Source organism: Mesoplodon densirostris, chromosome 1 (genome assembly GCF_025265405.1).
Source record: "Mesoplodon densirostris isolate mMesDen1 chromosome 1, mMesDen1 primary haplotype, whole genome shotgun sequence".
NCBI lineage: Eukaryota > Metazoa > Chordata > Mammalia > Artiodactyla > Ziphiidae > Mesoplodon > Mesoplodon densirostris.
This window is the reverse complement of record NC_082661.1, coordinates 117,909,372-117,962,686: the sequence shown is the minus strand read 5'-3', so window position 1 is coordinate 117,962,686 and position 53,315 is coordinate 117,909,372. Positions and strand designations below refer to the sequence as shown.

At 40.0% G+C, this 53,315-nt stretch overlaps 1 protein-coding gene across 1 annotated transcript; it reads left to right on the top strand.

Annotated features, from left to right (window-relative positions):
* The first annotated feature begins 29,973 nt into the window (after nt 1-29,973).
* Nucleotides 29,974-43,708, top strand: LOC132496224 (zinc finger protein OZF-like). The gene is made up of 3 exons (XM_060108481.1): nt 29,974-30,022; nt 36,264-36,359; nt 40,348-43,708. Exon 3 carries the CDS (start codon nt 40,476-40,478, stop codon nt 41,751-41,753), a length of 1,278 nt encoding a protein of 425 aa, XP_059964464.1. The 5' UTR covers nt 29,974-30,022; nt 36,264-36,359; nt 40,348-40,475; the 3' UTR covers nt 41,754-43,708.
* The last annotated feature ends 9,607 nt before the right edge of the window (nt 43,709-53,315 follow it).

Genomic DNA, 53,315 nt, shown 5'->3' with positions numbered 1-53,315 from the left:
ACATTTTAGGATTATTTGTTCTAGTTCTGTGAAAAATGTCATGGGCAATTTGATAGGGATCGCACTAAATCTGTGGATTGCTTTGGGCCCTGTCCTGACTTCTAACACCAAAGACAAGTTTTGCCATTATTACTGTAATTCATTTTATCCATTTACTTAGAAATAATTTTAACATTAAAAAAACTTTCAGAAATAAGACAAAGAACTGTCTCCTTCACTCAGATTCTTCAGTCATGAACATTTTGCTGCATTTGCTTCATCATCATTTTCCCTATATATGTGTATGTTATGCATAGAAATTTCTTAATCACTCAAGAGTAAGTTATAGGACTCATTCCCCTTTACTCCTAAATTCTTTTTTTTTTTTTTTTTTTTTTTTTTCTGTACGCGGGCCTCTCACTGCTGTGGCCTCTCCCGTTGCGGAGCACAGGCTCCGGACACACAGGCTCCGCGGCCATGGCTCGCGGGCCCAGCCGCTCCGCGGCATGTGGGATCTTCCGGGATCGGGGCACGAACCCGCGTCCCCTGCATCGGCAGGTGGACTCTCAACCACTGCGCCACCAGGGAAGCCCTACTCCTAAATTCTTAAGTGTATGTTTCCTATGAGCAAGGATACATTTCTTACATAACCACAGTACAATACTCAAAATCAGAAAATTTAACATAGGTAGTGTAACAATATATAAAGTATACTCCGTGTTCAAAATTCCACCAATTGTCTCAATTAAGTCTTTTATATCTAATGTTTTGTTTCTGATTCAGCATCCAATCCAGGGCCTTCTGTTTCTGGTCAAGGTAAAGTAGCAGGACTGGATTTACCTGAAAGAAAGAATCAAAAAAATGAATAACACCAGAAATGCTAAATACATGAGTAAATATAAAAGTGTTTTTCATAACTTAAATATCCTTGAAAGATAACTGAATGCTTAAACATAAAGAGTAACAGTGTATTATAGGGTTTATAACATATGTATAAAGTAAAATGTATAATACTAGCATAAAAGCCAGGAGGGGAGAAATGAAAGCAGACCACTGTATATAAGCAGGCTCTTATATTATATGTAAATGGTATAATATTACTTGAAGGTAGCCTATGATAAATTAAAGTTGTGTATTATAAATGCTAAAGCAACCAAAGTTAGAAATGTATATTTTAAATGCTAAAGAAACCAAAAATAAGGAAACATTTCTAACCAATAAGCCAACAAAGGAGATTTTTTTAATTATAAAAAAGTACTCAGGGCCTCCCTGGTGGTGCAGTGGTTGAGAGTCCGCCTGCCGATGCAGGGGATACGGGTTCGTGCCCCGGTCTGGGAGGATCCCATATGCCGCGGAGCGGCTGGGCCCGTGAGCCATGGCCGCTGGGCCTGCGCATCCGGAGCCTGTGCTCCGCAACAGGAGAGGCCACGACAGTGAGAGGCCCGCATACCGCAAAAAGAAAAAAAAAAAAAAGTACTCAATACAAATGAAGGAAGAAAAATATAATTTTAAAAAGGAGGAACCAAGAACAAATGCGACAGAGAACAGAAGTAGCACGATGAAGATGATAGACGTAATCTTAGTCACATCAATTATCACATTAAGTGTAAGTAGACTAAACACTCTGCTTTAAAGGTATAGATTGTAAGATTGAATTTTTTTTAAAAAAACCCAACTATATGTCGCTGATAAGAAATGCATTTTAAATATAAGGACAAAAATAGGTTAAAAATGCAAGGATGAAGAAATATACTATGCTTAAATAAATCAAAAGAAAGCTGGAATGGATATGTTACTATGGGATAAAATGGATTTCAGAAGAAAGAATATTATCAGGTAAAAAAGATTTCATAACAGGTAAAGGAGTCATTTCACCAAGAGGACATAAAATCCTAAGTATTTATGCATCAAGTAAGAGAGCTGCAAAATACATAGGAGAAATAAGCAAATCCACAATTATAGTTTGAGATCTTACACCCTCTCTCAGTAGTGGTAGAACAAATAGAAAATGAGCAAGGATATGAAACACTTAAACAACAGTTATCAACCAACTCGACCTAATGTTTATAAAACACTCTACCCATCCAATAGCAAAATACACATTCTTTCAAGTGCATATGGAACATTTATCAAAATAGGCCATGTTTGGGGCAATAAAAGAAGTCTTATACATTTAAAAACATTCAAGTCATTAAAAATATGCTCTCCTACCATATTGGAGTTAAATTATAGATTAATAACTGAATATATCTGGAAAATATAAAAATATTTGGAAACTAACACATTTCTGAATAATCCATGGGTCAAATATTTAGAAATCAAATGGGGAAATTAGGAGGTAATTTGAACTGAAAGAAAATGGAAACACAACACATCAACACTTGTGGTATGCCACTACAACTGCACTTAAATGGAAATTTATACATTATTTTTTTTTAGAAAAGAAGAAAGTTCCCTAATGATGACCTCAGCTTCCACTTTAAGAAACTGGAAACATAAGAGCAAATGTAACCAAAAGTAAGTACAAGAAAGGAAATAATACAGATCAGAATGTAAATCAATGAAGTAGAAAACGGGAAAATAGAGAAAAATCAGTGGACTCAAAAGCTGGTTCTTTGATAAGATAAATAAAATTGATAAACCTGTAGCCAGAGTGGTTAGGAAAAAAGAACAAACAAATGACCAGTATCAGAAATGAAAGAGCTTACATCACTATAGAGTCTATAGATATTAAAAGAAAAATAAAGGAATATTATGAACATGTTTTGGGCAGTAAGAGTGGGCCAAAATAGAGACATTTTATTGACGCACAAGATTGTGGGAGCTGGCAAGTCTGAAATTTGCAGGGCAGGCCAACAGGCTGAAAATTACAGTCTTGAGTCTGAAAGCAGTCTGGAGACAGAATTCCTTCCTCTTCGAGGGACCTCAGTCTTTTCTCGTAAGGCCTTCAACTAATTGGAAGAGGTCCACACACGTTATGAAGAATATTATGAAGAATTATGAAGAATCTGTTTTACTCAAAGTCTACTGACTTTGTAAATCACATTATATATATACTAATACTAATCATATATGCATTATATACATATGATTTATCATAAAGAATTGAATCACATGATTATAGAGGCTGAGAAGTCCCAAGTCAGCAAGCTGAAGACCCAGGAGATCTGATATGTAGTTCCCATCCTAGTCTGAAAGCCTGAAAACCAGGAGAGCCAATGGTGTGAGTTCCAGTATGAGAGCAGAAGAAGACTGATACCATAGCTCAACCAGTCAAGCAGAAGTTCTCTCTTACTCAGCCTTTTTGTTCTATTCAAGTCCTCAGTTGATTCGATGAGGCCCATTCACATTAGAGAGGGCCATCTGCTTTATTCAATCTGCTGATTCAAAGGTTAATCTTGTCCAAAAATATCTCACAGACACACTCAGCATAATGTTTGACAGGAACTTCCCTGGTGGTCCAGTGGTTAAGGCTTCTCGCTCCCAATGCAGGGGGCCTGTGTTCGATCCCCGATCAGGGAACTAGAGCCTGCATGCTGCAACAAAGATCCTGCAGGTGGCAACGAAGGTCCCACGTGCTGCAACTAAGACCCAGTGCAGCCAAATAAATAAATATTTTTAAAAAAAACTGTTTGACAAAATGTCTGGGCAGCCTGTGGCCCAGTCAAGTTGACACAGAAAATTAACCATCATGCACATCTAAAAAAATATCTTCACAGCAACTTCTAGACTGGTATTTGACTAAGCAATTGTACTCCATAGCCTAGCCAAGTTGACACATAATACTAAGCATCATAGTCCACTCCTTGTCAATGTGGCACCTATATGTATCTCCTTAAGCCATACTTAATCTCCAAATAAAGTCACTAATAAGGTCATATTTCCCGCTAACATGATACAACTATCCCATGTACAATAAAAAACATACTAACTTTTTCCTCAGAAGAGAATGCAAAGTCCTTGGATGATGTTGACTCTTCCTGATATCTTGTAATTTAAATGCTGTGATGTTGAGTTAATATTTTTTGCATTATATGATAATGGGATAAAGAGGGAGGAAAACAATATACTGTACATGTGATATATATGATATGTGTTTTATATATATATATATATATATATACACACACACACACACACACACACACACACAAGTACATTTGACCCTTGAACAATGCGGGATCTAGGGGCACTGATCCCCCGCATGCAGTTGTAAGTCCGAATATAACTTTTTTTTTTAATTGTATTTATTTTATTTTTATTTTTGGCTGTGTTGGGTCTTCATTGCTGTGCACAGGCTTTCACTAGTTGTGGAGAGCGGTGGCTACTCTTTGTTGTGGTGCGCGGGTTTCTCATTGCAGTGGCTTCTCTTGTTGCAAAGCACGGTCTCTAGGCATGCAGGCTTCAGTAGTTGTGGCTCACGGGCTCTAGAGCGCAGGCTCAGTAGTTGTGGTGCACAGGCTTAGTTGCTCCGCGGCATGTGGGATCTTCCCGGACCAGGGCTCGAACCCGTGTCCCCTGCATTGGCAGGCAGATTCTTAACCACTGCGCCACCAGGGAAGTCCCTATCCCTAACTTTAGAAGGGATATCTCAACACGCCCATACCACTGGACCCCTAGAAATTTCACTGAGGTAGAAGTCCCCTGAATTTGTGTCAGATTTATTTATCTCCCTCTGACAGGCAAATGACACACCAATGAGTCTAGAATGGTTCTACCATTTTGCTCTCAGCAGAAACCGAATTAGCTTGCACCTTTATCTTGGACTTGCCAGGCTCCAGAACTGTGAGAAATGCATTTCTGTTGTTTAAACCATTCGGTTTATGGTATTTTGCTATGGCAGTTTAAGCTAAGACAAGTGGTAAACTGAGTCAAACTAAAGTTGCAGTAAAGCCCAGACCAGTTCAAATGCAGATCAAATTTACTCACCCTCAGGACTTCCCTGGTGGTCCAGTGGCTAAGACTCCGAGCTCCCAGTGCAGGGCGCCTGGGTTTGATCCCTGGTCAGGGAACTAGATACCACATGCTGCAACTAAGAGTTCACATGCCGCAACAAAGATCCTGCATGCCGCAACTAACACCTGGTGCCGCCAAATAAATTAATTAATTAATTATTTTAAAAAGCAAACAAATTTACTCAGCCTCCCACTCTAGCAGCCTGACACAAGGGGCATAAACTTTCCTGGGGGGTAAATATTATTTGTTCCATCTCCACTCTTCTTTTTATTCAAATGTCTATGATATAATTTTGAAATGACAACATGTAAACAAGCAATAAAATGTTACCCATTGTTGAGGGGAAGCAGTCAATACAAGCCCACCCAGAGATGCCCCAGATATTGGTATTATCAGGCACCTTAAAATACCTATGAAAAAAATCTAAAGAAACTTGGCAAGTTTTTCAAGATGATTGTACCCTCCTAACAGCTCTGCGTAAAAGTTCTAGATGCTCCATATCTTCATGAACATTTAATGTGTCAATCCTTTCAATATTAGCCATTCTTTTTAATATTAAGTGTTATCTCATTGTGGCTTTTTTTTTTTTTTTAATTTATGGCTGCGCTGGGTTTCTGTTGCTCTGCCCGGGCTTTCTCTAGTTGCGGCGAGCGGGGGATACTCTTCCTTGAGGTGCATGGGCTTCTCATTGCTGTGGCTTCTCTTTGTTGCAGAGCATGGGCTCTAGGCATGCGGGCTTCAGTAGTTGTGGCTTGCAGGCTCTAGAGCGCAAGCTCAATAGTTGAGGCGCGCGTGCTTAGTTGCTCCGAGGCATGTGGGATCTTCCTGGACCAGGGCTCGAATCCATGTCCCCTGCATTGGCAGGTGGATTCTTAACCACTGCACCACCAGGGAAGTCCCCTCATTGTGGTTTTAATTTGAACTCATTCTCATGTACTTATTATGTATTCATTCTAAGTTTGCGTATCTTCAGTGAAATGTCTGAGTATTTCACCCATTGTTTACCAGGTTGTCTTTTTATTATAGCTTTGAAGGCATTCTTTACATATTTTGTATATGTTCTTTTTCAGATGCACGTAGTGTGAATATTTTCTCTCACTCTGTGGCGTGCTACTTTTTAAAATTATTTATTTTGCAGGAAAGTTTCAAGCACACAGTAAAACTCCTGTATTCCTTTGACTCAGATTCCCCAAGTGGCAACAGTCCAAGGAATCCCTTTTATCACATCCATCTATATGCAAATGCATTAACATTACTCTTTTTCTGAACTATTTGAAAGCAAGCTGTTGACTTGATACCCTAAACATTTCAGGGTTTATCTCCCCAAACAAAGGCATACACCTATATAAGCATTAGAGAGACTTCCAACTCAGGAAGTCAGTATTGATTCAATCCACAGACGCAATTCAAGTCTCATTCACCATCACAAAAATGTTGCTTTTTTCTTGCTGGGTTAAGTTCCTTTGCAGGAACACTTTTTCAGTCATTTTTAATGAGTCTTTAGTATTCCTCAATCCAGAATAATAGCAGTCCTTAACCTGTCCCTCATGTCCTCGATAAGCACTGACCAATAAAAATATAATGCAAGCTGCATGTATAATTTAAAGTATTCTAGTAGCCACATTAAAGGAAGAAGAAACAGAGAAAAAAAAGATAATTTCAATGATACCTTATCCTGGTACAAGTACCTACCCCCCTGCTTTTCAAAAGTTCACTTTATGCCACTTTGCTTTTGTGAAAGACCTACATTAGTACCCATTTTTGCTAGCCAAAAGAAATCCGAAGAGGATTTTTGCTTTACAAAGCAAGGCAAAAAGCAAGAATAGCATTCAGTGTTTGTTTTGCCTGGAGCCATTATAGATCCAGCTCATACCCCAAGCAGTGAGAGTGGCAACACCAAGCTCCTTCTCTGGGAACTACACTCAGCATCAAGCTGCCATAGCTTTGAACTGTGTCTGTGAGCATCTGTGTTTTATCTTGATTTATTTTGTGCATCCATTAGCAAAATGTATCCTCAGGTAAATTACTTCTTCACTTTATGCCATTTCAGCTTACCAAAGGTTTCAGAGGAACACTTCTTTGGAGAGTGGGGGGTACCCATATATCAAAATATTATCATTTCAACATATAACCAATATAAAAAATTGTTGAAATATTTCACAATCTTTTTTTCTCATACAAAGGCTTTGAAATATGATGTACGTTTAAACTTAAAGCACATCTCAGTTCATACTATCCACATTTCAATTGATCAGTAATCACGCGTCTACTGCCCATATTGAGCAGTGCAGTCTTAGACAGTTTTTTCTTTGTTTCATTTTGTTTCTGTTTTGTTTTAGAGTACAGGCTTCTTACTCTGTAGCCTGACTATCTATATCTGGCTGATATTTCCTCATGACCAGTATCAGGTTATGGATTCCTGGCAGGAACACCACAAAAATGATGCATTGCCCTGCTGAGTTAGTTGTTGACCTGTCCCACCACTCATGACATTAACTCTGATAACCTGTTTTTTGAAAGAGATTGTGGAGAATTGGTATCATTTCTTCCATAAATGTTTGGTAGAATTCACTAGTGAACCCACAGGGCCTGTTTTCTGTTTTGGAAGGTTATTAATTACTGATTCAATTTCTTTAATATACATAGTCCTATTCAGATGATCTCTTTCTCCTCTTTCTGGTAGATTGTGCCTGCCAGTGAATTGGTCAGTTTATTTAGGTTATCAAGTTTGTGGGCAAAGAGTTGTTCTCATTATTCCTTTATACCCTTTTAATGTCCATGGGGTTATTAATGATTTCCCCTCTTTCATTTCTGATATAAGTAATTTGTGTTTTCTCTTTTTTTCTTATTTAGCCTAGATAGAGACTTAGCAATTTTATTGATCTTTCAAAGAGCCAGCTTTTGGTTTCATTGATTTTTCTCTCCTGATATCCTGATTTCTGCTCTAATTATTATTTCTTTTCTTCTACTTACTGAGGATTTAATTTACTGTTCTTTTTCTAGTTTCCTATCATGGAGGCTTAGATAATTGATTTAATATTATTATTCTTTTCTAATATATACGTTCAATGCTATAAATTTTCCCCTAAGATCATTTTTGTGGCATCCCACAGATTTTAATAAGTTGTATTTTCGTTTTAATTTAGTTCAAAGTATTCTAAAATTTCTCTTGATATTTCTTCTTTGACCCATGTATCGGTTAGAAGTATGTTGTTTAATCTCCAAGTGTTTGGCAATTCTCCAGCTTTCTTTCTGTTATTGATTCCTAGTTTAATTCCATGGTGTTCTGTGAGCATACACTGTATGATTTCTGTTCTTTTAAATGTGTTAAGGTGTGTTTTATGGCCCAGAATGTGGTTTATCTTGGTGAATGTTCCATGTGAACTTGAGAAGAATGTATACTCTTTTGATTTTGGATGAAGTAGTCTCTAGATGATGCAGTTAAGATCAGCTCTATTTTTATTGATTTTCTGCTTGCTGATCTGGTCATTTCTGATGGGGAATGTTGAAGTCTCCAACTATAATAGTCAATTTGTCCATTTCTCCTTGCAGTTCTATCAGTTTTAGCCTCATGTAGTTTGATGTTCCATTGTTAGGTACATATAATGTTATGTCTTCTTAGAGAATTAACTACTTTATTATTATATAATGCCCTTCTTTTTTTAATATTTATTTATTTATTTGGCTGTGCCATGTCTTAGTTGCAGCACATGGGCTCTTGGTTGTGGCATGTGGGATCTTAAGTTGTGGCACACAAGCTCTTCGTTGCGGCACACGGGCTCTTAGTTGCAGCATGCAGGATCTAGTTCCCTGACTAGGGATCGAACCCGGGCCCCCTGAATTGGGAGCATAGAGTCTTAGCCACTGGACCACCAGGGAAGTCCAGTATAATGCTCCTCTTTATCCCTGAAAATCTTCCTTGCTCTTCCTTGAAGTCTGGTCTGTCTGAAATTAATATAGCTACTCCTGCTTTTTTAAAATTAGTTTTGGCATGGTATATATTTCTCCTTCCATTTACTTTTAATCTGTATGTGTCTTTATACTTAAAATGAGTTTCTTGTAAACAATATATAGTTGGGTCTTGTTTTTTGGTCCACTCTGAAAGTCTCTGTCTTTTAATTGGTGTAATTAGGCCATTGACAAAGTGATTACTGACATAGATAGAGTAATATATAACAGTTGTTACTGTTTTATGTTTGTTCTCCTTATTCTATGTTCCTTTTTGTCTTCTACTCTTTTCCTACACTTTTGTGGTTTCAATTGAGCATTTTATATGATGCCCTTTTTTCACCTTTCTTAGCATATCAATTCTTCTTTTTTTTCTTTTCTTAGTGGTTGCCATAGAGTTTACAATTTACATTTACAACTGATCCAAATATACTTTTAAGTAACACTGTATTGCTTCATGGGTAGAGCAAGTACATTATAATAATAAAGTATTTCTAATTCCTCCCTCCCACTGTATCACTGCTGTCATTAATTTCACTTACACATAAGGTATAATCATCTAGTACATTATTTTGAATAAACTATCATCTATTAGATCAATTAAGATTAAGAAAAATAAAAGTTTTTATTTTACTTTCACTTATTTCTTCTCTAACATTCTTCCATTCTTTATGTTGATCTGAGTTTCTGATCTGTATACTTTTCTTCTCTCTGAAGAACTTTTAATATTTCATGCAAAGGCAGGTCTACTGGCAACAAATTCTCTCAATTTTTGTTTGTCTGAAAATGTCTTTACTTCACCTTTACTTTGAAGTAAAGTATATTTCAAAGAATATAGACTTATTGGTGGATTTTTCCTCTCAACACTTTAAATATTTTATTCTACTTTCTTTTTTCTTGCATAGTTTTCAAGAAGTTATATACAATATAATTTTTGGGGGGGAGTAGTCTTTTTTCTCTTTGCTTTTCAGCTTTGGAAGTTTCTCTTGACATATCCTCAAGCTCAGATTCTTTCCTCAGCTTTACCCAGTCTACTAATGAGCCTGTCAAAGGGATTCTTCATTTCTATTACACTATTTTTGATTGCTATAATTTATTTTGATTTTTCCTAAGAATTTTCAACATTCTGCTTATGTTACCTATCTGTTCTTGCATGTTGTATTCCTTTTCTGATAGACTCCTTAGCATGTTAATCACAGCTATTTAAAATCTGTAGTCAGATAATTCCAACATTTATGTCATATCTGAGTCTGGTTCCAATGCCTTCAATCTCTACACACTGTGCTTTTTGACTTTTAGCATGCCTCATAATGTTTTTTTGAAAGCCAGACATGATGTACTGGGTGGAAGGAACTCCAGCAAACAGGCCTTTAGTGATGTGATGATAAGGAATGTGGGGAGAGGAAGTGTTCTGTAGTCCTATGATGAGGTCTCAGTTTTTTGATGAACATATACCCCTGGACTGTGAACTTCACCAGTGCTTCTCAGTTATTTTCTACTCTCTTAGGTGGGACAGGATAGCTAGAGTGGGCTGGAGTTGGGTATTCCCCTTCCCCCCACATCAGTTAGGCTCTGATAAAACCCCAATAGTTTAGGCTCTGGTAAAATGGTTTCTTTTGAGGGAAGGTCTTGTTCAGAAGACTGGCATGCTCTGGCATATTTCAAAATGTTTACTTTTCTCCTTCCTTTGCTAGAAGCATGGGAATTTTTCCCCAATATTCACTGTGAGAATCTGGTAGAGTTTCTGGAGATCTCCCAAAACCGGGCGCCCTCTGGAATTTCTAACTCCAAGACTTGTCCACATTGAGCCTCCAGCAATTTCTCAATTACAGCTTAAGTTTTCCTCCTCTGGTACTGGTTTCCTTGGAGGTTTGTGCCCCAATAAGTTGTGATTCTCTATATCTACTTGTCTATCTCTCTAATTTTTGGACAGTGGTTTGTACTGTGACCTCACTTCTGTCTTGGATCTAAGAAGAATTTTTGATTTTTCAGTTTGTTCAGCTTTTTACTTATCGCTAGAACTTAGTGACAACTTCCAAGCTCCTTTCAAGGTGATTTTTCTTTCTTTTTTAAATTTTTACATCCTCAAATGCTTTTCAAAGTATATTTAATTCTGTTTGGAGTAGACTTAGAGTTGTTTTTATGATTTGTGTTTTGTTTGTGGGAGGAACTTTCCTCATTTAGTTGTGTGAAAATTCATATGCTCATTTTCTGCAATATTTTATTTTCTACTTGTTCATTTTGTGAAATTAAGGAGTTTTACATAATTCTTAGTTTAATGATATGCTTTTCTGTCAGGCCAGCACTGTCTAGGCAGTTTAGTGGGTTTATTATTTGCTCGTTTTGCTGGGTAAGGAAGGGTCATTCTCTGATTTTATGGCTCTCTTTTGTTTTATAAGACCCTAAAATTTCCTCTTTACTTTTTCTTGTTTTTTTTATTTTGTCTGTGCCATACGGCTTGTGGGATCTTAGTTCCCCAACCAGGGATTGAAGCCAGGGCCTTCATAGTGAAAGCACAGAGTCCTAACCACTGGACTGCCAGGGAATTTCCCCTCTTTTCTTTTGTTCTTCTTCACCACCCAGTTACCAAACAACCCTTCTTCCTTACTTTTTGCTTTTCTTTTTTCTCCCCCAGAAGCTGGGATTTGGAAGACTGTCCTTTTAAGTCATCCTTTTTCCTTTAAACAGAGTCTGTCTCTTTAAACCAAATGCCCGGACCTTAGTCTGCCTCCTCCTTAAATGACAAATACTTTGAAATCCCTTACCTGCAGTCATGACAAACCTGTTTTGTTTTTTTTTGTTGTTTTTTTTTAATTTTTTGCCTTATAACAAATTTAATCAGTTATACATATACATATGTTTCCATATCCCCTCCCTTTTGCGTCTCCCTCCCACCCTCCCTATCCCACCCCTCCAGGCGGTCACAAAGCACCGAGCTGATCTCCCTGCGCTATGCGGCTGCTTCCCACTAGCTATCCACCTCACGTTTGGTAGTGTATATATGTCCATGCCGCTCTTTCACTTTGTCACAGCTTACCCTTCCCCCTCCCCATATCCTCAAGTCCATTCTCTAGTAGGTCTGTGTCTTTATTCCTGTCTTACCCCTATGTTCTTCATGACATTTTTTTTCTTAAATTCCATATATATGTGTTAGCATACAGTATTTGTCTTTCTCTTTCTGACTTACTTCACTCTGTATGACAGACTCTAGGTCTATCCACCTCATTACAAATAGCTCAATTTCATTTCTTTTTATGGCTGAGTAATATTCCATTGTATATATGTGCCACATCTTCTTTATCCATTCATCCGATGATGGACACTTAGGTTGTTTCCATCTCCGGGCTATTGTAAATAGGGCTGCTATGAACATTTTGGTACATGTCTCTTTTTGAACTATGGTTTTCTCAGGGTATATGCCCAGTAGTGGATTGCTGGGTCATATGGTAGTTCTATTTGTAGTTTTTTAAGGAACCTCCATACCGTTCTCCATAGCGGCTGTACCAATTCACATTCCCACCAGCAGTGCAAGAGTGTTCCCTTTTTTCCACACCCTCTCCAGCATTTATTGTTTCTAGATTTTTTGATGATGGCCATTCTGACTGGTGTGAGATGATATCTCATTGTAGTTTTGATTTGCATTTCTCTAATGAGTAAAGATGTTGAGCATCCTTTCATGTGTTTGTTGGCAGTCTGTATATCTTCTGTGGAGAAATGTCTATTTAGGTCTTCTGCCCATTTTTGGAATGGGTTGTTTGTTTTTTTGTTATTGAGCTGCATGAGCTGCTTATAAATTTTGGAGATTAATCCTTTGTCAGTTGCTTCATTTGCAAATATTCTCTCCCATTCTGAGGGTTGTCTTCTGGTCTTCTTTATGGTTTCCTTTGCTGTGCAAAAGCTTTTAAGTTTCATTAGGCCCCATGTGTTTATTTTTGTCTTTATTTCCATTTCTCTAGGAGGTGGGTCCAAAAGGATCTTGCTGTGATTTATGTCATAGAGTGTTCTGCCTATGTTTTCCTCTAAGAGTTTGATAGTGTCTGGCCTTACATTTAGGTCTTTAATCCATTTTGAGCTTATTTTTGTGTATGGTGTTAGGGAGTGATCTAATCTCATACTTTTACATGTCCCTATCCAGTTTTCCCAGCACCACTTATTGAAGAGACTGTCCTTTCTCCACTGTACATTCCTGCCTCTTTTATCAAAGATAAGGTGACCATATGTCCGTGGGTTTAACTCTGGGCTTTCTATCCTGTTCCATTGATCTATCTTTCTGTTTTTGTGCCAGTACCATACTGTCTTGATTACTGTAGCTTTGTAGTATAGTCTGAAGTCAGGGAGCCTGATTCCTCCAGCTCCATTTTTCGTTCTCAAGATTGCTTTGGCTATTCGGGGTCTTTTGTGTTTCCATACAAATTGTGAAATTTTTTGCTCTAGTTCTGTGAAAAATGCCAGTGGTAGTTTGATAGGGATTGCATTGAATCTGTAGATTGCTTTGGGTAGTAGAGTCATTTTCACAATGTTGATTCTTCCAATCCAAGAACATGGTACATCTCTCCATCTATTTGTATCATCTTTAATTTCTTTCATCAGTGTCTTATAATTTTCTGCATACAGGTCTTTTGTCTCCTTAGGTAGGTTTATTCCTAGATATTTTATTCTTTTTGTTGCAATGGTAAATGGGAGTGTTTCCTTGATTTCACTTTCAGATTTTTCATCATTAGTATATAGGAATGCCAGAGATTTCTGTGCATTAATATTGTATCCTGCAACTTTACCAAATTCATTGATTAACTCTAGTAGTTTTCTGGTAGCATCTTTAGGATTCTCTATGTATAGTATCATGTCATCTGCAAACAGTGACAGCTTTACTTCTTCTTTTCCAATTTGGATTCCTTTTATTTCCTTTTCTTCTCTGATTGCTGTGGCTAAAACTTCCAAAACTAGGTTGAATAAGAGTGGTGAGAGTGGGCAACCTTGTCTTGTTCCTGATCTTAGTGGAAATGGTTTCAGTTTTTCACCATTGAGGACGATGCTGGCTGTGGGTTTGTCATATATGGCCTTTATTATGTTGAGGAAAGTTCCCTCTATGCCTACTTTCTGCAGGGTTTTTATCATAAATGGGTGTTGAATATTGTCGAAAGCTTTCTCTGCATCTATTGAGATGATCATATGGTTTTTCTCCTTCAATTTGTTAATATGGTGTATCACGTTGATTGATTTGCGTATATTGAAGAATCCTTGCATTCCCGGAATAAAGCCCACTTGATCATGGTGTATGATCCTTTTAATGTGCTGTTGGATTCTGTTTGCTAGTATTTTGTTGAGGATTTTTGCATCTATGTTCATCAGTCATATTGGCCTGTAGTTTCCCTTCTTTGTGACATCCTTGTCTGGTTTTGGTATCAAGGTGATGGTGGCCTCGTAGAATGAGTTTGGGAGTGTTCCTCCCTCTGCTATATTTTGGAAGAGTTTCAGAAGGATAGGTGTTAGCTCTTCTCTAAATGTTTGATAGAATTCGCCTGTGAAGCCATCTGGTCCTGGGCTTTTGTTTGTTGGAAGATTTTTTATCACAGTTTCAATTTCAGTGCTTGTGATTGGTCTGTTCATATTTTCTATTTCTTCCTGATTCAGTCTTGGCAGGTTGTGCATTTCTAAGAATTTGTCCATTTCTTCCAGGTTGTCCATTTTATTGGCATAGAGTTTCTTGTAGTAATCTCTCATGATCTTTTGTATTTCTGCAGTGTCAGTTGTTACTTCTCCTTTTTCATTTCTAATTCTATTGATTTGAATCTTCTCCCTTTTTTTCTTGATGAGTCTGGCTAATGGTTTATCAATTTTGTTTATCTTCTCAAAGAACCAGCTTTTAGTTTTATTGATCTTTGCTATCGTTTCCTTCATTTCTTTTTCATTTATTTCTGATCTGATTTTTATGATTTCTTTCCTTCTGCTAACTTTGGGATGTTTTTGTTCTTCTTTCTCTAATTGCTTTAGGTGCAAGGTTAGGTTGTTTATTCGAGATGTTTCCTGTTTCTTAAGGTGGGATTGTATTGCTATAAACTTCCCTCTTAGAACTGCTTTTGCTGCATCCCATAGGTTTTGGGTCGTCGTGTCTCCATTGTCATTAGTTTCTAGGTATTTTTAAATTTCCTCTTTGATTTCTTCAGTGATCACTTCGTTATTAAGTAGTGTATTGTTTAGCCTCCATGTGTTTGTATTTTTTACAGATCTTTTCCTGTAATTGATATCTAGTCTCATAGCATTGTGGTCGGAAAAGATACTTGATACAATTTCAATTTTCTTAAATTTACCAAGGCTTGATTTGTGACCTAAGATATGATCTATCCTGGAGAATGTTCCATGAGCACTTGAGAAAAATGTGTATTCTGTTGTTTTTGGATGGAATGTCCTATAAATATCAATTAAGTCCATCTTGTTTAATGTATCATTTAAAGCTTGTGTTTCCTTATTTATTTTCATTTTGGATGATCTGTCCATTGGTGAAAGTGGGGTGTTAAAGTCCCCTACTATGAGTGTGTTACTGTCGATTTCTCCTTTTATGGCTGTTAGTATTTGCCTTATGTATTGAGGTGCTCCTATGTTGGGTGCATAAATATTTACAATTGTTATATCTTCTTCTTGGATCGATCCCTTGATCATTATGTAGTGTCCTTCTTTGTCTCTTCTAGTAGTCTTTATTTTAAAGTCTATTTTGTCTGATATGAGAATTGCTACTCCAGCTTTCTTTTGGTTTCCATTTGCATGGAATATCTTTTTCCATCCCCTTACTTTCAGTCTGTATGTGTCTCTAGGTCTGAAGTGGGTCTCTTGTAGACAGCATATATATGGGTCTTGTTTTTGTATCCATTCAGCCAATCTGTGTCTTTTGGTGGGAGCATTTAGTCCATTTACATTTAAGGTAATTATCTATATGTATGTTCCTATTCCCATTTTCTTAATATTTTGGGTTCGTTATTGTAGGTCTTTTCCTTCTGTTGTGTTTCTTGCCTAGAGAAGTTCCTTTAGCATTTGTTGTAAAGCTGGTTTGGTGGTGCTGAACTCTCTCAGCTTTTGCTTGTCTGTAAAGGTTTTAATTTCTCCATCAAATCTGAATGAGATCCTTGCTGGGTAGAGTAATCTTGGTTGCAGGTTTTTCTCCTTCATCACTTTAATTATGTCCTGCCACTCCCTTCTGGCTTGTAGAGTTTCTGCTGAGAGATCAGCTGTTATCCTGATGGGGATTCCCTTGTGTGTTATTTGTTGTTTTTGCCTTGCTGCTTTTAATGTGATTTCTTTGTGTTTAATTTTTGACAGTTTGATTAATATGTGTCTTGGGGTATTTCTCCTTGGATTTATTCTGTATGGGACTCTCTGTGCCTCCTGGACTTGATTAACTATTTCCTTTCCCATATTAGGGAAGTTTTCAACTATAATCTCTTCAAATATTTTCTCAGTCCCTTTCTTTTTCTCTTCTTCTTCTGGAACCCCTATAATTCGAATGTTGGTGCGTTTAATGTTGTCCCAGAGGTCTCTGAGACTGTCCTCTGTTCTTTTCATTCTTTTTTCTTTATTTTGCTCTGCAGCAGTTATTTCCACTATTTTATCTTCCACCTCACTTATCCGTTCTTCTGCCTCAGTTATTCTGCTATTGATCCCATCTAGAGTATTTTTTATTTCATTTATTGTGTTTTTAATCGATGCTTGATTCATCTTTAGTTCTTCTAGGTCCTTGTTAACTGTTTCTTGCATTTTGTCTATTCTATTTCCAAGATTTTGGATCATCTTTACCATCATTATTCTGAATTCTTTTTCAGGTAGACTGCCTATTACCTCTTCATTTGTTAGGTCTGGTTGGTTTTTATCTTGCTCCTTCTCCTGCTTTGTGTTTTTCTGTCTTCTCATTTTGCTTAACTTACTGTGTTTGGGGTCTCCTTTTTGCAGGCTGCAGGTTCGTAGTTCCCGTTGTTTTTGGTGTCTGTCCCCAGTGGCTAAGGTTGGTTCAGTGGGTTGTGTAGGCTTCCTGGTGGAGGGGACTAGTGCCTGTGTTCTGGTGGATGAGGCTGGATCTTGTCTTTCTGGTGGGCAGGTCCACGTCTGGTGGTGTGTTTTGGGGTGTCTGTGGACTTTTTATGAGTTTAGGCCACCTCTCTGCTAATGGGTGGCGTTGTGTTCCTGTCTTGCTAGTTGTTTGGCTTAGGGTGTCCAGCACTGTAGCTTGCTGGTCGTTGAGTGAAGCTGGGTGCTGGTGTTGAGATGGAGATCTCTGGAAGATTTTTGCCGTTTGATATTATGTGGAGCTGGGAGGTCTCTTGTGGACCAGTGTCCTGAAGTTGGCTCTCCCACCTCAGAGGCACAGCACTGACTCCGGGCTCCTCAATTTGGGATGATGTGTTGTCTATTCATGTATTCCACAGATGCAGGGTACATCAAGTTGATTGTGGAGCTTTAATCCGCTGCTTCTGAGGCTGCTGGGAGAGGTTTCCCTTTCTCTTCTTTGTTCTCACAGCTCCTGGGTCTCAGCTTTGGATTTGGCCCCGCCTCTGCGTGTAGGTCGCCGGAGGGCGTCTGTTCTTCGCTCAGACAGGACAGGGTTAAAGGAGCAGCCTCTTCGGGGACTCTGGCTCACTCAGGCCGGGTGGGAGGGAGGGGCACGGAGTGCGGGGCGAGCCTGCAGCGGCAGAAGTTGGCGTGACGTTGCACCAGCCCAAGGCGCGCCGTGCGTTCTCCCAGGGAAGCCGCCCCTGGATCCCGGGACCCCGGCAGTGGCGGCTGCACAGGCTCCCGGAAGGGCGGTGTGGACAGTGACCTGCGCTCGCACACAGGCTTCTTGGCGGCGGCAGCAGCAGCCCCAGCGTCCCACGCCCGTCACTGGGCTCTGCGCTTTCAGTCGCGACTCGCGCCCGTTTGTGGAGCCCCTTTAAGCAGCGCTCTTAATCCCCTCTCCTCGCGCACCAGGAAACCAAGAGGGAAGAAAAAGTCTCTTGCCTCTTCGGCAGCTCCAGAGTTTTCCCCGACTCCCTCCGGCTAGCTGTGGCACATTAGCCCCCTTCAGGCTGAGTTCTCGCCGCCAGCCCCAGTCCTCTCCCTGCGCTCTGACCGAAGCCCGAGCCTCAGCTTCCAGCGCTGCGCGCCCCGGCGGGCGAGCAGACAAGCCTCTCGGGCTGGTGAGTGCCGCTCGGCACTGATCCTTTGTGTGGGAATCTCTCCGCTTTGCCCTACCCAGGTATGTGGGGGGTTTCTTGCCTTTTGGGAGGTCTGGGGTCTTCTGCCAGCGTTCAGTAGGTGTTCTGTAGGAGTTGTTCCACGTGTAGCTGTATTTCTGGTGTATCCGTGGGGAGGAAGGTGATCAAACCTGTTTTTTTTTATTGAAATATATTTGGCATATAATATTATAAGTTTAAGGTATACAGTATGTTGATTTGATACATTTATATATTACAATATGATTAGCATTCATGTTGGAATATAAACTGGTATAATCATTTTGGATAACTGTTGGGCAGTTTCTTAAAAAGTTAAACATATGGACTAAGTTAAACATAAGGACTGTGACCCAGTCCTTCCCTTCCTAGGTATTTACCCAAGAGTAGTGAAAACATATGTTCATACAAAGACATATACCTGAAGTTTGTAGCAGCTTTATTTTTAATAACCCAAAGTTGGAAACAATCCAAATGTCCTTCAGCAGGTGAATGGATATACAAATTATGGTAACCATAAAATGGAATACTATGTAAGAGTAGAAAAGAAACAAGCTACTGATACACATAACAACATAAATGAATCTCAGACTAATTATGCTGAGTGAATGAAGCCAGTCAAAAAAGAATGCACACTGTATGACTCTACCTACGTAAGATTATAGAAATGCAAACCATAGACTGGGTGGCTTAAGCAACAGAAAATTATTTTCTCAGATTTCTGAGGACTGGAAGTCCAAGGTCAAGGTGCCAGCTAGGTTGGTATCTGGTGAGAATTTCCTCCTTGGGTTGCAGATGGCTACTTTTTCCTCATATGTCCTTTTGTCTGAGTGCATGGGGAGAGAGAGGGATTGATTTATCTTTCTTCCTCTTCTTATAAGGCTACCAGTTCTATCAGATTAGGGCCCCACTCTTATGACCTCACTTAACCTTTATCACCTCCTAAAGACTCTGTCTCCAAATACAGTTGCGTTGGGGGTTAAGTCTTCAACAAACGAATTTTGAGGGGACACAGTTCAGTCCATAGCGGGGACCTAGAAGGAAGGAGGCTTAAATCATAATGTGTGTTTTCTATGCTGCCTAACACATTGCCACAAAATCAGTGCCTTAAAACAACACACACACACACAAAAAAAAACAACACACAATTATTATAGTTTCCCTGTGCCAACAGTCCAGGTATGGGCTAGCTAAGTCCTCTGCTCAGAGTCTCACAAGGCTGCAATCAAGGTGTCATCTGAGGTTAGGATCTCACCTGAGGTTTGGAGTCCTCTTCCAGATTAACATGGTTGTTAGCAAGTTCATTTTCTTGCAGCTGTAGAACTCAAGGTGGCTTGCAACTTCGATGCCAGGATGAATGTCTCTTCATTCTTGCCTCTGATGTTTAGACTCTCTTTTAAAGGGATCACCTAATTAGGAAAGGACCAGAAAGAATAAATCTCCCTTTTGATTAATTTAAATTCAATAATTAAAGACCTTAATTACACCTGCAAAATCCCTTCATTTCTACCATAATATCCTATCACCTTTGCCATACTTTAGAAGCAAATTACAGGTCTTTAAGGATCATCTTATAATTCTCCCCAAACAAATCATGTCAGATTTTGGCCTGGGGAACCATGGATGTAGTTTCTTATTGGGTTGGCCAAAATGTTCATTCAGTTTTTTCTGTAAAATGGCTCTAGTAGCGCTTAGTTGTCTTTAACTTCATTCGAAACAATTTTGTTAGATTGTATTGTGACAGCTATCTTATCAGCGTGCATTAAAAAAAACCCATCAAAATTGGTGACTTTTTGTGTAGCCATTTTAATATTGAAGATGGAAGGAAAAAGCAACATTTTCGGCATATTATGCTTTATTATTTATTTCAAGAAAGGTAAAAACGCAATTGAAACACAAAAAAAGATTTGTATGGTGTCTGGAGAAGGTGCTGTGACTGATCGAATGTGTCAAAAGTGGTTTGTGAAGTTTCATGCTGTAGATTTCTCGCTGATTGATGCTCCACGGTCGGGTAGACCAGTTGAAGTTGATAGCGATCAAATTGAGACATTAATTGAAAACAATCAACGTTATACCACGTGGGAGATAGTTGACATACTCAAAATATCCATATCAAGCACTGAAAATCATTTGTACCAGCTTGGTTATGTGAATCGCTTTGATGTTCACGTTCCACATAAGTTAAGCGAAGAAAACCTTCTTGACCATATTTCTGCATGTGATTCTCTACTTAAACGTAACGAAAACGTTCCGTTTTTAAAACAAATTGTGATATTTATGATGGGCGATGAAAAGTGGATACTGTACAATAATGTGGAATGGAAGAGATCGGGGGGCAAGTGAAATGAACCACCACCAACCACACCAAAGGCTGGTCTTCATCCAAAGAATGTGATTTTGTGTATATGGTGGGATTGGAAGGGAGTCCTCTATTATGAGCTCCTTCCAGAAAACCAAACGATTAATTCCATCAAGTACAGCTCCTAATTAGAACAACTGAAAGCAGAACCCGTTGAAAAGCGTCAGGAATTCGTCAACAGAAAATGCATTATCTTCCATCAGGATAGCGCAAGACCACATGTTTCTTTGATGATGAGGCAAAAACTGTTACAGCTTGGCTGGGAAGTTCTGATTCATCCATCGTATTCACCAGACATTGCACCTTCAGATTTCCATTTACTTCGGTCTTCACAAAATTCTCTTAATCTAAAAAAATTTCAATTCCCTGGAAGACTGTAAAAGGCACCTGGAACAGTTCTTTGCTCAAAAAGATAAAAAGTTTTGGGAAGATGGAATTATGAAGTTGCCTGAAAAGTGGCAGAAGGTAGTGGAACAAAACGGTGAATACGTTCAATACAGTTCTTGGTGAAAATGAAAAATGTGTCTTATTTTTACTTAAAAACCGAACTCCAATAAAGATGTTTAAAAAAAAAACCGAAGGAACTTTTTGGCCAACCCAGTACTTACTGATGAACGATAATTCACACATATAGACATGCAAGTATTTTTACATAATAAATGTATCCTTTTATTTATTGTTATATTTGTTTAGTACCTGCCTTATTCTCAAGATAGCTTTTGGTGGTAACTCCTACAATTGATGGATGGACAAACACAAAATATACAAGTCATATACAGAAATAACTTCTTTCACAAAAATATGCATACACACCAAGTTCACTGACACAATAAATTCTTAAAACATTCACATAACCTAACTAGAAAGGACAGGCACCACTATTTGAGTGCTTTCCTTATGACAGACACTGTCGTATCTCCATGAATACATACTTTACATAGACTGCTCTGTTTTGTTACTGGAGTGTGTCTTTAAAAAAAAAATTTAGAATATATTTTGAATATCCCTTGTATGATTTAGTATACTTCTTCTACTTTATCGTATTTAAAGGCTGCTGCTTATTACTGTAGTTTGTACAGTAATTATGATCATAATTAACTTTACCAATAAAATCTTTTGAATGTTTGTATTGACTCAACTAAACTGTGAAGGACATTCTTTATATAAGTCTTGAACAATTATTAGATCAGTATACACCCCAAGAAGTGGAATTACTTGAGTAAAACACTTACTCATTTAAAACTTGGATACAGACTAGCCTCTGGAGTCTTTGAAGAATTATACTGACAGTAGAAATGAATGAGAATGAGCAATTTCTCAAACTCACATAAATCCTGGATATCTTAAAATTCTGTTCCAATTTTTTGTGCCAGATATTCTTCTTCTTTAACATAGAATTTAATTTTCTCTTGATGACTTTTCTCTTTGTTCTTATTATTCATTTGCATTTTCTTTTTTGTTAAAAGCCTGCTTGTGTTTAGCCTATCTTTATTTCAGTGTTGATCCCTTTATTGATTTGTAAAACCTGCTTATTAATTAAAACAAATTACTTGTCTCTCATATCTGTAATAAATATGTTTTCCTGGTTTATTAGGTTTTAAATCTTGTTCATCCCCTCCCCCCAAGATTGAAATGTTTAATATTTCTCTAATAAAACTTTTTGGTTATTAAACTTTGTGGTTTGTCTTTGGTATCATGTTTTCCTAATCCAAGGATTTAGTATTTTTAAAAAAAAGCACATATGGTCTCTAAATATTCTTGAATCCATGAGAAATTTGTTTGTTGTAATATATGAGGTATGTATAAATTTTTATTCCAGATTACTGACTAGTAGCCCTAACATGATTTATTAAATCTTCCATTCTTTCCTCACTGCTTTAAATATTATTTTTATTATATAGTAATTCTTAAAAACCTGTTCCTAAATTCACTTATTCCTGGAATTAGTTACAATAAAGAGAACAGTCAAAGAGAGTGTCCCCCAAGCATGGGGATCAAGAAAGGTTTTATAGCAGAAAGAACTCTGGACAGTTTTGGTAGACTTTTGTCAAGTAGGTGTTTTGATCCTGCAGAAAGGAGTTGTTTTCTTTGTAATTTAGCCTGTCTCAGTCCATTTTGTCCTGTTCTTGGAAGTGGTGACTCCAAGAAGGAATTAAGAGAAAGAGGGTCAGTCTTGGTACCTAGAGAAAAGAGGTCAGTGTAAGTGCAGGGCAGAAAATTTCACAGTTCTCCAACATGGAATCAAGACTGAATGATTTCATTTATCACAGTAGTATCATATTGGTTATAATTTGATAAGTATTATTATATTTTTTCCAACTGTTTTCTGGCCATTATCAAATTTTTCTTTCTTCTGGATAAAATTTTATTGTTCTATAAGGTAAATATAAATAAAAAGGTAAGTAAAGTATACAAATAACAAAAAAAAAATTTTTAAATTTGCTCAGATTCTGAGTTCTGGCAAAAGTATTTACATTTTCCACCTATGCATGCCTATTCAAGTCTTTTTCAACATCAAAATGCAAGGTTTATAAGCTTCTCCATATAAGTTATCTCTTAAAATTTTAGTTACTTGCTATTGTGAATGAAAGTGTCTTCTGTTTATCATCAATAATTGATGTTATATTTTCCAAGAAAAATATTCAGTATATATTATGTAGTGAAAGGATCATCATTAATTTTTACATCCACAAGATTTGATTCTGTGCACCTAGTAGTTAAGCACAGTCACCTCTGGGAGATTTTGTGATATTCACTTTTTCTTTTCTTTCTGTGCATATATTTTCTGGTTTATTTACAAATTTTTGTATTGCTTCCTTAATTTTGAAAAGTTAGTTTCTTTTTCTTCAATTTCGAGGCAAACTCTGCTTGATAGAGATGCTGTTTTCTTACTTTATTACTACATTCCATTTTTTTAAAGATTTTAAACTAAATTTCCTATTTACAAGAACTGATAATTGACATACGCCTTCCCTTCCATTAGTTTTGTGCCTAAAAGACAGAGTGTTTTAAATACACCCCAGCCCTTTTACTTTTTCCTTCTTTTATTGAAGTTTCTATCTTCAATCATACAGAACAGAGTAAAAGTGATCACCCATACACCATTGTCTATACTGAACACATTTAATTTTGCTGTATTTGTTTTTTCTCATATTTTGCTGAAACATTTTAAAATAAATTAAATATAGTCCATTCCTTAATATGTAGGTATGTATCTCTAAAACTAAGTACATTCATTATTAGCACAACCATAGTTAAGCTTTAACAGTTGTCCGCAAATGTCTTTTAAACAGATTGTTTTCTCCCCAAATTAAATTTAGTTGTTATTGATATTATAGGTAGAGCCTAACCTCCTGGGGTGAGGGGAGGGCACTGAAAACTCCAGAACTACAGGCCTTCCAGAGCAATCTTCCAGCCCTTTAAACAAGATAGATCTACTTCAACAGTTATACTATACTAAGAAGTGGCCGCGAAGGATTACGGTAAACGTAGTTTTTGATTTGCGTGCCCAGCAGAATTCCAGCCCGGGCATGCGCCACTTCGCCATTTTTGTTGGTCACCCTCCTGGGCCTGGAAATTTCGTGAAGTCCGAAATCCCGAAGTTTCCATATTTCTCAACAACTTTTTTTTTTTTTGCGGTACACGGGCCTCTCACTGCTGTGGCCTCTCCCGTTGCAGAGCACAGGCTCCGGACGCGCAGGCTCAGCGGCCATGGCTCATGGGCCCAGCCGCTCCACGGCATGTGGGATCTTCCCGGACCGGGGCACAAACCCGTGTCCCCTGCATCGGCAGGCGGACTCCCAACCACTGCGCCACCTTGGAAGCCCCCTCAACAACTCTTAAGATCCCGGTTTCCCACCTTCCAGGAAGCAGAGGTTAGAGCGTGGGCTGGGCAGGAGGTGGCGGTGCCTCGTGGTGGTAAGGAGGGCCACGGACGCTGCAGCAGGACCCCGAGATGGCAGGCAGCAGCATCTCGAGCAGGACAAGGGGCGGTTGGGCAACAGTAGGGCCTCAGCTCTGATGCAGTGACGCCAGGACCTATGCCCGCGTGAGCGGGGCATATGCGCATGCGTGCAGGTGCTCTCAGCCCCTGGGAGTGGGCGGGGCCGCGTGAATTTGCAGCCCGGCAGGGCCCGTTTTGGTTTCCAGCTCTGCAACGGGGTGACTCAGGCATCCTCTAGTTTGTCTTTGTCTTCAATGGTTCTTATTTCTAGGGGGCCAGTATTCCAGGGGACAGAGTTCTGGGTGAAGGTTCCAAATATGAATATTTCCTTTAGTTTTAAATCCTCGATTCTAGGGAACATATCAGCTCCTGTGAGTTTAAAGAGCTGGAACACCAGGAATAAAATCTCACCCAGAAGAGAACCCTTGCTGCATTTGATCTCTCTCCACAGTTTCGGGATGGAGACACAGTCCCAGAAAGGGGTAGATCCCAGAACTGCAGGGTACAGCAATTTTTTTTTGCCTTGAAAAATTTTTTTGTTTTAAATTTAAGTATAGTTGATTTAGAATGTTGTGTTAATTTCTGCTCTACAACAAAGTGATTCAACTATACATATGTGTACATTCTTTTTTATATTCTGTCCCATTATGGTTTAACACAGGATGTTGAATATAGTTCCCTGTGCTATACAGTAGGACCTTGTTGTTTATCCATTATATATATAATAATTGGCATCTGCTAACCCCAAACTCCCAATCCATCCCTCCCCCAACTGTTTCCACCTTAGCAACCTCAAGTCTGTTCTCTGTGAATCTGTTTCTGTTTCATAGATAAAGTTCATTGGTGTCATATTTTAGATTCCACATATAAGAGCTATCATATGGTATTTATCTCTTTATGACTTACTTCACTTAGTATGATAATCTCTAGGTCCATCCATGTTGCTGCAAATGGCATTATTTCATTCTTTTTTACGGCTGAGTAGTATTCCATTGTATATATGTACCACATCTTCTTTATCCATTCATCTGTCAATGGACATTTAGGTTGTTTCCAGTGTCTTGGCTGTTGTGAATAGCGCTACTAGGAATATAGGGGCACATGTATCTTTTCAGCAGTTCGTCATCTTGCTGAGTAAGGTGTTGTCACCACATCCACTAAATCAAATACTGGGACAGTGAATATATGGGGGCAAATTTTAGAAACCAGAAATGAGCTAGTCCCTGGATGGCAGAGGGCAGGTTGTGAAGGAAATGTCATTTCCCTGGGGAATTAAAACAGCATGGTCTGGAGAAAGAGGTCACTAGTCACAGTCAAGGAAGTTCTACTTACAGCCTTCCCTAAAAAGTCTCACCTTCCTTGGTTTACTCTCATTATTTCCAGATTCTGAACTGAATTTACACTATGTCCATCAGCACATATGGCATTTAAGAATATGCTTAGGGCTTCCCTGGTGGCACAGTGATTGAGAGTCCACCTGCTGACGCAGGGGACACGGGTTCGTGCCCCGGTCCGGGAAGATCCCACATGCCACCGAGCGGCTGGGCCCATGAGCCATGGCCACTGAGCCTGTGCGTCCAGAGCCTGTGCTCCACAACGGGAAAGGCCAGAGCAGTGAGAGGCCCGCGTACTGCGAAAAAAAAAAAAAGTGCTTAAAAGATTCTTATGAGAAACTGTGTACAGATTTGGAAAATAGTTTAAAAGTAGACCTTACCTCAAAGCACTTCACTTTTTTTTTTTTGAGAGCTTTCTGTGGATTATTTCCCTCAGTGTATAAACAATATTCGTGAGAACCTGCTAAAACAATACAGCATGAGTATTTTTCTGGTTTCAGTGGTGGGTAGGGGGTAAGACCAGGAAGAGTTGCTGAGTAAGCAACCTGGGCCTTCTGTGGCAAGGGAGGCTCTCTATCAGCTTGTCTTGATATGGGACTGAATGGGAAGGGAGATGTGGGGTTAGAAAGCTGTCAGTGCCAAACAACAAAAAAGGAGCCACAGTCTTTTTTTTTTTTTTGCGGTACGCGGGCCTCTCACTCTTGTGGCCTCTCCCGTTGCGGAGCACAGGCTATGGACGCGCAGGCTTAGAGGCCATGGCTCACGGGCCCAGCCGCTCTGCGGCATGTGGGATCCTCCCGCACCGGGGCACGAACCTGCGTCCCCTGCATCGGCAGGCGGACTCTCAACCACTGCGCCACCAGGGAAGCCCTATAAAATGTATAAACTCCATTGCTGTTCAGTTAGTTGATCTCAAGCAGCTCCCCAAGTAGCCATGGAGTCTGCAGAGGGTTCACTCTCCCTTGGATTCTGGCAAGGGACTCAGAACAGGAGACGTCACCTCCTCCATGAGATCATGCTTGCAATTTGTGCATGATGGCAGGGCTATTAAGGTACAGCATGCATAGCCAGGTAAAGATGTGTCCCTTCAAAGGTAAAGTCAAATGGTGGCTGAGAGTCTGTTAAAATAGGCACTGAACAGAATATGTTGACCAAATCTGTGACTGCAAAAGTGTTTACCTATTGCTCACTGGGTGAAGTCAGTAATTTCAGTAATACTGGGTGTGAGGGTCTTAATGGGTGGGACCGTGGCATTAAGAAACAGAAATCCACCATGAGGCACCATTTATTCTTTCTAGGTTTAAGAACAAGCCGAATTGGGCTTGTAGATGGAGAAGCAGTGGGGATGATCACGCCTCTTTTAGGTAGGTCTTATTTAATGGATTTTAGTCCTTAAAAGCCCTGTTTTAATTTATGATCATCTGTATTAACTACTTTAACTAGAGAGGAAGCTCTGTGAGATCCTGTTTTGTCAAGCTCAATGTAAGTGCCAAAGATTTAATTTAATTTTAACTTATTACTTGTTGGGTCAGGTTGAGTCAGAGTGCCCACTATGGGATATTTTAGAGCATTGGGCACCTGTAACAATGGGGAATTTAAGCAAGACAGTAGTTCTGAGGGTTAAGGTAAGGTGTCCTCTATTTTATGATTGGTAATTCTCCTAAAGAGAATAGGGGTTACTTTGGTACAGGGTAGCCTGTTTAAAATTTAGCAAGTATAACTGTTAACTATAGCTTCAGGATTGATTAAGGCCATGAAAGTTTGCCAATTGGTGCATCTCAGCAGATGTAAAAGTTAATTTAACTTATGTTGTAGAAGTGCAAAAGTCAGTCAACACCCTTTTTATTATTCTGCTGAATAAATTTTTTCTTTAGTAAATTTTAGGTTTTGAATTGGATCAAATTGTGAGACCTGTTTCATCTTTTTCTTTCTTCCCTCATGTCCAGCTTTGTTGCTTTTGTTGTCATTGCTGGGTATACTTTGCGGGTCCTTTCTATCCTTCTCGTAAGCATAAATTTCTTCCTCCAAAAAGTCTCAAAGCAGAATTTTCAGGGTTAAGGGCTTCCTCCATGGCATTTGTAGGGGTCTAGTGAGCCATCTGCTTTTAGGAGCAACTTTTAGGAGTGACATGGTAATTGCTGTTACTCCACATGACTGACCACAAAAGGCCCATATATTGCACAGGATAGTAGTCTTTCTCCTGAGCACTCTATACAATGCAGACCAATGCCTGGTTGACATACAGCCAATGGCCACAAGGTTAAGTCCAGGATCCTAGTGTCTGTTACAGTTCCTGCTGGAGTGGAGACACACAATTCAATTTTAGGCACACATGTAGGTCTGGGCCGAAACACATGATCCAAACACATGACCCAAAGAAGGACCCTAGTTCCACACTCTTGTCCCTCAACACCAGTTATACACAATTCAAACTGAGTGCAGTTTCCAGCTTTGGTCAGTAAAATCTATGGGGGAGGCAGAGGCTCAGGATGGACCCAGCAAGTGCAGCATAAAACAGCAGAGCTCAAAACACATTCTTCCCATCAGGTAACAAAACCTGTTAGCTAGCCAAAAACCAGAGAAAAAAGACCCCTAGATGCTCATTGTCTAGATTATTCCGCTGCCAGGATATAAGTGGCCCCACGGAGTGCAGATTAAAACCACTCAACCCCAAATTTGGTTTGGATGTCAAGACACACGTGCACCAAGAGGGTGTAAAAAAGATTTTTTAGTCACATCACGTGACTTTCTGGGCAGAGCAGGGTAGCCCCCAAGCTGATCCAGAACTTGCTTGAATGCCTTGAGAGAGAGTGGGAAGGAGTGGCCTGGCTTTTATTGCAGTTAGGGGCTAGGGTTGGGAAAGAGAACACACATGTGGGCCAGAGGATACATGGGTTTCCTTGTCAGTTGGCCTGGATGTGGGGCAGAAGGGAAAGGGAGAAGTAGGCTTGAAGCCTACAACAGTCAGAATTTAAAATGGAGTCAAACTCTACCGCAGTGCTGATATACCACCTTTTGTTTATTCATTCCCCAGGTGATGGGCATTTGGGTTGTTTCTACTTTTTGGCTATAATGAATAATGCTGCTCTGAAAGATTGTATACAGCTTGTTAAAAGGAAACAGACACCAAACTTGAAAATTCCCCAGCAGACAAAACCAGTTAGGCCAGGGCTTCCCTGGTGGCGCAGTGGTTGAGAGTCCGCCTGCCGATGCAGGGGACACGGGTTCGTGCCCCGGTCCAGGAAGATCCCACATGCCGTGGAGCGGCTGGGCCTGTGAGCCATGGCCGCTGAGCCTGCGCGTCCGGAGCCTGTGCTCCGCAACAGGAGAGGCCACAACAGTGAGAGGCCCACATACCGAAAAAAAAAAAAAAAAACAAAACAGTTAGGCCACATAAGCAAAACTTAACATAGGTTATTTCTTGAAATGCCTCTGATAATCATAAACAAAACTTAAGTCATCTTCCTAAAATGGTGTTAGATAAGTCACTTTTAGCTAATCTCCTGCTGTCTGGAAAACATCATTATAATAACTAATCATTGTAAAGGTTAGATACCTTCTCATTCTCACTTTGTAAACCATTCTGTAAGGACATGCCTCTGAGCTTCCTGACATGTTCAGTTTGAAGTCTCCCTGGTTCACAGTCTGTTCTTCTGTATGCACAATAAATTCTTAAAATTTTAACTTGATCTGGTTTTATATTTGGCAGACTCTTTGTGTGGATATATGTTTTCCTTTCACTTGGGTTGATTCTATGATCCTTTCTAGGATTCTGCATTGCATTTAGTAGTCATGTCTGCTTAGGCTGCTCTTGGCTGTGATTATATTCAAAACTCATCACTTTCTAATTAAGTTCCTTCATTTTACTCATATCTGTGCTCTTGAGGCTATTTATTTATCTACTTTATCAATATGGTGGAAATACTATTGAACATCTCTTCCCAACTCTCTTCAATGACATCATATTAGTAATTTGAAATTGATCATAACAGAAGTATTTATTTTTATGACAGGGATATTTATGCCTTAGAAATTGGCAACCACAACTCAAGGCTTTTTTTGAGAGCCTGTTATTAAATATTTTGTTCTGTTGATTCTACATTCCTTTTCTTTTAAGGAACCAAGAGGTCATTGTCTCATAGGAAGGCATTTTAGCCAGTAGTGTGCAGATTTTACAGGAAGGTAAATCAAGGAGCTATGGGGGAGGTCAGATCTCTTATGACTCATTTCTCTTTCCTTGTGTCTCAGTTATATCTTCACAGGTCTCTATATTTTTTAAAGAAAGGAGAAAATGAACAAATCCCAGGTGAGTTTTTATAAATGTAGAAACAGATAAATGTCAGCTTAGCAGGAAATAAGCAGATTAGTAGCAGGGCAAAGGTGGTGTGTCACTGACCTTCAAGTCCTTAATATTTAAGTTATAGATGCTAAGCTGTACATTTGTCTCTGATAGCAATAGCAGATATTATTTCAGGAAGTACATTGAAAATAAGGATGAACCAAACTGATTCTTCATGGGACATGAAGACTTTCCTGACACTGGAGTCTGAGAACAGCCTTTTTGTTATTGGTCATCAAAATGTTGATCTTGGGGAAAAAAAATGTTGATCTTGGGACTTCCCTGGTGGCACAGTGGTTGAGAATCCACCTGCCAACGCAGGGGACATGGGTTCGATCCCTGGTCCGGGAAGATCCCACATGCTGCGGAGCAACTAAGCCCATGCACCACAACTGCTCAGCCTGCGCACCACAACTACTGAAGCCCAAGCACCCTAGAGCCTGTGTGTCACAACTACTGAGCTACGCACCGCAACTACTGAAGCCCTCATGCTCTAGGGCCTGCGTGCTGCAACTACTGAGCCTGCGTGCTGCAACTACTGAAGCCCATGTGCCTAGAGCCCGTGCTCTGCAACAAGAGAAGGCCCCACTCACTGCAACTAGAGAAAGCCCGTGCACAGCAACAAAGACCCAACACAGCCAAGAATAATACATTTTTTAAAAAAAAGTTGAGCTTGTGAGCAATATTCTAAAACAACCTTGAAATAAATGAAGGCTGTCGCCACTTATGGAAGAGGGCATGGTAGAAACAGAGGGCATATTGCCAAAGCATAACTGGTATAAATTATCAAGAGACCATAATACCAGGGACTAAATAGATAGCTGTTCTGTGGTCCAGCTTAAATCTGTGATAAAACCTAGTATTTTGAGGAGTAATTAAATGGGCAGTCCAAAATAATTTACTGTAACTTCTTCATAAGAAGTTTTTTGGTTTTTGTTTGGGTTTTCATATGCTGGTTTTCAGCAGAAATTTCAAATTTTGTTTTCTGGAAAATATTTCTGCACATCAGGTTTCCATTGCATGCAAGTTTGGTTCTTTCCCAACACCTGCCTGAATTTGTTCTGGTGAAGGTCACCAATGAGTTTGATCTTACTGACTGCCAACATTTCATCTTTTCCAATAAAGCATTTAGTATTTTGTGTCCATCTAAGCACTACTTTAGATGCATCCCATAAATTTGTAGTTCTGTTTTCATTTTTGCTCTGTAAAGTATTTTCCATTTTTTCTTGAAACTTCTGTTCAACCGATGGGTTATGTAGAAGTATGTTGTTTAATTTCTAAGTAGCTGGAGATTTCCACAGACCTTCCTGTTATTGATTTCTTGTTTGGCTAGAGCACATAATGTATATGATTTCTTGTAAATTTGTTGAGATTTGTTTTATGGCCCAGAATACATTCTATTTTGGTGAATATTCTGTGTACATTTAAAAAGAAAGTGTATTCTAAAGTTGTGGGGTGGAATGTTCTATAAATGTCACTTAGGTTTAGTTCAGTGATAATGTTGTCTGGGTATTCTATATTTCTCCAATTTTATTTTTACTTCTATCAATTACTTAGATAAACATTGAAGTCTCCAACTGTATTATTTTTTTGTCTGCCTATTTTTCCTTTCAGTCCTATCAGTTTTTACCTCATATATTTTGAAACTCTTTTGTTAGGTGCATACACATTTACTTTTGCCTTGGAGAATTGACCCTTTATCATTATGTAATGTGCCTCTTTATTTTTTATAATATCCCATATTATGCAATCTATTTTGTCTGACATTACTGTAGCTGCTCCAGCTTTCTTTGGATTATTATTTGTATGGTATTTCTTTCTTTATCCTTTTACCTTTAATTTTTCATGTTTTTATAGTTAAGGTACACTTCTTATAGCCAGTCCTGTTTTTTTTTACCTAATCCAACAATCTGGTTTGATTAGAGCATTCACATTTAATTTGATTATCGGTATGGTGAATTGAGATCTTCCCCTTCCTAGCTGTTTTCTATTTGTTTCTCCTTGTCTTTTTCTTCTCTTGGATTAGTTGCATATTTTTTATTACTCCATTTTATTTTCCCATTGACACTATTTATATCTCTTAAGTTTTTAAATAGTTGCCCTAGGGTTTATAATATACATTTTTAGTTAATCAGAGTCTCCTTTCAAATATTAAACTACTTGGTGTTTAATATAATGACCTTACAACAGTATATTCCCAATTCTTCCCTCCTGTCCTTTGTGCTATTATTACATCATACATTTTACTTTAACATATGCTATATACATACAATACAATGCTACTCTATTTGCTTTAGACAGTCAGTTGTCCTTAAGAAAAAGGATCAGGCTTCCCTGGTGGCGCAGTGGTTGAGAGTCCGCCTGCCGATGCAGGGGACACAGGTTTGTGCCCCAGTCCGGGAAGATCCCACATGCCACGGAGTGGCTAGGCCCGTGAGCCATGGCCACTGAGCCTGCGTGTCCGGAGCCTGTGCTCTGCAACGGGAGAGGCCACAACAGTGAGAGGCCCATGTACCGCCAAAAAAAAAAAAAGAGCAAGGATCACAGTCTACAGCCCATAGGTAAAATTCAGCTTGCTACCTGCTTTTGTAAATAAGTTTCTTGGGAACAGACACACACATTCTTTTATGTCTCATCTGTGACTACTTTCACACTACAGTGATAGAGTTGAACAATTGCAATATTTAATGTATGACCCACAAAACCTAAAATATTTACTGTCTAGCTCTTTAAAGAAAAAATTTTCCAACCTCTGCTTTAGAGCAATTAAAAACCAGGGCAGGAAGGATTAATTTAACTTCCCTTTATTTATTCCATTTCTATCACTCTTTGTTTTGTGTGTGTAGATCCAAGTTTCACTCTGATTTCATACTCCTTTCACATTGCTTAGAGAGTAGTTCTGCTGGTGAAGAATTATTTAAATTTTTGTTTTTCTGGGAAAGTTTATTTCAATCATTTTTGAAGATATTTTTGATAAATATAGAATACTTGGTTGACAGTTATTTTCTTACAGCACTTTAGGAATTTCACGCCATTGTATTCTAGTTTGCATGGCTTCTGGTGAAAAGCCTGCTTTAATTGTTATCTTTATTCCTCTTTTGTAATATTTCTTTGTTTACTGGCTACCTTCAAGATTTTCCGTCTCTTTAAGTGGTTTTAATATGTTTTGCTTAACTACTTTTAGGGGGACTTTATGCTGCTTGGTATTCTTGAGATTCTTGGATCTTTGGTTTGCTTTCTGTCATTAATTGGGATAAATTTTTTAAAATAAATTTATTTATTTATTTTTGGCTGTGTTGGGTCTTAGTTGTGGTGCGCAGGCTTCTCATTGCGGTGGCTTCTCTTGTTGCGGAGCACAGGCTCTAGGCGCATGGGCTTCAGTAGCTGTGGCACGTGGGCTTAGTAGTTGTGGCTCACGGGCTCTAGAGTGCAGGCTCAGTAGTTGTGGTGCATGGGATTAGTTGCTTCACGGCATGTGGGATCTTCCCAGACCAGGGCTTGAACCCATGTCCCCTGCATTGGCAGGCAGCTTCTTAACCACTGAGCCACCAGGGAAGCCCTAATTGGGATAAATTTTAAGCCACCATTTCTAAAAATATTTCTTCTATCTCATTCTTTCTTTTTATTCTGGATCCCAATTATGCATATGTCAGAAAATTTGATTGTATTTCACGGCTTTTCCATGTTCTGTATTCTCTCACCCTCTTCACTTTTTCTTCTCTTTGAGTTTCAGTTTGGGTAGTTTCTGTTGACCTGTCCTCAAGTTCCTTTATTCTTTCCTTGCTTTCCTTGCTGCTGAGCCTGTTGAAGACATTCTTCATGTCTGTGTTTTTCTGTTACTGTGTTTTCATATCTAGCATTTCTATTTCCAGCATTTCTCTCTGCTGAAATTACCCATCTGATTTTGTATGTCCACCATTTTTGTTAGAGTCTTTAATGTATTAGTTATAATTAATTAAAATTCTGTCAGATGGTTTCAAAATCCATGTCATACCTGAATCTAGTTCTGATGATTACTTTGTGTCTTGGTAGTATCTTGTTGGTTTCTTCCTTTTCATATACCTCATAGTTTTTGGTTGAAACCCACATATCTTGTGTTGGACTCTAGACCAAGGTAAATAGATTTTATTCCTGGAAATGGGCATGACTTTCCTGGTAGGCTTTTTTTTTTAAATTTCTTTATTTATTTTTGGCTGTGTTGGGTCTTCGTTTCTGTGCAAGGCCTTTCTCCAGTTGCGGCAAGCAGGGTCCACTCTTCATCGCGGTGCACGGGCCTCTCACCATTGCGACCTCTCCCGTTGGACCACAGGCTCCAGACGCACAGGCTCAGTAGCTGTGGCTCACAGGCCCAGCTGCTCCACGGCATGTGGGATCCTCCCAGACCAGGGCTCGAACCCGTGTCCCCTGCATTGGCAGGCAGGTTCTCAACCACTGCACCACCAGGGAAGCCCCTCCTGGTAGGCTTTTAGTCCAGGGCTTTGAGTTAATCTAGTTCGGTGTTGGCAGGATTTGAGATTTGTTGTTTGTGTTACTAAACTCAGTGCACCACAGGCTTCAAATTTCTGTAGAGATACTTCATGTTGTAGAGATACTTTGTGTTTTAGGATAGGGTTAGTTTACCAAAAGTTACATCTGTTCCTTTCTGAGTTTTTAGGTTTTCTCTTTGTGCCTCAGAGAGAGTCTTTCTGCGTGCTTTTTATTTATCTCTAGTCCATCTGTCAGCAATACTCTATAGGTACTTGTAATTCCAAGCTTGTTAGCTTCTTGGTGGGAAGCAGTGGGCAGAGTGTACCTTATTCTAATACAGCCTCAGTCTCGGGGATGCTCTGAGTTCCTAGGTCTTCGGGACGTGGCCTGCTTGGTTTTCTTGCCCCTTCCCCAGCTGTAGTTGTAGGCTCAGTGCATAATCCTTCCCTTCTCCCAGGAATACAGTAAGTGCCCAGTGGGGTTTATGGAGAAAAGTCCTTTAAGAAGGTGCAAGCCCCCTCAGTGTCTGTGGCCCACAGGGGTTTCACACTATTGTGCCAGCCCATACCCAGTCTTCATCAACTAATATGTCACCTATTCTGGTGGGATTCTTTCCTGTGGTCCCACTCAGGTAGGCAAGAACATACATTTCCCCTCTCCCTTCAGGTACTGTCTGTTCCGAGTTTTGGGGCACTTCGAGTGCTTTGAGAATGTTGGATCTCTGATAAATTAGAAGGAAGTGAATTCGAAGTTACTAGGCCCATTTCATTCTAGGAATGAGAGTGATTCTTTTTCTTGCTTTCTATATCCTGAGGCAGAAGCTAAAGTCAACCCATGAGTTTTTAATGCCTCCAATATTTTGTTTGTGCTATGTTGCCTCATAAAGAACATCCAGCCAGCATGTTGAAGGCCTTAAAGCTTTTTCTCTCCAATTAAACACAAGCTATTGACAAAAAAATAGAGTTAACTTTTCTTTCCTGACCCCAGTATACTTTTTACATATTCTAATATATACTAGTAACACCTTATTTTTGGAGTTTTTGAGTGTATTGTGTTTGTATAGTGTTTAACTTTTTGGAGAACAAGAAGAATGTTTTATTCTTCTTACTATTCACAACAGCCAGTACATTTCAAGGCATAGTGCATTAATAGATTAAAACAGAAGCAGGATTTTAAAAAATTATTTCCCTTTTATAAAATCTAGTATGAAATAATGTACGTATCATAACATATAAACTCTCAGCAGTGAACCTGGTAAGAATTAGTTTCCATACATCTTTTCTGTGCCACCCCAATTCTGACCACTTCAGACTGAGCAGAAATGTACTGTTCCAGGGGTCAGTGTCATTCAGGGATGTGACTGTGGGCTTCACCCAGGAGGAGTGGCAGCACCTGGACCCTGCTCAGAGGATGCTGTACAGGGATGTGATGCTGGAGAACTATCACAACCTTTTCTCGGTGGATAAGCAAAGTTTCCATATCAAAGTGTGAATAGCATGCATTTTATTTCTTAGACACCAAAACTTGTGATCTTTTGTGGTTAATATTGTTGAGGCTCTTGATTCAGGAATCTGAGATTTTTCATTTCTTTTGAGTACCAGGAAGAACGTATTTTCACATCCCATGGAAGGTTTAAATGAGCCCATCAAGGTGCTGCTCTAGAAACCCTACCTTCTCCCTCCTTCAGAGTTGCTATAGCCCATTCAGCGTGACCCAAATTCTGTCATTTTTCCTTCTACAGGGTATTTCATTACCAAGCCAAAGGTGATTTTCAAATTGGAGCAAGGAGTGGAGCCATGGATATTAGAGGAAGAATTTCTATACCAGAGCTTCCCAGGTGAGTTAGTGAGTACCAGGCAAAATGAAGCCTTGGGAAATTATATTCTAGGTGGTTGGTTTAGGAGTTCATCATTTAAAATGTTTTTTAAGACTCTCTTTCTAATGGCATCTCCTTTGGAAGTGTAGAAAGGATACCTGTATGATAAAATTGAAAGAGGGAAGGGTAATGGCTGAGAAAGAATGTAAGCTGATTTTCTGATTGTTGAAAGCTAGGGGTCCAAAGGTATCATTTACGCAGACAAGTCAAGTAATACAGGCATTTGTATGTTTAATAGTACAAAGATAAAGACTAAGATAGGTAATAAAATCTACTAAAATTTGGTTTGTGAGGAGAAGAGAGGAAACACTGCCTTCACTGTTAAATGTTGTAGAGTATTACTCGATACTATCTAAACAAATAGGTAATTAATGGAATTACAAGTTCATACTTATAAGATTGACTACTATAACAATATTACAGCCTTCCTAATTTCAGGACTGTATTTTTGTTTGTACCTAAAAACAATGAAAAAACACCTTTAATGTGCCTAAAGAATATTCGCAAACAAGTGAAAGGATATCATGCAAAAAGAAAACCCTCATACATCCTACAAAGCAGAAATATGACATTGCCTAGTCACAGTCTGATAAAACCAGAAACTGGTAACAAAATTGTCAAGCTCACAAGACAAGTTATTTCTTTTATTTTTCCTTTGTATTCTTGAGTATTTTTTCTTAGTGAACTTCTAATATTTCTCATATTCTAACTTTCTACTGACATCAAGAACCATATTTCCTCATACTTTTACTTTTTTCCATTTCCTGTTTTAGTTGGTGAAGTTTTGCTGTTGGTGGTGGTGGTGTTTTTGTGTTTGTTTCACCTTGAACATCTTTTTTTTCAGTAGCCTGACAGGATAAAACTGTGCTCCCCCTATTATTTATTTCATAATATTTAATTACTTGCCTGACATTGATTATCACATTATGGTCTGATTTGGCTTCCTTAATTTTATTTTACTATTGCCCATACTCATGCTAAACATCATTTGATCCCCTCTCCTCAAATGCCATTTAGGCATATGAGATATTTTTCTATGTCACACCTTTCTTCATTGTTTGCTTTCCTTAACTAGATACTAAATAAATTAATAAATGAAAAGTGCTCAGAGCATTACTTAGTATATTATAAAAGGTTATTTTTACTGTTACTACATTGCATATCCTTAAAGTGTGGGTTAAGTTTGTCATCTTCCAAGAAACAGCTCCTGGTGTTCAGGCCCATATCTTCTCTTTCTTCTCTCAACACTCAGCATGTAGTGGGTCTTGTACACAAAACTAAAACTAAGCCAAAGTCATATAATCTGTTACCTAATAATATCTAGCTTTTTTTCACACCTGGTTTATGATCTAACAAAGAAAATGGCCACTGGGTTACTCTTTCTTACTTTGGTTATATATATATAACCTGACATAGACTTCCGATAAACACATGTTGATTGGAACCAGAGAGAGGAAGAACTTCATATTCTGAAAACACCATGAGGGAATTCTTTCAGAGTACATGCTCAGGTCATATTGGGACCTGATTGCACATGCCTTGCGATGCCTTACCATGAATCTTGGAATTTTTTTACTAATTGGAGTGATGAATCATAGATTTCTGATTTTTATGTAGAATTCTGCTCAGCTCATTAAAGCCATCACCTTTCAAAAACAAATTGCAACGCCTTGCAATAATTCTGGTTCATCAAATATAAAATGGCATAGCGTCTAAACGTTTGTGTTTGAAAAAGCTTTCCAGGTAATGATGATACACATAGCATGTTGGGGTGTATTGATTTAAAATCACTCAAGTTCAAAGGAAATAAGAGAGCTAACAACAGCTGCTGTGCGCATTGGTCGTTGTTAGATCGGAGCAAACTATGGCCTGTAGACCTACCACGTTTTTGTGAATAAATTTTTTTTTTCAGGACAACCATGCTCATTTGTCTGTTTTTGCAACACAACCATGCTCATATGGTCTTTGGCTGATTTCATGCTCTAATAGCAGAGTTCAATATTGTGACAGATGGTGGCCTGTAAACCCTGAAATATGTACTATTTTGCCCTTTAAGGAAAAGTTTACCATCCCCTGGTTATAAGAATGAGAATAAAATTGCATGAAGCACTTTAAATTCAGCATTTAATTAAGAAAAACTTGTCATATTTTTTCAAATCTAAGAGATCATAGTTTGTAACTAGACCATTATTTGATGAACAATTAAGGAAAAAGTATTCTGCGCATTATACTGTGACCTGCTGATCACAGGTCTATGATCAATTGTAAGACACACCCTGGTTTTAGAATGTTCAATATATGTGTCTTACTGTACGTGAAGTACAGCACGTTACAAAGCAGTGCTATCTAAGGTTGTGTTAAAACAACAGGTCTAGACAAGAAGTACTTTTATTTTAAGTGCTTTTTTTTTTTTTTTCGTACGCGGGCCTCTCACTGTTCTGGCCTCTCCTGTTGCGGAGCACAGGCTCCGGACGCACAGGCCCATCAGCCATGGCTCACAGGCCCAGCTGCTCCACGGCATGTAGGATCCTCCCAGACCAGGGCACGAACCCGTGTTCCCGGCATCGGCAGGCGGACTCTCAACCACTGCGCCACCAGGGATGCCCGGAACTACTTTTAGATTTAGAGTAAATGTAACTTTTGAAAGTTTAGAAAGTAGGAAGATTTGAGAAGGCATTTGTGGAGATTTGGAGTAATAGTATAATTATGACATTTTTTTTCTAGATACTAAATAGAACCAAGGCTGAGTGAGAGAACACATTTTCAGCTTGTTGTGAAGAGTGGGTAGTTCAATGAGACAAAGAACTGACTAGAGTAGGGCAGGGGTTATTGATTATGGAGCTGTAGATTGGTAGCTTGAAAATCTGATGGGCATTTAGTTGGTGTAAATTTTGTTTGCTAGAATGATGACTTGTAATAGTTTTCTATGTGGTACTTGGTCAGTGATTTTTCAGCTTGATAGACTTTGTTGTACTGGATAACAAATGTGAACAAGACTTTCTAAATGGTAAATAAACATGATTGTTACTCATTTTCTAGGACTGGATTGAAAAATATGTCCCTTAAATTCTAATAGTATGTAGAAGCCTGAAATGTAGAAATGTGAGATGTGAAATATAAAGGAAAATTAAGTGTTAGTATTGTGGCATGGGCAAGGTTTTAAGGAAAAGTAAGTGAAAGTAAATGTGATTATCATGGTAGTTTACTTGTCGAACAACTATGATAGATCAATATTAAGGTATCACAGCCAAAACAGAGCAATGCGTCAGATCTAGATTGCCACAGGTGACTTAGTCTGCCATTGTTTTGTACGTTCTTTTGTACATTCCTGTGAATCATGGCTAGAAGGGAAATTAGAGTGCAATCTAATAACTCTTCCCTCAAACGTGAGGCAGTTGGTGCATTCAGAAATTTACTTTGCCGTTACGTGTAGAATGGAAATAAGGGAAGTTCAACTGGAGCATGAAAACTTGTCACAATGTTATTAAAAACAATGTAGATTTGAGGGTATTAGACCTACTCTGTAGGCCATCTCTTTATTTTCCCCATTAACACCTTTATCTACTGGTTTTCTTTGTCACTGAAATTACTCTTCATTAGCTCAGTTGTACCCATCCCAGTCTCTGTGATTTTCCTCCTACCCGAAGCTACCACTTCTGTAAAATCTTCCATCCTCTATTTTCTGTTTCTTGAGTGTACATTTTCATTTCTACCCACTTTGAAAGTTCTGTTTGTAAAATGCTGAATAATTACGTCTTCCTATTATTAGCTTTTCTCCCTTTTCTCCACATTTGTTTTCCCAAACAAACTAGATGGGGAAGAGTCACTTTGATCTTGAGAGACTCCTGAAACCAAAAGTCAAATATATAGTATGACATTTGTATCTTAGTCCGATTCTATTAGAAATCTGTTCAAATTCTTATGGTATGTTCAATATTTTAATTTCTAGAAGACTGCAAAACTCATGACCTAACAGAGAGAATCCAGGACAACCAAGACAAATATTTGCCACAAGTTGCATTCAACAACAAAACATTGACTTCAGAGAAAGTTAATGCTTTAGGAAAATCATCTAATATGAGCACAAACTTTGTTTCTTCAAGAATAATGCCTTATAAATATGACTTATATGGAACGAGTTTGAAAAATACTTCAATATCAATTAGTAGTAATAGAAACTTTTCAAGAAAGAAGCCTGATGTACTAAATATACATGAGAAATTACTTGTTATTAAGGAGGAAAAATCTCATACTCAAGGGGATTCTTATGAAAATAATCAAAATGAGAAAGCCCTTGATTGTAATAATGGTATTATTCAGCATCTAAATATCCAAACTTCAGAGAAGACATTTAAATATAATAATAGTGGGAAAGCCTTGGAGAAAAAGACTGTGATAATCCCACATAGGCAAATTCATACAGGAGAGAAACTCTGTGAATATATTGGACATGAGGAAACTTTCTGTGAGAAGTCCTTTCTTTTGAAATGTCATGGAATCTACATGGAAATGAAGCAACATGAAAGCAGTCAAATTGAAAATAATTGCAGCAGAATGTCACACTTCACTCAACTTCAGAAAAATCAGAGAGGAGAGAGGCTATTCAGATGTAATGAATGTGGGAAAACATTCAGTCACAAGTCAAACCTCACAGTGCATCAGAGAACGCATACAGGGGAGAAGCCCTATGAATGTACTAATTGTGGGAAGTCCTTCCAACAGAAGTCAACGCACATGGTCCATCAGAGAGTTCACACAGGAGAGAAACCCTATGAATGTAATTTATGTGGGAAGACCTTCAGTCACAAATCAGCCCTCACAGACCATCAGAGAACACACACAGGAGAGAAACCCTACCAATGCAGTGAATGTGGGAAGTCCTTTTACCGAAAGTCATCCCTCACTCAACATGGGAGGACTCACACAGGGGGAAAACCCTATGAATGTAATGAATGTGGGAAAACTTTCTGTCAGAAGTCAGCCATTGATATACATCAGAAAACTCACTCAGGAGAGAAACCCTTCCAGTGCAATGAATGTGGGAAATCTTTTCATATGAAGTCAACTCTTACTAAACATCAGAGAACTCACACAGGGGAAAAACCCTATGAATGTAATGCATGTGGGAAGAATTTCTGTCAGAAATCTACCCTCACTAATCATTTGAGAACTCACTTGGGGGAGAAACCTTATAAATGTGGAGAATGTGGGAAAACTTTCTGTCAGAAATCAAACCTTACTAATCATCAGGGAATTCACATAGGGCAGAAGCCCCATGTGGCACAAACTGGCTATGTTTTTCCCAATACTCGTTTCCTTTTTTTTGTGGGTACACAACTAGTTAAGATTTTCTAGCTTCCCCTTGATCCACATGGGGTTATGCGATCAAGCTCTGGATCAGAATGTGGGCGTAAGTGATGTACATTATTTCCAAGCCTGTGAAAGACCTCATTTGGAATCCTTCCTACTTCCCACTCTTTCCCTGTCAAAGATCATCCTCAGGACAGCTTGGGAGTGAGGCATTAGAGATTACAGATTCACAAGTTGGAAGAAACCAGGGTCTCTGAATGACTTCCTGAGCAGAGCCCTCCCTTCTCTACCATGACCCTTAAGTCTTTTCAGGAACAAGAAATAAACTTGCATTGTGTTGAGCCATCACATGTTCAGGTCTATTTGTTGTCATAGCTTATCTTAGCCATCCTGTATTTCATATACCCTGTGAATCTAATGATGGAGTGAGAAACACTGTATGTCAGAGAATTCAGTAAGAGAGAAACCCCTGTCAATATCCTGCATTTTAATAATCCTTCATCAGCAAGTCAAGCATTTTGTAAATCAGATATTTACCATGGAAAAACCCAAAGATGAAATGGATGTAGGAAGATTTTCACAAAGACACAGATTTTACTGAACATCAGATAATTGAGAGTAGAATAAAACCTTATAATCTCAAAACACATTTCAAAATTTGTATATCAGAGAATATGTGACAGAAGAAAATTGTCAGCTTTAGAAATGTTGGGGGTGGCTTCCCTGGTGGTGCAGTGGTTAAGAATCCGCCTGCCAATGCAGGGGGCGCGGGTTCGAGCCCCGGTCCAGGAAGATCCCACATGCCGCGAAGCAACTAAGCCCATGTGCCACAACTACTGAGCCTGAGCTGTAGAGCCCGCAAGCCACAACTACTGAGCCCATGTGCCACAACTACTGAAGCCTGCGCACCTAGAGCCTGTGCTCCGCAACAAGAGAAGCCACGACAATGAGAAGCCTGCGCACTGCAACGAAGAGTAGCCCCCACTCACCGCAACTAGAGAAAGCCCACGCACAGCAACAAAGACCCAACATAGCCAAAAATAAATAAATAAATTCATAAAAAAATGTTGGGGGAATCTTCATCTGGAAATAATCTAATTCTAGAAGCAAGGTTTTGGATGCAGTACCAAATATCTTATTAGAAATATAATGCAATATGTTTACTTAGTCATGCTCACCATGGAATATGTAGCTTTAAAAAAGGCACAAATGAAGCATCAGAGTAGCAGCTTTCAATGTGTATGTGAATAGCCTCTGAGCTATGTCAGGCTGATATGCATAAGTATGCTCTTTAACACCTATTTCATGTATGTTTGATTTTTGTTTTAGACCCCAAAATAATCATAGTGGAATGATGATGCTTACCTAAATAACTTTATTTATATCAGGGTTTCCTACACTAAATACTATTGTTGTTTCATTATATATTTACACAACATATATTTTAGAAGACACATTGAGTGCATAAAATGCCACTGTGTTCTCTACTCTTTGGTGACATATATAAATGGGTATAAACATTGTTACCAAACTGTCCTTTCAGTAAATGACCCAAACAATGTTTAATAGAATCAAGGTTTACTAAAGTATGCAACGAACCAGCACACAATTGTTTATAACACACATCTGAGTTAATGTTCAAAAGTAGCCTTGAACATTAGTACTTCTACTTTACAGATTAAAAACAGCACTTTTTGAAGAAGTTACCCCCATTTTATATTTTTTATATGTCTAAGTGATATGCTTATATAAATTTAGGTGTGAAGCCCAGATTTTATGTGAGCTAAGAACTATCTGTGTTTGTATTTAGTGTGGTAGAATGCCACAGTTTTCTTCCTTGAATTATGTGACATGGTATTGTTTTCTCAGACAATCTGTTCTATTTCTGCCACTTATCACTTGTGCGACCTATGTAGTGATTTAATCTCTCTGTGCCTCAGTTTCCTCATTTGCAAAATGGAGATACTATTACCTACTTCACAGATACTGAATAGTTTGACTTGGAGTGTTCTGTTATAGCCAAAGGCATTTATGTTCAGAACTTGAACTTTAGAAATAAAATAGTCTATCATTCCATTGTTTGAAAGGAATTTCTATTTGTTAAGTTGATACAAGATTCTTTTTAGAACTTTCCATTTTGTCAGGTGTCTTCTCTTTAAAACATATGAAACAAATGTGTTTGTTTGTTTTTTTTTTTTTTGGTACGTGGGCCTCTCACTGTTGTGGCCTCTCCCGTTGCGGAGCACAGGCTCCGGACACGCTGGCTCAGGGGCCATGGCTCACGGGCCCAGCTGCTCCAACGGCATGTGGGATCTTCCCGGACCAGGGCACTAACCCGTGTCCCCGGCATCGGCAGGCGGACTCTCAACCACTGCGCCACCAGGGAAGCCCCACAAATGTGTTTTAAGTTAAATTAAATGATCAATTGACCCCCTTCTGTTACTGCTTGATTAAATATGGTGCAAGGTAAAGACCCAACTTTGTTTTTATCCAGATGAATAGCCAGTTGATCTCTCACCATTTGATTTATTCACCCTATTTCACTGATTTGAAACCCCTTTTTAAATTGTATGCAGGACTTCCCTGGTGGCGCAGTGGTTGAGAGTCTGCCTGCCGATGCAGGGGACACGGGTTCGAGCCCTGGTCTGGGAGGATCCCACATGCCGCGGAGCAACTAAGCCCGTGCGCCACAACGACTGAGCCTGCACGTCTGGAGCCTGTGCTCAGCAACAAGAGAGGCCGTGATAGTGAGAGGCCCATGCACCGCAACGAAGAGTGGCCCCTGCTCGCCACGACTGGAGAAAGCCCTCGCACAGAGACGAAGACCCAACACAGCCAAAAATAAATATAAAAATAAATAAATAAATAAATATGTTAAAAAAATTGTATGCAGAATTACCCTTTGAAGTGGCTATTGTATTTTTAGGCTCTGCATTCCTGTCCACATTATTCTGCTGGTGCATAACTCAGATGGGCCAATTATAGGACACTGCCTGCCTTGAAAGGAGTCCTTCAAGCTGAAATGAAAAGATGCTAATCAGCAACGTGAAAACATATGAAAATACACAGGACACTGGTAAAGGTGAAAATAGACTTAGAAAACTGTAACTCTGTATTAGGATTATCTGTTACCCCCTAAAATATATAGAAGTTAAAGGAAAGGAGTAGTACAAATAGCTACTGTAACTGTATTCTGAGTGGATTTGGTGTGTGTGTGTGTATGTATGTATTCCATATTTGAAAAAAACATGCAGTGTGGAAATGTGCAGCATTTTATGTGAGTATGTAGGCATATATTATCTGACAGGACACGTGAAGTCCTTAATCAGGTAAGACATTATCAATAAGGAGATGATTTTATGAGAGAATATTTATAAATTTGAGCATGTGATTTTTCCCCATCTCAGTGACTACCTCTGGGTGCCTGAGTCCTAATGAAGTCACTGGGAAAACTGCTTATCCGGGGATTTCCAGCGAGGCTGAGGATCTTTTTACTCCAGCTGACTAAAAAATCCTCTTGATCCTGGTGAAGTTGACTCAGTTTATACTGGAGTTGCGCCTGGGTAAAAGGTGTCAGCCACCCTCAGTATTGAGGAGAGGTATCTAAGGACAGGAACATGAAGGCAGAAGCAAATAAGATTGTCAAGTCTGTCTGGTGACAGCAGCCCATCATTTTCCAGTCTGACCCTGGGGCCACTATGTGTCCAGCCAGAGAAGCCAAGCCTGCCAGGATGGGTGCCTGCTGAAGGCGGCTGTCTTGCTGCACCCAACACTGTGGTTACGGGTGTGGACAGTGGAGCCAGTGTCTGAGTCTGTTATCCCAACTCCAGCTCCTGCTACCTGTATGGCCTTGTGTCACTGTGTTCTGATCTCCTAGGCCAAGGATTGGACACCTCTCATTGGGATTGCTTTGGAAATAAGAAACCATAAGATCTTAGGAAGCTCTTGCACATCCCTCCCTACGTGGGGGCAGTTTTCTTCTGGCCACCCAGAGAGTGCTCATTGGCATGTACACACACACGCATGACTGCAGAGTGACGTTAAATAAGGACTATGGGGTGGGATCAGAAGAGGACATGCCTGAGGCCATCCCTAGAAATACATGCTAGAATCATCCCCACTGGGCAGGTGGGGGGAGAGAGACAGGCCTTGAGAGACCCAAGTGTTATCGAAACGCAAGTCCATGTGCCCAACGCACAGTGAGGCCAAACGATACCAAAACGCCGGAGTTAGGAACAGAGAGGTTTCTTGCAGGGCCATGCAAGGAGACGGGTGGCTCATGCCTTAAAAAAAAAACCCGAACTCCCTGAAAGCTTTCAGCAAAGCCCTTTTACAGGAAAGGTGAGGAAGGGGCGTGGTTAGTTGTTGCAGACTTCTGACACCAGTCAGATCCTTTGTTCCTGAGGTCAGGTCATAGGTCCCGATGTTCCTTTAAACCTCCACCAAAACAAATGTTACTATCTGTTCTACAAGAAAGGGGAAGGTCCCAAGGCACAGTTTTCACCCTTCGAGGTCCAGGCCTGGCTGAGAGAAGGGGGCCCCTGCGCGGGGGGCGGGGGGCGGGTTACCCAGCCCCAGAGCGTTCGTCCAGCACCCAGTCTGGGTCCTTCCGCCAGTGCCCAAGCCCGGCTGAAGAGGCAGATCTCAGATGGTGGCTCCCTCAGGGCCGGGTCCCCAGACCCTGCCCAGCCGTCATCGCTGAGGGAGCCAGGCGCCCAGGACCCAACTGGCCCTCAGGCTCCTCAGGCCGCCCAAATCATGGGGGCCAGGTCCCTCAGACTGTGTCCCATGCAGCCTGCTGCTGCCATTAGGTCGCAGAGGCAGGGATGGGGGAGAGGTTGGTTCACCGCCGCCTCAGCGCCTGGGCCCGGCCAGTGGGCGTCGTGGCGAGGGCTCTGGAGCCCTGCAGGACACACCCCCAGCCTGTTCCCTGGGCCCCCAGCTCACCCACCAGCCCGAGGCCGGGGAGCTGGAGGGCCCCAGGGAGAAAGAAGGCCGGGATCTGCCTCTTAGCTCACTCTCCACCTGGCGACCACCACTCCCCCGACCATTGGTTCAATGCTGCCCCTAAGGGTCGCTCATTGACAATTGCTCACTTGGGGGCGGGGCCCACTGTAGCGCCGACCAATGGCTGAGCAGGACCTCTAACGCGGCTCTAACCGTCCCGCATTAACGGTCTCCCGGTAACTGTTGCCTGGTAACAGCGTGGGGGAGGTGGGTAACGCTCGCGGCAATGGCCGAGTGCTAAGGGATGCACACTGCAGCACGCTATTACACTAGGAATTATCCAGGATGGAGAACAGGTAAAATGGGGAATTGAGTCTGGAACCCAGGTCTGCCTCCTCAAAGCTGCGCACAGACCCTCCCCGGGAGCGGTGGAGAGGGATGTGAGGTGTGACTGTGTGAGATATGGGGTTGCGTGGAGAAGGGGTGAGCCGTCGGCAGCCCAGAGGGCTGTGTGTAGCGGTGTTGTCTGAGGAGGGGATTCAAGTAAGGGGCCCCCAGGAAGTGAAGTCACCTCCTTGGCAACAGACCCCAACAGAACTCGGAGCCCCAGGAGCCAGGCACACACGTCCTAGCGACAGCCCCACAGCCCGCTCACTTGGCTGGAGACGCTTCACAGAGACGGATGTTCTCCTGCTGTGTCCTGACTTCCCAGGGCTTCTGCTTCAGGAAACCCCTGAGTGGGAGGTTTCTCAGATGCGTTAGATGGTTCAATACTTAACCTGGATGACTCTGGTCCTTTACCAGGAGATCCCTAAGGGAACACGAGGTGGCCTAGAGCAGGCCAGTCCAGGCCCGGCAGTGTCTGGGAGCCCCCCCTGGGCAGCCTCACATTCCCGCATCTCCATGTGGGGGGAGGGGGACTTGAGGGGAGGTTTCCCCTCTGGGCAGGAATGGGTGGATGGGAACTTGGTCAGCTGGTGGTCCTGTCATGGTCACACTCAAGCACATGGGTGAGAGAGGATTCCTGAGGTGCCTCTTATCTGTGCCAACGTGGATCCAAGGCCCTCAGGTTGCCATCTTTTTTCCCTCCTTGGAGGAGGTCTGTGCAGAGAGTGGTGTGCTTGTGTCTGCAGTGGAGATGGCTGGTGTGGCTGAGGGGCAGCGCAGGCGGCAGGCAGGGCTCTGAGGCTTCCTGCCTGGCTGCCGGGCACTGTGTTCACAGGGCTCCACACAGGAGATCGCACACGAGCCGGTCCATGGCGCCCCCTGCTCCATCTCCCTGCAGGAGGGGCAGGAGCCCCACAGCAGCAACAGAGCCCAGGGCAGGCTCAGGGTGAGTGCCAGCGAGGAGGAGACTGCACACCCAGGAAGCCTCAGAGCCGCCCTGCCCCTCCCCTGGGTCCCTCCTGGCGTCCTGCTCCCAAAGGAATCTGGGCCCCAATCTCCTCTCCTGCCCGCCCTCACGGCCCAGGCCCTGCCCAGTCCAGATGCAAAGTCACCAGCCACATATACATGGGAATCTCAGAAAGAGACTTTCATAGGATTCCACTTCATTTTTTTAAAAAATTTATTTATTTTTGGCTGCGGTGGGTCTTCGTTGCTGCGCGCGGGCTTTCTCTAGTTGCAGAGAGCAAGGGCTACTCTTCGTTGCAGTGCTCACGGGCTCTAGAGCACAGGCTCAGTAGTTGTAGCGCACGGGCTTAGTTGCTCCGCGGCATGTGGGATCTTCCCGGACCAGGGCTTGAACCCGTGTCCCCTGCATTGGCAGGATTGGCAGGAGGATTCTTTTTTTTTTTTTTTTTTTTTTTTGATTCAATTTCTTTAATACTGTTGGGGACTCAAGCTTTCTTTCTTTTTTTTTTCCTTTTTTTAAATTAGTTGCTGCTTTATAACAAAGTGAATCAGTCATACATATACATCTGTTCCCACATGCCTTCCCTCATGCATCTCCCTCCCTCCCACCCTCCCCATCCCACCCCTCCAGGCGGTCACAAAGCACCGAGCTGATCTCCCTGTGCTATGCGGCTGCTTCCCACTATCTATCTACCTTACGTTTGGTAGTGTATATATGTCCATGCCTCTCTTTCGCTTTGTCCCAGCTTACCCTTCCCCCTCCCCATATCCTCAAGTCCATTCTCAAGTAGGTCTGTGTCTTTATTCCCGTTTTACGCCTAGGTTCTTCATGACATTTTTTAAAAAATTCCATATATATGTGTTAGCATACGGTATTTGTCTTTCTCTTTCTGACTTACTTCACTCTGTATGACAGACTCTAGGTCTATCCACCTCATTACAAATAGCTCATTTTCATTTCTTTTTATGGCTGAGTAATATTCCATTGTATATATGTGCCACATCTTCTTTATCCATTCATCCGATGATGGACACTTAGGTTGTTTACATCTCCGGGCTATTGTGAATAGAGCTGCAATGAACATTTTGGTACATGTCTCTTTTTGAATTATGGTTTTCTCAGGGTATATGCCTAGTAGTGGGATTGCTGGGTCATATGGTAGTTCTATTTTTAGTTTTTTAAGGAACCTCCATACTGTTCTCCATAGCGGCTGTACCAATTCACATTCCCACCAGCAGTGCAAGAGTGTTCCCTTTTCTCCACACCCTCTCCAGCATTTATTGTTTCTAGATTTCTTGATTATGGCCATTCTGACTGGTGTGAGATGATATCTCATTGTAGTTTTGATTTGCATTTCTCTAATGATTAATGATGTTGAGCATTCTTTCATGTGTTTGTTGGCAGTCTGTATATCTTCTTTGGAGAAATGCCTATTTAAGTCTTCCGCCCATTTTTGCATTGGGTTGTTTGTTTTTTTGCTATTGAGCTGCATGAGCTGTTTATAAATTTTGGAGATTAACCCTTTGTCAGTTGCTTCATTTGCAAATATTTTCTCCCATTGTGAGGGTTGTCTTTTGGTCTTGTTTATGGTTTCCTTTGCTGTGCAAAAGCTTTGAAGTTTCATTAGGTCCCATTTGTTTATCTTTGTTTTTATTTCCATTTCTCTAGGAGGTGGGTCCAAAAGGATCTTGCTGTGATTTATGTCATAGAGTGTTCTGCCTATGTTTTCCTCTAAGAGTTTGATAGTTTCTGTCCTTACATTTAGGTCTTTAATCCATTTTGAGCTTATTTTTGTGTATGGTGTTAGGGAATGATGTAATCTCATACTTTTACATGTCCCTGTCCAGTTTTCCCAGCACCACTTATTGAAGAGGCTGTCTTTTCTCCACTGTACATTCCTGCCTCCTTTATCAAAGATAAGTTGACCATATGTGCGTGGGCTTATCTCTGGGCTTTCTATCCTGTTCCATTGATCTATATTTCTGTTTTTGTGCCAGTACCACACTGTCTTGATTACTGTAGCTTTGTAGTATAGTCTGAAGTCAGGGAGCCTGATTCCTCCAGCTCCGTTTTTTGTTCTCAAGATTGCTTTGGCTATTCGGGGTCTTTTGTTTTTTCAAACAAATTTTGAAATTTTTTGTTCTAGTTCTGTGAAAAATGCCAGTGGTAGTTCGATAGGGATTGCATTGAAGCTGTAGATTGCTTTGGGTAGTAGAGTCATTTTCACAATATTGATTCTTCCAATCCAGGAGCATGGTATATCTCTCCATCTATTTTTATCATCTTTAATTTCTTTCATCAGTGTCTTATAATTGTCTGCATACAGGTCTTTTGTCTCCTTAGGTAGGTTTATTCCTAGATATTTTATTCTTTTTGTTGCAATGGTAAATGGGAGTGTTTTCTTGATTTCATTTTCAGATTTTTCATCATTAGTGTACAGGAATGCCAGAGATTTCTGTGCATTAACTTTGTATCCTGCTACTTTACCAAATTCATTGATTAGCTCTAGTAGTTTTCTGGTAGCATCTTTAAGATTCTCTATGTATAGTATCATGTCATCTGCAAACAGTGACAGCTTTACTTCTTCTTTTCCAATTTGGATTCCTTTTATTTCCTTTTCTTCTCTGATTGCTGTGGCTAAAACTTCCAAAAGTAGGTTGAATAAGAGTGGTGAGAGTGGGCAACCTTGTCTTGTTCCTGATCTTAGTGGAAATGGTTTCAGTTTTTCACCATTGAGGATGATGTTGGCTGTGGGTTTGTCTTATATGGCCTTCATTATGTTGAGGAAAGTTCCCTCTATGCCTACTTTCTGGAGGGTTTTTATCATAAATGGGTGTTGAATTTTGTCGAAAGCTTTCTCTGCATCTATTGAGATGATCACATGGTTTTTCTCCTTCAATTTGTTAATATGGTGTATCACATTGATTGATTTGCGTATATTGAAGAATCCTTGCATTCCTGGAATAAACCCCACTTGATCATGGTGTATGATCCTTGTAATGTGCTGTTGGATTCTGTTTGCTAGTATTTTGTTGAGGATTTTTGCATCTATGTTCATCAGTCATATTGGCCTGTAGTTTTCTTTCTTTGTGACATCCTTGCCTGGTTTTGGTATCAAGGTGATGGTGGCCTCGTAGAATGAGTTTGGGAGTGTTCCTCCCTCTGCTATATTTTGGAAGAGTTTGAGAAGGATAGGTGTTAGCTCTTCTCTAAATGTTTGATAGAATTCGCCTGTGAAGCCATCTGGTCCTGGGCTTTTGTTTGTTGGAAGATTTTTCATCACAGTTTCAATTTCAGTGCTTGTGATTGGTCTGTTCATATTTTCTATTTCTTCCTGGTTCAGTCTCAGAAGGTTGTGCATTTCTAAGAATTTGTCCATTTCTTCCAGGTTGTCCATTTTATTGGCATAGAGTTGCTTGTGGTAATCTCTCATGATCTTTTGTATTTCTGCAGTGTCAGTTGTTACTTCTCCTTTTTCATTTCTAATTCTATTGATATGAGTCTTCTCCCTTTTTTTCTTGATGAGTCTGGCTAATGGTTTGTCAATTTTGTTTATCTTCTCAAAGAACCAGCTTTTAGTTTTATTGATCTTTGCTATCGTTTCCTTCATTTCTTTTTCATTTATTTCTGATCTGATCTTTATGATTTCTTTCCTTCTGCTAACTTTGGGAGTTTTTTGTTCTTCTTTCTCTAATTGCTTTAGGTGCAGGGTCAGGTTGTTTACTCGAGATGTTTCCTGTTTCTTAAGGTGGGATTGTATTGCTATAAACTTCCCCCTTAGAACTGCTTTTGCTGCGTCCCATAGGTTTTGGATCATGGTGTCTCCATTGTCATTGTTTCTAGGTATTTTTTAATTTCCTCTTTGATTTCTTCAGTGATCACTTCGTTATTGAGTAGTGTATTGTTTAGCCTCCATGTGTTTGTATTTTTCACAGATCTTTTCCTGTAATTGATGTCTAGTCTCATAGCATTGTGGTCAGAAAAGATACTTGATACAATTTCAATTTTCTTAAATTTACCAAGGCTTGATTTGTGACCCAAGATATGATCTATCCTGGAGAGTGTTCCATGAGCACTTGAGAAAAATGTGTATTCTGTTGTTTTTGGATGGAATGTCCTATAAATATCATTTAAGTCCATCTTGTTTAATGTATCATTTAAAGCTTGTGTTTCCTTATTTATTTTCATTTTGAATGATCTGTCCATTGGTGAAAGTGGGGTGTTAAAGTCCCCTACTATGAGTGTGTTACTGTCGATTTCCCCTTTTATGGCTGTTAGTATTTGCCTTATGTATTGAGGTGCTCCTATGTTGGGTGCATAAATATTTACAATTGTTATATCTTCTTCTTGGATCGATCCCTTGATCATTATGTAGTGTCCTTCTTTGTCTCTACTAGTAGTCTTTATTTTAAAGTCTATTTTGTCTGATATGAGAATTGCTACTCCAGCTTTCTTTTGATTTCCATTTGCATGGAATATCTTTTTCCATCCCCTTACTTTCAATCTGTATGTGTCTTTAGGTCTGAAGTGGGTCTCTTGTAGACAGCATATATATGGGTCTTGTTTTTGTATCCATTCAGCCAATCTGTGTCTTTTGGTGGGAGCATTTAGTCCATTTACATTTAAGGTAATTACTGATATGTATGTTCCTATTCCCATTTCCTTAATTGCTTTGGGTTCGTTATTGTAGGTCTATTCCTTCTGTTGTGTTTCTTGCCTAGAGAAGTTCCTTTAGCATTTGTTGTAAAGCTGGTTTGGTGGTGCTGAACTCTCTCAGCTTTTGCTTGTCTGTAAACGTTTTAATTTCTCCATCAAATCTGAATGAGATCCTTGCTGGGTAGAGTAATCTTGGTTGCAGGTTTCTCTCCTTCATCACTTTAATTATGTCCTGCCACTCCCTTCTGGCTTGTAGAGTTTCTGCTGAGAGATCAGCTGTTAACCTGATGGGGATTCCCTTGTGTGTTATTTGTTGTTTTTCCCTTGCTGCTTTTAATATGATTTCTTTGTGTTTAATTTTTGACAGTTTGATTAATATGTGTCTTGGGGTATTTCTCCTAGGATTTATTCTGTATGAGACTCTCTGTGCCTCCTGGACTTGATTAACTATTTCCTTTCCCATATTAGGGAAGTTTTCAACTATAATCTCTTCAAATATTTTCTCAGTCCCTTTCTTTTTCTCTTCTTCTTCTGGAACCCCTATAATTCGAATGTTGGTGCGTTTAATGTTGTCCCAGAGGTCTCTGAGACTGTCCTCTGTTCTTTTCATTCTTTTTTCTTTATTTTGCTCTGCAGCAGTTATTTCCACT

What these genes read in the sequence shown, in the direction of transcription:
- LOC132496224 (XM_060108481.1), top strand. Translation starts at nt 40,476, where the DNA reads ATGAGCACAAACTTTGTTTCTTCAAGAATAATGCCTTATAAATATGAC.